The sequence below is a fragment of the Ananas comosus genome, linkage group 13, assembly GCF_001540865.1.
Source record: "Ananas comosus cultivar F153 linkage group 13, ASM154086v1, whole genome shotgun sequence".
NCBI classification, from domain to species: domain Eukaryota; kingdom Viridiplantae; phylum Streptophyta; class Magnoliopsida; order Poales; family Bromeliaceae; genus Ananas; species Ananas comosus.
Genome location: NC_033633.1, coordinates 4,483,439 through 4,555,527, shown reverse-complemented (window position 1 = coordinate 4,555,527; position 72,089 = coordinate 4,483,439). Strand labels below are relative to the sequence as shown.

The 72,089-nt window shown below is 36.7% G+C and overlaps 3 protein-coding genes and 1 pseudogene across 4 annotated transcripts; 3 read left to right on the top strand and 1 right to left on the bottom strand.

Annotated features, from left to right (window-relative positions):
* Positions 423 to 2,352, bottom strand: LOC109719765 (annotated as a pseudogene).
* Positions 12,428 to 30,774, top strand: LOC109719479 (protein DGS1, mitochondrial). The gene is made up of 14 exons (XM_020246201.1): positions 12,428 to 12,795; positions 15,283 to 15,397; positions 15,522 to 15,725; positions 16,078 to 16,215; positions 16,304 to 16,471; positions 20,386 to 20,580; positions 21,693 to 21,793; positions 23,594 to 23,683; positions 25,431 to 25,503; positions 25,600 to 25,628; positions 25,702 to 25,825; positions 27,950 to 28,060; positions 29,919 to 30,019; positions 30,121 to 30,774. The coding sequence occupies exons 1-14, from the start codon at positions 12,551 to 12,553 to the stop codon at positions 30,239 to 30,241; spliced, it is 1,815 nt and encodes a 604-aa protein (XP_020101790.1). The 5' UTR covers positions 12,428 to 12,550; the 3' UTR covers positions 30,242 to 30,774.
* LOC109719569 (APO protein 2, chloroplastic-like) lies at positions 35,932 to 39,800 on the top strand. Of its 2 annotated transcripts, none has more exons than XM_020246333.1 (5): positions 35,932 to 36,257; positions 36,800 to 36,867; positions 37,212 to 37,481; positions 38,208 to 38,477; positions 38,755 to 39,800. In XM_020246333.1, exons 1-5 carry the CDS (start codon positions 35,970 to 35,972, stop codon positions 39,311 to 39,313), a joined length of 1,455 nt encoding a protein of 484 aa, XP_020101922.1. In that variant the 5' UTR covers positions 35,932 to 35,969; the 3' UTR covers positions 39,314 to 39,800. The 2 variants fall into 2 exon arrangements, with proteins under 2 accessions (XP_020101922.1, XP_020101921.1); XM_020246332.1 differs by having other exon boundaries at positions 37,161 to 37,481.
* Positions 49,741 to 51,270, top strand: LOC109719773 (cytochrome P450 94B3-like). The gene has a single exon (XM_020246585.1). The coding sequence runs from the start codon at positions 49,741 to 49,743 to the stop codon at positions 51,268 to 51,270; it is 1,530 nt and encodes a 509-aa protein (XP_020102174.1).

The window sequence follows — 72,089 nt, the reverse complement described above, 5'->3', positions numbered from 1 at the left end:
GGCACCGCGGCGCAACGTCGACGACGAAAACCTCCCGAGCTCGAGCTCTCCACCGTGCCCACGAGCTAACATAAAGAGAGAGAGAGAGGATAGCAACCTTAATTAGTAGCACCTGCCACCTTATCCTAATTAAGGCGGCGGGATAAGGTTGAAAAGTGACAATTATCCAAAAGCCCCTCACCTACTACGATATTCAACTTTAGTCCTCTACTTTGAAACTTGAGTTTTAAAGTCTGTTTTTTACATCTATTTTGCGCAAAACGTCTCAAGCTCAATCAAGCATAACTTATACTGTAACCTTGCTAATTTGCTAAGGTTCAGTATCTCACACCGTTCCCGTCGTCCTCAAATCTTGTGCCACCTTCGTCGTCGTCGTCGTTCGCGGCCATGTACTCTGCTGCAACCTTACTTCCGCAATTTATGTCATATACGAGCTAGTGTCAACGGATGTATGGGTGAGGTAAGAAAAGGGAGTGCGACATTGATATGGGGGCGATGAAGTAGAAGGGAGAGAAAGCGGGAGGAGAAGGAGAGAAAAAAAAAAACGACGAGGAAGGAGATGAACCGGGAGCGAAAGAAAAAAGCGAACGAGCAAAAAAAAAAGAAGAGAATAAAAGGAATAAGGTATTTTGGTCGGTTTACTAAAAATGTGGGCTAAATCTGCAAAATCCAAAATGGTCATCTGTTTTTACAAAATTGCAGAATTGATGGATTTTTTATGCAAATCAGTCTTTATGTTTTATGCCTATTTATTGAGTTGTCATTGCGGTTTATTTTTGGCATGGTTGGCTAGAGAAAACTTTTTAAGTTCTTGGTAAAAGTTTGTTCGAGTGAAAGTAAGTTCAAAATGTCAGTAATTTCTGCATTGTTGTTTTGTTTTAAAGATTTTCATTTTACAAACCCCATCCCAAATAACGTTATTGGCACCAAGGCTGGAGATCAAATCTCGTAAGACATTGCCTCTAATAACATAGGAAGCAAACAATTTCTCAAATATTGAATTGTTAAAAATTCGGCTAAATCTCCAATCAAAAATCTATTGCCAACATTGTATACCATTACACGTGTTAATCACAGCTTTAAAAATGTAAAAACATATATTATAATTGATCCACAAAGCAAATTGCAAGCAAAGAATCATAGATCAACTAGCACATGCTTATACAAATGAGACAATAGCCTCGACACTGCGACGGCCAGCAATGGTGTGCGCATGAAGGTGACTATTCCCGAGTTCTTCTCCATGCCAACGTTCCCTGGGCCAACTCCATCAAGCAACGCCCATCGGAAGTGCTAGAGGAGATGGTCAAGCATGGAGGTCACCAGGTTGATGCCTAGTTGTGTTCCCGGGCAAACCCGCCAACCCACCTTGAACGGCAGGACCCGAAAATCGTGGCCCTTGATGTCAATATTCTCCTCTTTGAGCCACTTCGGACGAAACTTAAATGGCCATTCCAGAGCTTCAGATAGCGTGTGATTGTCCAGATATTCACTATTGAGTGTAAATGATTAAAGCATCATTATTATTGAGTAACTTTAGGTTTTAAGAGGGGAAAAAATATAGTTTAGTCACGATACTAAAGTATGAGGTCATAAATTACTAATTTTTCCAAACTTGGATTTTAATTTAGTTTTTTTACACTTATTCAAATCCATGAATTATGTTTGTAGTCAAAATTAGTGTTTAAAAATTTGAAAATTCAATTCAACTCGAAAGTAAGCTAAGTAGAGTTTTTCAGTGTTGAGTTTTGAATACTTGAATATTAATATTTTGTTCCTCTCGTATATGTGTAGCCCAATAATTTTACTGTTCAGTAGAAAATTATTGAGTGGTAATATAGTGAATTGTTCAAACTTGGTTTGAGTTTCATATAACTTACCGAGTTGGCTAAATTTAACTTGATTTGACTCTAAGCTTGGGACAGTCGAGTTTTTGTATTGAATCGACTCAAAATCTATTGAGTTATTTGACTTGACCGAGTTTTGACTCGACTCGCCAAGTTCCTCTGTGAAGGATCTATTGCTTATAAATTATTAAAGCACCAAGGTTTGTGCTTCTCACCACCAAATTGGAGCCCTTAGGGATGTCATAGCTGTCGAGTTTAACGTCGGCACTAGCCTTGTGAAGGAGCATGAGAAGGGTCGATGGGTGTAGCCGAAGGGACTCTTTAACACTGCACTGTAGGTAGGGGAGGCTTGGAAAATCGGCCTTAGTCATAATGCGTTCATGACTAGTGACGCTGTCCAACTTTTCCTACATCTTTTTTAATTTTGAACTACCAGGTTGCGAATGACTTCCGACATGGCCCACTCGACCATTACGATGGTTGTGTCTATTCTGGCAGTAATCATAACCTAAGCACAAGAGAACAAAGTTGTCGGCAATGGTCCATGGCAAATGAAACTTTGGAGCCTTGGTGCTCTTTACGATTGAACTTTTGCATGTACCATTTGAGTACAAGTATTTAACAAAAATTAACTACAACAACAATTGTGCCAAGCTATATATGATGCAGTGTTAATGGTTTAGAATGAAACAAAAAGATTGAATAGTCTGAACTATAGAATGTTGGTCCAATTGATCATTGTTGAGATGAAAAATGATAGAAGCTTAGGATTATGGAATGGTGGTGATTTGGAGAGAAGTGGTATGTGTGGATAAAACAGTGTATTATGTAATGCCCACCTTATGGCGCCAGTCAATAGTGAACCTACGAGGTAGATAAAAAAAAAAAAAAAGAAGAGGGATCCGATAAGGTGATCCCTTGTCCCCTTTCCTCTTCTTATTAGTTGCAGAATGTCTTGCAAGAATGACGGAAAGTGTAATATACTGAAACTCGATAGACCATGTCAAACTTTAGTCAAATTGACCAAAGTGTGCGAGAGATATAGTTGAACAAAGTCCAATTGGTATTCCAACAAAGTTGGAAGGGTTAAAGTTGAGTTCTAAGAGAGATTAAAGGGTTTTAGCATTGATCGGAGCGAAACGGAGCCCAAACTGCAAGTCTGGGAATTTGTTAACCGGTAAAGCATTGACACCGTACCGGTACCAGGCAGGTACCCGAGAGTAGCAGCTCTCAGGTTTGCCTCTGTCGAGCTGGTTAACCGGTGACACCCCTGGTGCGTACCTGTACCCCGCAGCAACCTGAGAACAGTAGCTCTCGGGTTTTGCCCTAGGTTGGTTTAAAGGTAAATTGACATTGTAGAAATCAAATTTGGGGTATTTCTAACTCGTTGGTGGACTCGGTTCGATGATCCGATGAGTCTACGTAAAGATATTGGAGAAAAAGCCTAATTTGGCTTCGTTTTGCCGCAGGCGAGGAAATAAGCGTCCAAAAATCACGAGAATTGAACCGTAGCACCTAAGTAACCATACGAGGTGGGTGATTCTTTCCGAAATTGATGAATTTTCTTTTATGTCTAAAGTGTCATTTTTTAGCATATGTATGTATATCTTTTTATGCATTGTAGGGTGAGTTGAGTATATATGATTGCATGCTTTGAGTATAAGATGCATTTGAGATGTTGTGAGCTATTGAGAACAAGTAAAACCCTATGTATGAATGAATAGTGACAAAGACCTAGATGAGGTAAAGAATCAAATGACATTATGACATATGGATTGTGTGGCATTGGTGAATGCATTGAATGCTAGAGATGAACTCCTAGAGAGTGGCATTAAAGAGTCATGAATGCTAGTGTTAAAAGAGTGGCATTAATGAGTATTGAATGCTAGAAAGAACACTTAGTGTGTGTGGCATAATGAAAGTTAAAGAATGCAAGTAAAGTGAGATAGTTGACATTATGACATAACAACCTTATAGTTAAGGGTCATATGAACATTTCATCCTTATAGTTAAGAATTGGATTGGAACTTGGAATCCTTATAGTTAAGGATTGATCATACTCACCTATAAGTCTTTGCTCGGAGGGCGGTAGTTCCCCCTCGAGCGATGAGCTCCGGAGTTGTCATCACTGGGATGGAGTATTCTCAGAAGACGGTCCCGTCGGAAGGCAGCTGAGGGCCCGACACAAAGGGATTTGAGCTAATGAGTTTATTGAGGGCGAAACTTACGGGTTAGCCAAGAGGATTAAGAATTAGAAAGTGACCTTGCATTCGTCATGAGCATTCTATTTGAGCATATCATTGATTATATTGTTCAGGCATATTAGTTGCATTGTATAGTTCGGTTACTATCTACCTATTATTCTTCTATTATGCCTGATTTAGACATAGTGGGAAAGTCGGCGAGGTCAGTGGCTGAACCCACTGGGAACTTTGTTGTAGTTCTCATCCCACTATTTTTACAGAGCCGGGACCGAGTGAGCCGGCCGACGATCGCAGTAAAGATATCGCGCCATAGATAGGGACCACCCGAGATGGTATTCATATTTTGTTTAGTTGCATACCCTATATATATCATCTTTTGTACTTTGATGATTATAGATGTATGAATGATGGTTAAATGTAAAGAGAGCTTATGTTTGAATGAAAAGGCATATTTTGGAAGATCATGTGATGTAATGAGAAACAATGATGTTTAAAGAAAAAGAATGTATAAGTTGAATGCATGTATATGGTTAAAAGTTAATCATACTATTTGTATGTTTGTAATAGTTTAGAATCTTTCACTTTGGCTACTGCTTGCCCTCGTGCAAGCCATATATGTATGTTTCCGCATGTGCAATATATCTACTTGATTTGTACTTGTGTTGAGTCTTGGGCGGACAAGAGAGGTGCTGCCTATTCGGCGTCTGTTCGACGTGCCCGAACCGACCAAATAGGATCGGTCGCGGGGCATGATAGAATGGGCAGCCAGTACCAAGCTTATCCAGAGGGTCGGGCCTACAGATGATTGCCAAGTAATAATTATTCAGTATGCTGATGACACAATTTTCTTCTGTGAAGCTAAAAAGAAATACATGAGAAACCTCAAGTTCATATGGAACATCTTCAAGTGGGCATATGGAGTTAGGATTAATTAAAAAAAAATCGGAGTTGTTTTCTATAGGAAGAGAGAAAATAGGGCGAAGAAGTTAGCAAATATTCTAGGGTTCAAGCTTGGAAGTTTTCCAATCAAATATTTGGGACTGCTGCTATTTAATAAAACATTGATGAAGAATGAATGGGTAGGGCTTATCGATAAGGTGCAAAGAAAAATTGATGGATATATGGCAAGCAAAATTACTTTCGTGTAGGGGCAGGTTGACACTTGTGAATTCAATCTTGGTTAATCTACTACCGAACTTCTCTTCAGTTTTTAAGACGCTAAAATGGGTAACTAAATGTATCGAGGTGCTAAGAAAAAATTTCTTCTGGAAATGAGGACTAGATACAAAAAAAAGAAACAAATCTGATTATGTGGAAGTGCGTGTATAAGAGCGAAAAGGATATTGGATTAGCGGTTAAGGACCTTGCTAACATGAATGATGGCCTTCTGACAACATGGTGGTAGAGATTGTTGAATGAACCTGACTTACTTTGGACCAAGCTCATCAACACGCTGTATTACTATAGAAGAAAACCACTATGTGAAGGAAGGTCCTTCAGACCTGACTCCCAATGGTGAAAAAGAGTGGTTAGGCTTAGGAATATTTTAAATCCGGAGTCAGTTACAACCTATGGGATGGATACTTAATCGATCTTTGGTCCAACAGATAACGTGAAGAAATCTCACTACAGTCCCTACTGCTCGAGCTTTTCGACAAAGTGGAGCTAAAGGTGAGCAGTAAAGAATTATTTTTCTACTAGCTGATGAAAATGGAGAAAATTTTTGAAAGGGACCGAGGCAAATGACCAATAGCTTGGACGGGCAATCCGAGAGTTTAGGGATTTGATCTCTAACTTCCACAATGAGAATAGACGGTATGATATACACTAGAGGTGGAACAAGAGGCATGGGTTCACAGTCAAGTCTGTGTACGAGATACTTAATGATTGGAGAGTTAGAGATGCCCTACTAACTAAGATTTGGAGCTTACATTTACCACCTGAAAGTAAAGATCTTCATTTGGCTTGTACTTAAAAAAAGAGTTCCTACGATGGATAACTTAACTAAAAAGGAGTGGATGAGGGAATTAATACTATGTTATGTGTGCATTTGAGCATGAGACAGCTAATCTTCTTTTCTCAAAATGTGATTTTAGCCACTTTCTTATTATGATTAATTTGACGAGGCAATAGACATCCATATTTGCGGGGAGGTTAGTGGTCTCTGGGAGTGGGAGATGAAAAGGGGAAGCGCTCAGATAGTTGGGAAGAGGCTTAGTTCCCTAGCGGCAATCTGGTGGGTGATCTGAAACGAGAGAAATAACATAATTTTTAGAAATATTAATTCCAATATATTGGACGCTGTAAGGCTTTGTAAGAGTTTGGTAAGGGAGTAGGATGAGAGCTGCAGCGGTTGAGCAGTTCAGCCCTGCATTTTGCTTTAAACAATTTTTTTTTTTCATTTTCTTTTGTCCCTTTTCTTTCTTTTCTTTTTCCTTTTCCTTTGTTTGTGTTCTTATTTTATTTCTTATCCGGAGCCTGGAGGTCATGTAACCTCATATTTTGTAGCTAAATTTATTTTTTAAATGAATGAAGCGAGTGTAATACTACCTTTTCTCAAACAAGATTGATAGAAGCTTGAATAGTTTGAATTCTGATTTAATGAGATCATAACCTAAGTAACAACCTTTCCATTTCTTGCTAGTTGGACTACTGCCTACTCTCCTCACTATTATTAATCAAGAACCCGTTTGGTTTGCGTTATGTAACATTATTAGTTAACTTAACATAACTAGTAATCTCACAACTGTTATCCAGATTATTACTAATATTGTATTACTTAATTTGGTTCAGTACAGTAATATAATGTCAGATTACAACGAATGTAAGATTATTTTGTTTGGTCATCTTATACATTGTTGTAATTTAGATAGTAAAGTTTATGCTATATATAATCTTAATAGAAATTTGACTATAAACTTTGAATTTAAGGTTAAATTTAAAATCAAATTTTATATTTATATTTAAATATTGGATTAAATCTTAAATTCAAATTCTGATTTTAAGTTTGAATTTTAAATATAATTTTTATTTTAAATTCAAAATTTGAATTTAAATTCAAAATTTAATTTAAATTCACATTTAAATTCAAAATTTTAAATTTATCTTCAAAGTTTTAATTCAAAGTTCAAATTCATATTTATATTCATATTCTAATTTTTAGATCGTTCAAATTTAGTTTTTTAATTCAAATTTTATATTAAAATTTAGTTTGAATAATTTAAATTTTAAATTTAAATTCTACATTTGAATTCAAATTATGAAGTCATATTTCATTTTTAATTAGATTTTTGAGTTCAAATTTTATTTTCAAATTCAAAATTTTAATTCAAATCAAAATTTTTAATTCAAAATTTCAAATAAATCAAAATTTTAAATTTAAATTTAAAATTTAATTTAATTAAAATTTTAAATTTTGAATTCAAACTTATATATTTAAGTAAATGAGAAATAAAAATTTAAATGTATTTACATTTAAATTTGAGGTAATTGGGGGTGTGGAGGGTAATTTTGTAATTTTGTATAATTTGTAAGATATCAACCGTCAGTAATACAATTTTGTAATTTGTATATTTGTAAGATATCAACCGTCAGTAATACAAAATACTTGTAGTGTTCCAGAGTTTTGGATAGGATTGGCTACAGTATTAGTGACTGGTCGACACATCTGGAGAGTGTCGGACTAGTTGGAGTCGTTTCTGCACGAAATGGATGCAGAAATGGATTTGACGCACTCAAGTAGGCAAAACTGAAATTTTGCCAGTTTCGGGCACCCAGGATAGATTTGGGTCGGCCAGAACCGAGTGCTGAAATTAACTGAAACTGGAAGCCAATTCGGATCCTAGGTTTCGGGGGACCAGAAGAGGGTCCGAAAGTTTACTTTGAGAATATCAATTGTGCTTACACGTGTCTTGTGGTAGGTAAGGTCCGCCGGATCAGGATAAGGGCGCAGCAGACCGCAGGCGGAGGAACCGAAGAGGAAGCTTTGTGTAGCCTGGAGGTTTTGGGCGCCCAGAATATGGTTTCGGGCGCCCGAAACTGTCCGTTTCTGCAGGAGCAGAAGGTTTGCAATGTTTGTTCTTGAGGCTTTATGTACCCCTTCACCCTACTATAAATAGCTAGAGTTCGACCCCTGTGAACCCTTTTCACCTCATCTTCACAGAGAAGCTTGAATTTGCACTTTAGCCCCTCAAATTACTCCAAATCTTCTCAATTTGCATACTTTCCACTTTGAGGACTGCAGTTTAGTAGATTTCCAACAGCGACCTTCGGCGTTTTGGCTCGTGTGCGACGTAGGGAGCTCCGATTGCCACGAAATTTGGTTTGTTGGTTAGAAAACTTCCTGAAGATTTCGTGGAGTCCAATTTGACAGCATTTGATTGAGGTTAGCTTAGTCAATTTGGTGTTTCCCTCTACTGCTAGTGTTTTTGAGCTGAAATTGAGTTTTATTGGTTTNCTCGTGTGCGACATAGGAAACTCTGTTTGCCACGAAACTTGGTTTGTTGGTTAGCTGACTTCCTGAAGATTTCGTGAAGTCCAATTTGACAGCATTTGATTGAGGTTAGCTTAGTCAATTTGGTGTTTCCCTCTACTGCTAGTGTTTTTGAGCTGAAATTGAGTTTTATTGGTTTTTATTGAATCAATTCTTGGAAGGAGCTGGATTTTCGACCAGAGGAGGTTGCTCCACTTTTCCTTACTGGTTTTGAGTGTTCGTCACCTGCATTGTGGATTTGAAGATTGATAGGTGGGTTTTGACATTAGAATTGAAGGATTTAAGCTTAAGTGCTGAAATTTATGTGTAGTAATACAATTTTTGGTGTTTTTGGTGTTTAGATCTTTGGAGTAGTTTGGTTGCTGGTCCAGGGTGATCTCGGCTGGGTTTCCAATGGCTGCAGGCTGTCGTTGAACTCGTGTTGAGGTTGGTTGAATGTTAAGTTACCGGAATACACGAATTTCCTCCTAAGCCTATACTTGACAGCATGTGTTTTAGCTTGGTTTATCATGTTTAGTAACTTAATTCTATGATTTGAATGATTTTTAAATCTAAATTGAAGCGTAGAATATTAGCTAAAATATACATGTTGGACTTGAAATTGATTTAGGAGAAAATTAGCGATTCTACACTGTCATATGTTAAAACTACCAGATTTAGCTTTAGGAGCCGTAGTTTGTTCGTATCGCCGCAGTTTGTGAGCGGTGGATACCCAGAATAGTGTGGAATGCTTTTACGCTCGTGCTGAGATGTCGAGCTTATTTTTATAGCAGTGTATAGGCTGTTCCGGATTGTTGGATGCCGTTGAGGTTGACGATGGACCCGGATTGCCGTTTTTGCATCAAATTGTGCCGAGGCACGTGAGTTTGATTATTAGACCCTGTTTACTGGACTATAGCATGTGAGAGCCTGATTGAGCTCGACAGAGACACGCTTACATACTCGGTTGGGTAGCGCCTACGAGTGCCACTATGGAGTCGGGTTTAGTACTTTTGCGTTGATGTCGGTTTGTCCTGGTTGGACTTGCTCTCTACTGACGGCCTAGCGTGGAGGTAGCCATGTAGTTTTGATATGCGGGACGGGTGTATTCACAGTTCCTAGTGAGATTGGGTCAGAACTTGCCTTTTTCTACAGATAGTTAGTGTTGGATCATGATAGTATAGTGGCATATAACTGTAGATTGTTTCCAGTTCTTTACTATCATTGAGCATATTATATGTAGATTTAGTGGGTGAGCCGTTGAGGTCAGTAGCGGTACCCACTGAGGACTACTTCTTTTTGCAGTAGTTCTCATGCCCAGTTGTGGATCTTTTGTAGAACCTTCGATTGCGGCTGCTCCTATTGCTGATACTGATCGTGGAAAGGGTGTTGCGAGTTAGCCATTCCTGACGAGTCACAGAGTTAGAGGAGTACCAGCTACAGGTAATTGTAGTTTTTGGGTTATTATACATATTGATATTTGTATCTCGCTGGAGTGAGTGATTTTTGTACACCTGGATGTTATGTATGTATAGTGAACCTCTGTTATTTATATATGTTTTATTTCGCAGCTCTATACTACTGGTTGTAGTATTGTATGATTACATATACAGGTACAGCTTCGCTTCGTATACAGGAAAAAATTCTATGTATACGGCTGATCTATTATCGTGCATGGAAAAACGAGTAATCTGGGGCATGACAATACTCACCCGCTCTCCAGTAATATTTTGGGTGTTATCTTGCACTGTTAGTAATACTGCATTACTCACCGGATTACTTTTGAGTTTAACCAAATACAATAATCTAAAAAGATTCCTACAGAATACCCTATAATCGTGACAAGATAATACAAATCAAGATATAAGCATACCTCTTGGGATAAGTAGGAATACGATTAATTTTAAGTTTGGATAAAAATTAGGTTGTTCCCAGGAATAATAAAAATAATGTTTGCATAGTTAGTGATAATAAAAGTAATTATAGTTTTAAAATAATGATATTTTATCTAATTAATTAACATAAAATATTAATTTAATAATAATTTAACTTAGTTAATTAACTAATTAATCATGAATACTGCTAAATAACCCTAAATATTTATTAATAAATAATTAATAATGAGTATTGTTAATTAATAATTTAATTAACCACAAATAATTTAATAAATTAATAAATTAAAAAAAATAATAAATCCATTAGTTTAATAGTTAGATAATTAGTTAATAAAATAATTAGATTAGTCAAAATATTAATTAATTAATCAACATAAATACTAGATATTGCATAAACATCATAAATAATTAATTATTTAATTAGCTAATTATAAATAATAAATTAATTAATTGGTTTCGGGTACCAGTCACTAGGGGTGGAAACGAGCCGAGCTCGAGCGAGCTTATGTCGGCTCAAATTCGGCTTGAAATTAATTTCGAGCCTAAATCTAGGCTCAAGCTCGGCTTGAAATTAATTCGAGCCGAGCTCGAGCGAGCCGGAGCTCGAGCTCTTAAACGAGCCGATTTGAAATTCTCGACATTATAATCAAAGTTTAATTTTATAAAACATTACCTACAATTTGATTGCAACATATCCAATAGTTCAAAATACAAAATAATTGCAAGAAATATGAGCTAGGGTGACGCGCTGCCGGTGAGGGTCAAGAGAGAGAGAAGGAGAGAGAAGAAAAAAATTAGGAATTTGAAAATTTGAAAATGTTTATCATGTTTTTAGGGTATGTGCAAAAGTGAAAGTCTGAAAGAGAGACGTGTGTTATGTAAATTTAGAGTTGGGTTCAATTGCACGGTCTGTACTGTTGGGTTTATTTTATCGCAACAATAATGGCCCAAATTAAATTAAAGGCCTATATTATAATTAAAATACATATATATATATAATATATATATAATATATATATATATAGAGTAGGGCCTCCTTGTGCTCCTAAGTTCTCAACCGCCCATCAAATTGATGGGTGTTAGGGTGAAAGAGAGAAGAGAAATGAAGAGAACAATTTCTCTTCAATTTCTCTCTCTCTTTCACCCTAACCACCATCAAATTTGATGGACATATTAAGAACTTAGGAGCACAAAGTTTGTTGTGTCCTAATAGCACAATAACCCTACTATATATTATATAATATATATATAGAGTCGGCTACTATACTACGATAGTACCAAAGTCCTTGTACTATTGAGTTTTCTACCGTTAGATCTACCTTTGATCATTTCTCCGTTAGTTATACTATTAAACCAACCATCCACTCAACCTTGGGGACCACTATCAATTTAATCGGAGACACTATCATCCTATACCGCACATGTTTTCATCAACGACCGAAAAACTCAATAGTACTAAGAGCTTGCGTATATATGTATAGATAAGTAGCATAATCTATAATATATATATATATATATATTATATATATATATATTATATATATATATATATATATATTATTATATATATATATAATATCATATATATACGAGCTTTTCGAGCTTTTCGAGCCTAATTCGAACGAGCCGAGTAATACTCAAGCTCGGCTTGAAATGAATTTCGAGCCTTTTATTTTGTTCATAGCTCGTGGCTCATTTAGATCTTCGAGTGCAGAGCTTCACGAGCGAGCGATAATATCGAGCCGAAACACGAGTCGAAAGCGGAGCCGGCTCGCTCGTTTGCCAGCCCTACCAGTCACCAAGTCCTTTGCCACTTGCTCTAGGGACGGTCGGTCCAAACAGTATCTTATAATAAGAGTTTTTGGATGTCTAGACTTATAAATTTTTTTAATTTCAAAAATAGCTATATGATATTTTTACTTGTAAAATTATATTTAAGCTGTGAATTATTTGTCATTTTTATAAAATTTATATATTTTCTATGCTCGGAAAATAGCATTTCTTTAAAAAAAAAAAAATTGTTCGCGGTGTTCTTGGCACGCAGACGTACCAGTTACCACAGGCAAGCGAGCTCGCCCGAGCTTTCAAAAAGTTTGCGGAGCCGCCGTCGCACGAACTCCCTCGAAACCAAAAATGGCGTCCTCAACCCCCGAGAACCCTAGAGGAGGCGACGATCCCTCCGACGCCCCCAAATCCCTCGTCCTCTCCTACACAAACCGGATCTGGAGCGCGTTGATCCCCTACCTCCCCTCCCCCGACTCCAATCTCCTCGCCAAGCTCTCCAATCTCTACCCCCGCCGAGGCCGCCGATCCATTTCTCGCCGTCGAAAACCAGGTCTCCCGATCCTACTCCGATCAAGCAGTTCCGAATCGTATATGTGAGCAATTTCGCTTTATTTTTTCTTCTTTGTTGTGAAAAATGGTGGATTCGTTACTTTTCGCTGATCAAAATGAGCTTTCTTTTTTTTTTTTTTCGGTTTCAATTGTTGAATGTAGGTTAGAATTGAATGTCTAACTGATGTTTGTGGAAGAAAGAGGGAGTTTTTTGATTATTTACTCTTATATACGACTTTTCCTATAGAATATAATACAGTAGTTTGTCGATTCCTGATTGCAGGAAATTTGAGTACAGCATCAATTTGAGCTTAACAGTATCGAAAAACTCATTAAAAGTTTGATATCCTTTGGGTTAATTGTAAGGATTTAAGTGCTCAGTGACACAGGCCGTATCCACCGTATCATATCATGTCAATAAGATATCGGTACGATACAGCCCCGTGCTGATGGCATAACTTAAAAACTTTATATTCTTTAAATTAGTTAGTAATTTCTTAATAAAATTCAAAAGATTTAATATAAATACATAATAAGCAATCAGAGTATGTTGTTGCTAAAGAAAATAAATATTTCATCCCATTATGTGTTGGCACATATGTATTTTTTGTGACCGGCACGTATCGACACCATCCGACACGCACCGTGCCGTGCCGTGCCGTACCGTACCAGCAAGTTTACGGCACAACCCTGTACTACGGCACTTAAATCCTTGGATAATTGCATATATATCCCTAAAATGCAGTGGAATTGCAAATTTATCAGTACAAAGTTTTAACTTTCACATATCGTTCTAAATTTACATAGTTTGTAAATATATCTCTCTCCGTTAATTGACCAGTTAATGTTTACTCTTCTTCTACTAATTGACCGATGCTAATTTTCATTTCTAAATTTTTTGCGCTAACTTTCGCATTATTCTAATTAACCATAAATTATAAATTCTGAAAATGTTTTTTTTGAAAAACTACTGCAATAGCGTTTGTATCATTCCACATCTGCAGGTGTATATACTACCACTTTGCGCCATGTTTAGAACAATGGGATTGGGTACCTAGACTCTGCTAAAATTTGAAGGAAAATAACTTAATCTTCTTTTCTTATTCAGAGACATTGTTCCAGTACGATCTCTTGAATCATGAATCAGATTTGGTGTATTTATGAAGTTGCATGGTTAAGTAGCACTATGTTGATATCAAAACAATAATATATGAGTTGCAGAAACAATTTGCTGCAAATCTTTTAGAGGAAGACCCACAATACTATTCTCTCAAGATCATAGGAGAGGAACACTCTTTTAGGTGTTGAGAAAGCTAGCAAGATAGTATCTTGTTATACAACCATTACCCCATCTTGTTAGGTTTTAACCCTAATTTATGATAAAAGTATAGTTACTCAAAACACAATGAATCTATAAATTCATATTGCTACTCAAATTCCTGAGCTCAAACTCATTTGATGGTGGCTTTTACGGGTTTTGATGCTCACTAAGAGAATGACTAAATTTGAGCTGTGAACATGCAGATGTGTGGCAATTTTACAAGCCTTGTAGAATCTATGGTTAGAGAGCTAAACCTATTCTTTGTGAGAGCTAGATATATATAGTCTCAAACACTTGAATGGGGTTTCTAGTTAGTAAGGCCCGGCCTGAGCACGTCTTCATGAGTTAAGGGTTCTCGTTTTGGCAGCTAGGAGGCGCGCGTCTTCGGAAGTTCCCCGATCATAGGCCCGTAAATGATCTGGAATCACTTTTTTCACATCAGAACCTCCTGGATATGTAGTCATGAATAATTATCCTGTTTTGCCCGTTAAGTAACTCTTTAAATCTCCTTTTCAAGAGTTGTGGAAATGTAGTTCAGTTTAATCTTCAAACTCCAAATTCAAGAGTGTAAGCATGCCTATTGCTAAGAGGAGAAACGAGAGCTTGAGTTTGGCTTATCTTTGTGGTAAGTGGTGGGAACCCTTTTGATAAATGGGTGGCTGGTTTTTGTTGTCTTGGATTGGCAAGATGTCACTTGAACAAGCAAGCAGTAACTGTTCTTTTGCTATGCTTGTGCTCTGTTAATAGTTGAGTTGTTGTTTGAGCTTGTGCATATCGAATGTAGAATGCAAAGAAGAATCTATTGTTCAGCAAATATTATATTCTTCTGCTATTGCATTATCTCAAACAGTGAAAGATAAATGCTGCCTGCCTAATTGAGGCATCTTACATCTATCTTTTCTCATCTATGTTTTTTTTTTTTTTTCATTTTATTGTACGGTATCACATTTTCTTCTTTATTTCAGTCATAATGCAGTTGTTGTCTTTTTTCATCATTGCTTTCTTTGTCTGATTGTTTGGTCCAAGACTTTCTTGTTTATTTCAATCACAATGCACTACCATAGATTTTGCAAAATGATAGTAGCTTTACTTTGCATTACAATATTGAAGGTTCTGCATGTTTTAGCTAAAAGTAACTCTTGTGATGCCATAAAATAAACTGTCGTCGTATTCATTCTTCGCTGATCAATTAAAGACTTGAAATTTGCAGAATAGTAGGAGAAGCATCCAAAGCAATTATCATCTTAGAAGATATTGCGGATCACACCTTGTCTAGTTTGCATAGTATTCAGAAAAGTTTGCTATTTTGGAGGATACGGGCTGAGGTGACTGCCATTTTCATTTTCTGACTGACTTATTTCTTGAAGCGGATTAAAATAATCTCTACTGAGTTGCTCCGTTGGCCTTAATATTTTTTGTTTGCCATACTTCAACTTTTCTGTGTTTCAGGGAACAAGTTCACAGAAAATATATTTCATGATTTTCGAAAGAGGACCACGAGCTTTCTTTAAAGGAACATATCAACTTATTAGCAGGCTAGGCGGTGAAGGCTCTCCAATTCAATATCTTTCACACTCTGCATCAGAGATGATATCGAACAAAATAGCTATTCTGACAAGTCTGCAACATTGCCTTGCTACATTTCTTGCAGAGGTTCGCCGCATCTTCATAGGTGTCTTAAAATAAAATAGTATGTGAATGACAGTATTTCTTTGAAAACTCTTAATTTCTTTATAATTCCAGTTACATTTAGTTTTATTGATCAACTATTTTGACCATATTCTTAAATTCAGCTTTGTATAAATTCTAACTAACTTGAAATGTTAAGTTTCTAATATACACAATTGGTTCATTTTTTTTGTTTCTACTTGTTTAATCTTTAGAGAGGTCCTTTAATCGTTTAATCTTACTAGACTTGCATAGAATACCAATAAATTTAGTGTGAGGGTGTCGAGTTTTGTGTTACTCTTTCATATTGGGTACTACTTTATTGGCTTTCATGTAGGTGTACTTGGAAGTTGATAAATACAGGGAACTGTTGGCCAGGGATTCAGATGAATCCTTCCCTGCATTACTAGTTATTGTAAATGGACTTTTTTCAAAGCTGGAATATACTATTAGCCATCCATCTGAAATTTATAAGGTTATTCATTTTACCTTTTCATATTGTTTATAGCTGTTTTCCTTTTGCCATATTTTTCTAATTTATTTTTATTTCACTTGGCATTCAGAGTGACAATATGTTTTCGTCCAATGACGGGAACTCATGCGCTCTTACGTTTGAAAAATTACCTGAGATAGACCCTGAAAGGTCACAGTGGACGGATACAGAGATAAGGGATGCTACCAATCTGATATATCAAAACCTTCAAAGATTAGATTCATACCTTTCTTTCATTGTAAGCTATAATTTATTTTGCTTTTAGATTGAGTTTTTTTGTTTCGTATGATGAAAACTATGATGGTATTTTATGGAAGTAATTTTACAAATTAGAAATCTGACATTCTGACCAATTGATTTTAGCACTAAAGTTAATATGTAAGCACGTAGGGCATGTTTGTTTTACCATAAATGGGGAGGGGGGAAGTAGTTTTCGGTGAAAACTGACCACTTTCGCTGTTTGGTTCACCATAATATTATTACGGTTGAAAGTTCACTTCATCCAAAATACCGAAATTGACTTCGCCCTCCCAGAGGGCAAAGTCAATTCGGTGAGGTGAAGGAAAGTACTTTGGGAACTTTAATTACACAGATAACGTTAGGGTTACTCTCCCCCTCTTCTCTCCCCTCACGCCTTCACGTTCACCCCTCCCTTTTTCTCTACAGACGCCAAAAAAAAGCCCTTTTTTCTCCCCTTTTTTTTTCACTTTTTTAAACACTTGTCCTATATAATATATAATTTAAGTTTCAATATATCTTTTATTTAATTTACATATTTCAAATATTTGTTTAATGTTAATAATTTTTTAACTTTAGAATTTTATTTGTTGCATTATTATAAATTCTATGCAAAAAAATTTAATATAATTTTTTTAATTTTATTTTATAATTATATATAATTATATTATTTTTTATTTATTATAATTTATTATTTACTAAGTTACAAAATAAAAAGTAATATCACTTATTAGGAGGTAAGTTTATCGGGGGTGTACGGATTAAATAGTTTTCGGTGAAACAAACAGTGGAAGTGGAGAACTACACTTTCTACGTCATCTATTTACTACCAAGCAAATAGCAGAACTGGCAGAACTTCACTTCCACAGCTAGAAACAAACAGCGGAAGTGAAGTAATTTTCACCTGAACTCTAGTTCAACCCAAAGTCCACTTCAACCCAAAGTCCACTTACGGTGAAACAAACATGCCCATAATGTAGTTACTTTTTTTTTTTAATTTTAATTTTAATTTTTCCTTTATTGATCGAGAGGAAATTAAAGTTTTTATTGACTGGTTCTTCATATACATAATAACAATGGTTTAAAAAAATTCTATCAAGGATTAACCACTAGCACCCTATTTCCCTGTCGATAGTTCTTTTAGCCAAGTCTGTTTTGAGTTTTTCCCTTAAAGATCTAGTCTGACTGGCCTAAAATGTGTTCTTCTAATGTTGTGTCTGATTGATTGATTGAATTGCTTCCAATATCAACAAAATTTCTTGGAATGATAAACTATATTCCATTGAAGATTTGATTGTAAGGTCTTCCATATCCTAGAGTTTTTCAATTTGAATCAAGGATTTTCCTGTCATGGCCACTTAGCGAGTGTTTGTTTTTCGTTGCTTACGAGTTACAAGGACTAAGAGACTAATAGATTGTAATTCACATTGCCATTATCATACATGACTTTAGTGATTGTTATGAAGCAAATGCAGTGATTGCTATGAAAATTGAAGTCCAACATCCATTGGAGAGTCTGGTATGCGCGCGCACACAGAGAGAGAGAGAGAGAGAGAGAGAGAGAGAGAGAGAGAGAGAGAGAGGGAGAAAAGTAAAAAAACACCCTTAACAATCAGTACTAAAGTGTAGTTAACCCATATTTATAAAGAAACTTGAGCTAATGTTGTGACTATGAAAGAGAGACAAAGTAAAAAAAAACCTTTAACAAAGTAATAAAATGTAGTTTAGCCATTTGTATAAGGAAACTTGAGCTAATGTTGTGACTATGAGAGAGAGACAAAGTAAAAAAATACCCTTAACATAGTAATAAAATGTAGTTTAGCCATATGTATAAATAAACTTGAGCTAATTTTGGGACTATAATGATTGGATTAAATTGAAGGTAATCCATTACTTGATTTTCTTAATAGGGAGCTATGTTACACGGATGTGGCTCAAAGGGAGCTACATCCATGTCTGACTTGCATTGGACTTGGGACTTGCATTGGACTCGAGACTTGCAGCGGCGCGCGTCTGTTGTGATCTTGAAATAAAAAAAAAAGATGACGCGGAGAGGACTCGCGTCACGTATGCGTGTCTTCTCCGCATAAAAAGGGTGCAGTACATGCAACAATGGAAAATATTACTGACTGCACCTGGTGTATTTATCTCTCTCTACCTCTCTATGAACTACAATTGATATTTGATAATTGAAGCTAGGCTGGAATACTGTTGATAGCAAAAGGTTCTTTTTGCTATCAAGTTTTTAACCTTTGAATGAGAAATTGTAGGGTTAGGATGATATTTGTCCCTTAGGGTTGAGTGGTCCCCACTGGGTTATAATATTTAATCTAATGGTTAGAAATGATGAAAGCAATTGATCCAAAGGCTAAAAACTTGATAGCAAAAAAGGCTATCAATAGTATTCTAGCCCAACTCTTGATAATTGATATTTTAAAATTAAAATCTAATTTGATATATGTGATTTACTAATATTTGAAAGCCACATGTATATAAATTATAAGTTTAAGAAATTTATTACTTAGATATTAAGTAGTTCTAAAAATCAACTATATTTAAAAAAGTTGTTGTTTGACTTATAAAAAAGTTATTGCCCAAAATTTATATTTTTAATATATAATTGTTTAATATTATAGAATATGCCTAATAAATTAGATTCTAATAAGATTTTTGATGTGCAGTATATGAGATGTGCTTATAAAACGGATGTAGGTAATAAATTTCTTCTTAAAAGGATTGGTCATGCTCCAAAGAGTGTAGAATAAGAATTTATTTATTATTCAATTTCAAACTATTCTAATATTTTACATAAATAAACTTATATTATTTTATTAAAAATAATGTTTTATTTATGCCTAGTTGTGCCAATGTCCTACTTTTTTTTCGAAGTTGCTGAGTCGCTGTGTTCGAGTCGTGTCATATCCTATGTCTTTGTAACATAGAGAGAGAGAGAGAGAGAGAGAGAGAGAAATAAGAAAACAATAAAAACAATCTTAACGTTCAGTAATAAAGTGTTAAGCCATATTTATAAAGAAACTTGAGCAACTTTGGGACTATAATAATTTGTTTAAAAAACACCCTTAACGTTCCGTTTAGGAAATATAGTTAAGCCATAATTGTAAAGAAACTTGAGCTAATTTTGGGACTATAATGATTTGATTAAAGTGGAGATAATCTCTTACTTGAGTATCTTAATGTAGTGTTTGTTAGGGGACGAAGTGTGGCTAGTGATGAAATCCATGTTGTCCCATCGAATACTATTGGTCTGGAGAAATTCCTTGTTGGGATTGGGTTGGCGAAATATCCCTTGGGCAATTCTATTGCCGAGGATAATTGTTTCACAGGGTAAGAAGGTGGATAGGGATATTCCCACTGGCAAAACAATATTCTAACTTTCCCTACTATCCATAACTTAGCAAAGTGGGACTGTGGGAATAACACTTGGAATCACACTTCTCATTAAGAATATTCACCCCTATTGCTATGGTAAAAATGTTCCAAACAAACATGCTCAAAGTAAATGGTGAATCAATTGAGTAACTAAGGTTGTGGAGCAAACAATAGAATGTCTATGAAGAGGCACATTCCGTAGACAGGAGGGTTATATTCTGGGGAGGGTTTGTAGTTGAAACTAAAGATTTCTAGTTAAAACCACTTTAAAATTTGGATTCTTTCTACCAAAAATAATCATTTCAACCCTAGCAAGTTACTTTTTCTTTTGCTCTTTACTTCATGCTTGAGATACCTATGTTTGGATGAAGCGATCCTATGTTTGTATGAAGTAAAGGATTATTGTACGTATGTTAAGGGGAACATTATATTATTAAGACTAAATTGGACATCATATATATTTGTTCATGCATAATTTCTTCATAATATGCTATTAGTTGAAGCTATTTTGTTTATGCTGTCTAGCTTTCCAGGTGTCAAAAACCAAGAAAAATGACTTTATATTGGATTCGCTATACTGGTGGAGCTGTTGGTCTCTCAGCATGTTCATTATGGCTTCTGCGGCATAGTAGTTTGATGGGGAGTTCTGACATCGACAATTGGATTCGTGACGCAAAAGAATCAATGGCGGGATTTTGGAGAGAGCATGTTGAACAACCAGTATGCTTCCCCACTTGTTAGTTACATAGTGCTAATTCCCTTTTTTCTTTGTTTTTTGGTTTTGTTTTGTTTTTTTTGGTTCTCTGAAAAGTCCGAAACTACTTCTATTAGTTCTAACAAGACATAAAGGCATAAAATGCTGCTATTTTCTGCTTTTGAAAATAATTTCCACTTTATGGTTTTGCTTGGACTTTGGAGAGATATACCTTGTTGTATCATTTGTTTTGCATGTTTGTCTACAGATAAATAATAGTATCTATGCATATTTGCCAGCGTCTTTTTCTTGTTGAATTGGTGAACGGCGTGTTGTTGACCTTGAAAATTTAATAGAACTTGTGTGAGGTTGATCTAGGGCATTGCATTCATTTCGTGCAATTTATAGAGATCTACCATAGTTGGGAACAGTAACTATTGGGATATAGCAGCTTATGCTCTTGCTCATGCATATGAGTGTGTGAATATAAGTGGGTTGTGCCTTTGTGAATGTTGTTGCTACAGCAATTGGAATCATGTATGTGCATTCATAAGTAGGGGTGCTATATTGCTATAGCAATTGGAATCATGTATGTGCATTCATAAGTAGGGGTGCTATATTGCAATGCAAGTTTTCTGTCCGTGGTAGTTGACTGGTTGGTATTCATTCTTCCTTTTCATAATTGGTGAACTACAAACAACTCAGTTTCTTTTGCCATGAGAACTTATTACTCCATGTGACTGAGGGTCTGAGATTTTCTATGCTATCGAATTATTGGAATACTCACATTCATATTTAAGCAAGAAATCAGGTTCTGTCGGTAATGTTTCTTTCCTCTTGCAATATCTATAGGATTCTATTGGATTCGCCTTGAGCTATAAATCATTGAGGTTCATTTGGCTGTTATATCCTGCTTCATAAATTCTTTTGTTTGATAGTTGTATTCATCAAGTTTACCTCATTATTTATCCATCCTTTGCTCCTAAAGCTGGGCCCGGAATATTTTAGTTATAGTTCCATTCAATGTGTCTTTATTCAGTACTGTACTTCATGTTAGCACGCACTTCTGTGAATAGTACATGTATATGTTATTATCATAAGCTTTTGTTTATCAAATTCTGCTTTTTGATATTCTCAGCTTATTTCCATTAGAGATGAGCTATTCGAGACATTCAGGAGGAGACACAAAGGTGTTATGGAAGTCGAAGAGGTGCAATTGACTGCAAATTCCCTGCACAGGTTATCCCTAGCATTCCATGAATTTACTGAATTTGTTATTCTAAAACTTCCTAATTAATTTTTCCAAAATTAATATGGCATTTCCTGCCTACAATCTTGTCATGTTGTTATACAAATTGTACGCAAAGCATTTCTCCTTCTTGTTTTTATAGTCCATTATGTGTTTGCTCTCTTATTTAGTTGTATATTTTTTGTGAGTTGTCTGTGACAGGGGGATGGAAAAGTCTGAATAATCTAAAGATCTTGCTTTCAATAATAATGCTGTGGTGCACGAACCAACTGATTAAAATGGTTAAGAACATTTTAGATTGTCTAAATCTAATTATTGCCAATGTCTCATAACGATAATCATGATGGAGAAAGCATCGAGACAAATTAAATGTCCCAATGATGTCTTAGCATAAGACCAGAATTAGAAATTATACTAATTCTAGCATATGAGAGCACTAAATGGAGAAGTGTCTAATCTTTTTCTTGCATTCTGTTCAGCGTGCCCATCTGACGTTGAACCAAGAAGATCCTGTTGTGCTTCTAGGTTTCCATTCTCATCATAAACTGTATTTAGTTGTATATTTTTGAGAGAAAACTGTATTTAAGTTGTTGAAGTACTTGGAATGCCTGTCAAGGTAGTAATTAGCAAAATGACAGGTAGTAATTAGCAAATATTTTTTCAATTTTCATGTTCAAACTGGTTTGGAAAAAAAATCACTCTCTTCTATTCTCTGAAGTTTCATCGGTTTATATTACAATTTTTATTTTTGTTTCATTTTGAAGTTTTCCATTATAGGCTATTGGTGTTAGTATATATAAGCATTGGGAGTCAAGGATTGATTTTGTTCCCCCATATTTTTCAGCTCAAGCTAGCCCAATTAGCATATTATTTTTAGCAACTTGATTGAACAAGCTTTTAAACATGTGAGCTGCTCAAAATGATGGTGCCAATACGAGCCTTCTATATTTTGTGTTCCTCAAAGCGATTCGCTAGCATCTTTGAATTTCTGATTGTTATGCGTGTGACAAACTCCCAGTGCTTCGGTCTATGTCCTTGTAAGTTGCAGCACAAACTCGACATATGCACGGAGTTCAAAGTCTTTATTATAGGTCTTTAGAAGGATAGAAATACGAGCGTGGGCATGATGTTCACATGTGTAGCTGTGGTTGTGATTTTTAAATTTCTCAAAGGTCAAGCTCATGTTTCTAGCATAATTTCAATCGACGTTACCGACCATCCCTAGCGCAAGTGGCAAAGGGCTTGGTGGTTGGTACCCGAGGTCCCAAGTTCGTATTTTTTTAAAAAATAAATGAAGCTGGTAGCATGTTACCTTTCTCTCAAAAAAAAAAAAAAATCATTCAACGTTCTCCTTAACCATTCTCTAAGTATGTGGTCTGAGATCAGCAATAATGGTTTGATCTTAGAGCAAGAGTTTACAGGCAGACTGGTTCAGTAGGTTAACTTGTAGAGCAGTATACTGCTAGCTATAAATTGAAGCTTACAATGTTATATTGTAGCATCAAATAAGCTAGGTTCTTCTTTCCTTTGTTAGTAATATCAGTTTCACAATTGAAGAGAAGTTATGATAAGTTGGTAGTTTTGAAAAGTTTGCCGATGACTCAAATATGAGAATTGGTCACTAGGGGCTATCTATATAGTATAGACTTATATATACATACATGTGTGAAGGTATGTATGTATGTATATGTGTGTGTGTGTGTGTGTGTGTGTTACTGTTGCTCTCTCTCTCTCTCTCTCTCTCTCTCTCTCTCTCCCCCTCTCATACTGTTATATTTTTGTGTTTGCAGAATGTTGTTGGCCTTCTGTGAGCAAACAAAAGGTCAAAATCTGCCAGAGGATATATCAGATCAGCATTTGCTGGAAATAGTCATGGCGAGGTAAAAGTACTGTCATAGAGCAATCATGAGAATCTCTCTGTTGTTGCTTGCTACATTTGAGTTAAATTGTGCTCCTAATTAACCGCATAGGATTTGGTTTCTCAACATCCAATTTTTGTCTCCTTTAACTGCGAGTAAAACTCTGTTGTTGCTACATATTTTTTATCTACTTCTGTTATTTCCTGATCTATTTTTCTGTTCTCTGTTTGCATTGGTGTTATAGAAATATCTCAAACTTTGATCATATATTAGTTTTGGTTATATTGAATTCATTTAGGTGGGTTTTCTTTTCTTGGGTTTAAATGTCATCCTCCATTTCGTGGTGCTTTTGGTTGGGAACATTGTGTAAGCTGACATTGAATCTTATTAAATATATACACACATATGTGTGCACAGTGCACAAGCTCAGCTAGATAGATGGTCAGATATGTAAAAAAAAAATAGTTACATGGTTTAAAAATGAAAAGGTTTAATGAAGAAAGCTATCTTCTGAAAGGCAAAATGCATAAGGCATTAACCTAGTGGTATGAGTTATCACAGAGCTCTTTTTGAGGCCATAACAGCGAGGCACACTGGTACAAGGAGAGGAAGAGTGAGGTCTCTGGTTCGTCTCCTAGTTGGCAGACTAAGGGTTTGAGTGTGGAAGCCAAGCTTCGTTTCTGAATAACAAAATTCACGAATTTGATTCTATGACAGAATTTAACTATTTAAATATACAGATTTTTACTTTAATTTTACTGTTTAATTCATCTCGTTAGTGATATAATGTTCTTTTTTGGATGCTTTCTTCTTCAAGGAGGTCCAACAGAATTTGTTAACTTTAATGAGCATCAGGTTTAAAGACTTTTACTAGATGAAAAAATGCTGCAGTAATTTTTTGTTAATTGAACCTGATCATATTTGGGCTTTCTTTGGTGATAGAAGTGTGGAACTTACATCTTTGCGGGTCAATAAGTTTATCTTTACTTTAATTTTGAGTTCTAGGTCAGAAAATAAGCTGCTGTGAGTTCATTGGATTAAGTTGTGATCAAGGATTTAAGTACCCATCAGCATGGGCCGTATCCATCGTGCCGTATCATGCCAAGAAGATACCGTTATGGTACAGCCCCCCGTGCCGATGATATAGCTCAAAACCCTATTTTATTTAAATTGGTAAGTAATTTTCTTAATAAAGTTCAAAAAATTTGATAAAGATACATAATAAGCAATTAGAAAATTTTGCTGCTAAAGAAAATAAATATTTCATGTCATCATGCGTCGGCACACGTGTTTTTTGTGACCGACACTCATCGGCATAGTCTGGCACGCACTGTGCCTTACAATGCTGTCAAGTTTTAGCCATGACTGAGTGCCACGACACTTAAATCCTTGGTTGTGATATTATGACAATAAAAACTCTTGAAGCTCCCCCTAAGTAAAGCATGAAAACAGTGATATGTATTGCAATTTCTTATGTAATACGCATGTTCTTTAGCAAAAAGACATAAATATCAAATGATATAATAAGTGGACATAAATGGTTCCTTCTGATGTTCAGAGCAAGTCAAAGCATATTTCTAATTCTCCTCTTTTTCCTTCTCATTATTCCCTCTTAACTTTTCTCTCTAACTGTATATTTTACATTCTTTTCTGAAGAAGTTACAGATTTATATTCAGCGCTGATTGGTTCTATAAGCCCTTTACATTTAGCCCTTCATGTTTATTTTATTTTATACATGCACACTCATTTTAAGTGCCTTTAGTACAGATATGAGAAGGAGGTCATGCATCCGCTTCAAAATCTACTGAGTGGAGAACTTGCACGTGCCATGCTTATTCAGGTTTGTCTTCTCTCTTTGTTGTTCACCTGTTTCATATCATCTTTTCTTCTAGTCAGCAAACATAATACTGCTCATTGGTTGTCTCCCAATATGCAGATTCAAAAGCTAAAGCTTGATCTCGAAACGTGAGTCTAAGCACTTCATTTGTTTGTAATTTGTTCTGTACCGTAACAACATTAAAATAGAACTCTTGACCAGGGCGATGCTTGAGCTAGATCAGATTCTGAAGGCAAATGAAATAAACTTTGCTATTCTTGCTGCTCTACCGGCCTTTTGTCTTTCCCTTCTCCTCCTCATGCTAGTACGGGCATGGATTCTGCAAGTATGTGCTGTTTACGTTTCACTAATCTCTTCTTATTGTTCTTATCTGTAGTAGTATATAATATCTGTGAATATTTTTTTGCATATGCATCTTTTTTAGTTCTTCCTTTGTATGCAGTGGGTGTTTATACTGTTGTTTGTATTTATTACGCTAGCATATTGCTGTCTACCTGTACCATATGGCCTTATTTGGGTACACTTCCTCTTTTCTTTTCCCTTTGTTTTTCCTATAAAAAGAAAAAAAATGAATTCCAGGTGGTTGAGTTGCTGGTGGATGAGCTTGCCATGCAACCTGGCTATATATGGAATGGTTTCTTAATTTTAAAAAAAGACTGCAAAGTTTCTTTTCCTTTTTTCCTTGTCACCTAACAAAAAACGCAAGTGCATAGAATCTAACAATTCACCATCCCCCAACCATTCAATTGCATAGCATTGGAGTAAAAAGAAAAGAAAAAAGAAAAAAAAAGAAATGAAGCATAATTAAACTAGGCTCAAGAATGACTTCAAGATTGGTTGAAACTAATCACCATGCTGGTAGTTTGTAATTCTTTTATCATTGGGTGCTAGTTTGTATAATGTTGTATTTATTCTTGTGATTGATATTGCAGTTTCTGTTAATGCATTGTCTCTTTGGATGCATAAACAACTTGTATACAGCATGTCTCTTTCGTACTGAAGGAGCATGTTGTAGTTGGTTGATAGGCAGTATGAAAAGTTGTCTAGAAGAGGATTTTGAGTTGTGGCTGATCTGTCATCCATCAGCCCAGAGGAGTATCATGCTGGTACCTTGTCGGAGTGTATGAAACAGTTGGCACACGCCGACTGACTCATAAATCCTTGTGCATTTCTTTATCCTTTCTTTTTTCTTTTATGTTTGGTCCATATGCACTCAGAATTATTTGTATTTAACTCCTAATTTGAGATTTGTCGCTAGTAGTTTGTGACTGACCTCCATAATAGTAGGAAACTAAAGAAAGCATCCACATCAAATGATATTTTAATATGACCTTTCTAAATTTTGATTATGTTTAAACCATTAATCATGTTATTCGGAACAATTTATACTGACAAATCCGTCGAAATAAAAGATCATATATTACCAGCATCTTTATGTGCTTGGTTTAACAAATGAAAGCATCTTTTTGATTGATAGTTTCCTAGGTTATCAAATGGCATGGACGAACGTGCCACAGTGGCATGGGCTGTGCTGTTGTGTCATGTCTTTCCGTGCCACTGGCATGACAATCCTCGAGTAAGGGCATGAAATTGCATCGGAAACCAATAATCATGTGAGGTTTTTACTATGATGAATGTGGGATAATTTGAAGAACAGTAACAGATTGACGCTAACAAGTCCAACTCCATGAGGCTTACATTATTAACTTTTTGGTGCAGTATATCTTGTTTGGTTTTATGACTTTTATCGACTCATATATCTCATGTCTTTACACAATTTCAACACAGTATTTATAACAAAACTTATCGAAGCTTGCGCACTACACATTTTTTAATTAGCTAAACAATAAGGATTTAAGTGCCCATTGTCACAAGCCGTATCCACCGTATTGTATAGTGCCAACGAAATACCAGCACGATACAACCCCGTGCCGATGGCACAACTCAAAACCCTCTTTTCTTTAAATTAGTAAGTAATTTTCTCAATAAAGTTCAAAAGATTTGATAAAGATACATAATAAGCAATTAGAAAATTTTGTTGCTAAAGAAAATAAATATTTCATGCCATTATTTGTCGGCACACATATACTTTTTGTGACCAGCACTTATCTGCATAGCCCGGCACGCACCGTGCTGTACCGTGCTGGCAAGTTTTCGGCACAATCCCGTGCCACGACACTTAAATTCTTGCCAAACAGATTTGGTGATTGTGGATTTGCCTTATTTTCTCTTCTATATCTGTTCTTATCTCTTCTTTATCTATGTGCGGAAGACATGTTGTGCATGTATAACTTACAAAATTGTTATTTTTTTTCGTTTTAAAACATTTCACTTGAATCATTATAAGTTGATCACACATTATAGTTAATTTGTAAATTTACATGATAATCCTATTGATGCGCCTTTCTATTGCTTCATAATTCAATTTTTAATCTTGCAACAACTTTAGGACAAAGGTGCAGAAGGAAGAGGAAGGATTGCTCGCCGTCAAAGGAGGCTTCTTCTTGTTGATGTTGAGAAAAGGCTTATGCAATATAAGACATGCATGGAACGAGAAATGGTAATGTAGATTTTCTTATGCAAGTTACTTAGAATAAATAATATATTTCATTTGCTTTTAGCAAACACTTGTGAAATTCTTAGAACGAGAAATGGTTGTGTACAGTACACGTATGACACACAACATTTTGCTGCATCTTGTAAAGAATGTGGTTCTAACATTTCGTACTTACTATTTGGATTGATAGAGTAGTGTGAAGCCGTGAAAGCAAAACATGCTAACAATAGTAATAGTAAATCATATTGAAATCACAGAAATCACACAATCAAGAGCAAGAATTACATAGTTCCACCAAAGCCTACGTCCATAGGAAGCAGAGCCACGAATCTTCACTATAAAATAGTTAAAAGTGTCCAAAACCATCCCTAGCACCGCATAGGGAAGCACCACTTTCAATACAATAGAAACAATCTCACCAAAGAACCCTCATTGGGACAACTCTAACACCGAGGTTGAGTCAATGCTTCAAATCGACATTCTACAAACTTCTCTTAATCAAAGCCCTGTCCAATTGATATTCTTGGTTTATCCCAAAATAGCTTCTCAAAAGGTTCCTCACAAAGCTATACAATGTCCTATATGTTAGCCCCAGAATCCTGGACTAATACCCTACTTGGACTGAAGCTTACAAATTGGCGTGATAGGTCAGATTTTTGGGCCAACAGGTTGGATTGCTTTGTAGTTTAACCGTGCAATCCGACTTATCGGATCGATTATCTGACCTAACATATTTCTCTGCCTAGCAAACCGACCTATTGGACACATCATCGGACCTCTCGGATTTCTCTTCTACCACCTCCCAAGTGTACCAGTTGATGCAATTCGTTGCACCATCTAGTCGGGTCAAATCTGAGTGTTTCGTCCTGTCTACACTAACCATCAATTGGTCGGATGATTCTGTGAGGAGAGACCGAACATATACTGTATTCTTAGGTGTCTAGCAGTTATATTCCAAAATCCTATTTAAGCTAGGGATGTGAGTACTTTTGTTTATATTTTGGGTCCAAGCTTGCGTTAGTTGTGGTTTTGGCAAAGAATTTTCGAGTTGTTGGAAGCTCAGACCCTGATCAAGGGCTTGTTATCAATCCTATTTGCTTAATAGTTTGGCATTACTTTTCAAAATGACTTAAACCATATGTGAGAAGCCGAATTAGCATGCATTTTTACTTTCTAGTTACTAAAATAAGATGAGTCAATTCATGATGCTTCTGATAACATTGTGAAGAGTAAAAGCCCTTTCGTATGCAAGGAGCATGTTTTTAGTGCTGAAAATCATGAATCATTTGTAACTATTGAGAAAAATTTTAAAAAAACTCTTTTTAACCAACAACTGATGCAAAACCCCATCAGGCATAATTAAGGTACGTTTTTTGGAGCATTGATCTTCTAATGAACACAATGATACAACCTCATTACTCCTTTTCGCTTGATTAGTCTTGATTGTGTTTTCCTGTACCAATGGATACACTAAGACAATGCGACTAAAAAAATCAAGGGTCATGATCAAATGGAACTTATATCTACAAGATGTCAATTTTCAAGCTGAAATTGCATTGTTGCTTGCAGAGAACCTACTTATCAGTTTTTGTCTTGATTCAATTGCTTGCTTCCGATGCATACGTCGAGAAATTGACGGACTGTTTTTGTTTTTTTTTTTTCACTCTTCTTTTTGACTTGCTATGTGGTTGCTTTTGGCTATTCATCAATGAATACGTGGATCGCCTCACTTATTTCTTCTTCTCTGTTGTTACAAGCTGATCGTCGACATTGTTATCTTTAATCTCTCCTCATTTTTTTTTAAAAAAAATTTTGTGGAGCCAAAATGATAAATACATTTCCCCTTCTTTTTCCGTTGTAGGAGGACGATGCTCGTTGTAAGTATGGACTAATGCTGTATAACCTCGATCGTCTCTACAAGGCTGTCGAGTGGCACGCGAGGGAAACCGGGGAGTGGCTAAGGTGAGTAATCTCGTTAACCATTATTGAATGTCTTTTAGTGGAACTTTGTTGTCTCTCAAGAAATGGTAATAGTATGCGCAACATGATATTTTGGTTCACAGTTTGAGACAAGATATTGTTGATCTGGCAAAACCTGATTCCAAAACGGTCTACAAGCTTGCCGTTATTTCCCGTATGGAGAGAATGTATGATTGTTTGCTTCCTTCTTCGAGGCGGAGCTGATTCTCTTAGATGTTTTGAAAACTAACCCAGCCTCTAATCTAACTGGAGAGGCTAAGGTTCAAAGTGTTACTGATCCGACCAGATTGAACCAGCGGTCAAACCATTTAACGAACACTCATATGGCAAAGAGGAAGTTGATAGTCCACAAGTATTATTTTGCTGCAATTTTGTTAGATAAGTTTGCACTCGCACGATAATTTGTGTTTGGAGGTCTTACAAAGAGGTGGTTGATGCAAATTGCGCTTGTAGCTTTTGAGTCGAGAAATATTTCTCTTCTACCCGCTTGTTTGGTGGAACCTGTGCTAGTTACGTAGTTTGCAACCAATCCGAGCGGTTTAGCTCGTGTAATCTGTTTTTTTTTTTATTTTTTTTTTTATTTTATATATATATATATACTTTTTATATTAACTGAACAGAGCTGAACATTACATCGGTTCGAGTTCGTCCAGGTTGGTTTTCTAAACAATCATCTTCTTCACAAATTGGAGCATATATTTCCTTTTTGTCACTGGAGTGGAAGTAGATTTCTAGCATATATTGATTATTATTATTATATTTCTGTATGGGTGAGATTGGGTTATTGGATGCTTATCTTGAGCCTGTGCGGATGTTTGAACATTTTTCTACTCATCACTTATTGTTTACTTTAGGGACCTGTAGTGGTAATAATCGGTTGGAGTATAAAGAGATGGTTTACCGGACCACGAAGTCATTTTTGTTAGACTTGTGATAAATCATCCTCGTTGGAGTTTATTATCTTGGAATCTATAAACGTAAGGACCTTGTCATGGACTACAATTTAGGTGGAAAGTTGGATTTTGGTTCTTTTTGGTTGGGTTTTTCAAATGCGTGCCCTACTGCCAAGTGCCCCCTGTTTAAGGTTTACAAACAAAACCTAAAAAAAAAAAACAACAACAACAACAACAACATGGTAATTATATATTGACGTGATGTTTTAAAAAATATCTGCGATGTGAAAATATTTGATTGGTGGTTGCAAATTTTTAGGAGAGTTGCAAAAGAAGTTGCAAATTTTTGGTATAATAATTATGAGAGAGAAGGCGTTAAGGAGAAAAGTGCTTTTTTTTTTATTTTTTATTTTTATCTACTGTTCTTAACGTGATACTGCACGATTCACTATCATTAGCTAGGATGTGGGATGTGGATGTACGTTCTTTCTAATAAACTATATATTGATATTTAATTTTATTCTATATTTATATATTATATTATATTTTTATTTTTTTAAATATTATATTTTAATCACCGTTCCATGGATTGGAACTGCATATCATATTTTGTTGATTTTTTTTGGCACATAAGATATATGAAGATTATTCCAGTTATTGCATTTTGCTTAAGATCTCATCGGTTCTAATCCTAAAACCTTTGTAGCAGAATGGACTACCCGAGAAGCCCTTGTAGACGACACAAATCCCGTTTGCTATTGCAGGTCCATTTGGAGTTGTTAAAATTTTAAAGTGAATTTTTTTTTTTTTTTTTTTTTCCTTTTGTTTAAGTAAATTATGTTTTTGCATGTGTTCTTATAACTTCCTTGTGCAACTCACATGGTCTAAAACCATCCATGCATACATGCTGACTTTCATCTACACCTTCCAATTTTTAACAATCATTCATAAGTATACTACACTTTCCAACCTTTTATATCTATTTATATTTCTATTCTTGATCTAAGAACTAATCTTTTGAACTCACAAATTCTTTTGGTTTGTATGAGTAACATGCATCTACTTTATAAAAATATGTGAACTTAGTTGTATTTCACCATCTTTTGGACTTAGCTTGTGTGTGAGAGAATTCTTTTATTTTTCAATTAAGAGAAAATTGTTTTTTTTTCTTCATTGTTTTTGTTCTCCTCTCTAGTGTGGTATCATCTTGGGCTTGTTGTTTTGTTGATCGATCCACTATTTTTAGTGAGTTTCGAATTGGCGAGCTAGCTATTTCGCTACAGGAATAAGGGTTCATTAGTCCTCATCCCTAAAAGAGCTCAACTTCATCTTTATTCCAAAGAAATTAAAGTTGCTGTTACTAGCTGTATACATGAAGTGCGAGATGCACAGATCAGAGGAAGTTTTGAGGAAAAATGTGTGGTAATAACTTATAGAGTTAGACCGGTATACTATCGGCTACCAAGTTGTTTTCAATGATGCGGCTTCCCAATCGACAATCGGCTCTGTTAGATTTGATCTACACTACTGAAAATATTTGGAAATTAAATTTTATAATTTTTCGACATCATTTGGCTAGTGATCAAAAGGTCTTAAAATTGACATTTTTAATAATAGATGTGATGCGTTTGTGAATTTAACGATATAAAACAATCCAAATCTGACGAAATTTTTATAGAAAATTTTTTTCACTATTTAGAGTAAGATCAGTACCTCTGATCTTAAGTTCAAGTCTTTTATCATAAGTTTTTATGAGCTTTTATTTTCAGCCGTTCATTTTTAGACTATTCGTTTGATAGGTAAATAATACCGAAAAATTATAAAATTTAGTTTCCAAATACTTTTAATAGTGTAGATCAAGTCTAACGGAACCGATCGTCAATTTAGAAGCCGCAACATTAAAAACAACTTAATAGCAAGGAGGCCTCCGTGATACCGGTAGTATACCAGCCTAGCTCATAACTTATATGCTCCCCTTTCCATAACAAGGGGGTTTTGGAAAATATTTGTTGCAGTTGTCTCCTTCCCTGATGAAGCCCTTTGAAAACCCCTCTTTGGTCAATTGGTTGATGACGCCAAGGACGTCGATTAGCTTCTTAAATATAAAAATATAACAAATAATTATTTTATTTAATTTAAATTGGTACCAGAGTGAAAGGTTTTGAGTTTACGTTTAACCAGACCTCTAGTATAATTGATTTTATTCTATTTAATTGAGGTTTTTCGGTCTATAAAAAGATAAAAATATAATTTTTTACTGACCTAAACTATTAGAGATAAATTATTATTTTAAAATTGTGTGGGACGGAAGATCAAATTGAGAGATCTTGAAGACGCATACATTAAGATACGATAGTCAAAACCCTAATCACATGGCTTTATTTTCTAGTTCGTACATTTATTTCTTACCCCCAAAATTTTAGTTTTTCGCTTCCAAAACCTTATTGAATGTAGTGTATTTCTCTATAATTTATTCCTGATGAATGGTTGATCATATTTTAGAGTTGTAAAAAGAAAAGATAGATTTGTTTAAGCATTTGGTGTTACGTAGTTCGGCTACAATGCTATAAATAGTACTAAGCGCTTAGTACTAACAAGTTTTTCGCCATTAGATTTACCTCTTTGATCATTTTTATCTGTTTAATCATATTATTTAATCAACCATTCACTCAATTCCGGTAAAGTATTATCATCCTAACCACACATTCCTTTATCTAAGGGCTGAAAACCTAATAACATAAAAAATTTGATGCTATTAACAGTACAGTAGTCTTGTTTGATACACACAAGGACTTAGGGCGCGTTTGGTTCGAAGTCGGAATCGAAATCGGAATCGGAATCAAAATAAGCTGGAATCGGAATCGGAATGACTCATTACCTAATTCTGTTTGATTCATCACCTGAATCGGAATCAGAATAAATCATTCCCATTGTCGGTGTTTGGTTCAGGTGGATATAAAAAATGTAATCAAATTAATATATTAACATTATCTTTATAATATATTAATTTAAATTCAAATTAAAAATTAAATATTAAAAATTTACATCAAAATTTTGAAATAATATCAAAATTTTAAATCTATTTTTTTTTAAAAAAAATTAAACTTTGAAGTTGAGCGGATAATTCAAAATATGAAACTAAATTTTAATTTATTCAAATTCAAATTTAAAATTACAATTTAAATTTTAATTTGAATCCATAAATTTAATTTAAGTTTGAAATAAAATTTGAATAAAACTTTATATAAATTAAAATTTAATTTAAATTCAAATTCATAAGTTAGATTCGAAATACTTGATTAAATTTTAATTTTTAATTTAAGTTTAAATTAAAATTTAAAATTATATATATTTAATTTTAAAATTTTAAATCATATTTTAATTAAAAAGTTGAAAAAATAAATTTAATCCGAATAAATATTATTTCCGTCCGGATTTAACTTTCAATCCGGCCTCCTAGGCCGGATTGAAAAAAGAGGTGATTGGGGAATTCTCATTCTACTCGGGAATCGGAATCGGAATGGAACTCTCGCGTACCAAACACCCACAAACGGATTTATCCATTCCAATTCCAATTCCAGGGTGAAAAAGAGGCGAACCAAACACGCCCTTAGTGTTATTAGATTTTCGGCTATGATAGTGGTCCCTTAAGGTTGAGTAGCTGGTTAGTTGAATAATATGATCTAATCGGTAAAAATGGTCAAATGATAGATTTAATGGCGGAAAACTCAATAGCACAAAACGTTTGATAATAGCATATATAGACACATATACACACACTAGTTGAGTGTACGTGCAAATGCATGTAACAATTATTTTAATAGTTATATCAAATTAATATAAATTTATATATCATATTTACTCAAAATGTTACAATAGAAATTTAAATTTAAAAAAGGAAATTCATCTACTATATACTATTAGAAAATATCTGTCATATTCTAACTCCTATTTAAATAGTTGTTGCCGAAAATAATTATATAGTTCTATTTTCATTTTGTGATATTTGAGTTTAGAACTTTAGATCATGAATTAAATTTAATTTTAGATATCAAATTTTAATTAACATTTTAAAAAATAATTAAAGGGGATCAAAATTAAATTTTTAAATTTTGAATTAAAGGTAAATTAAAATTTGATACTTTTAATTTAAAACATATACTAAAATTTTGGATTCGTCGAAATTCAAAAAATATACAAAAATATTCAATATATAGTTAAATTTTAACTTTGAATTTAAGATAAAATAAAATTTTAAAATTAAATAAAATTTAAAAATAAATATATTTGAAATTAAATTTAAATTTGATTATTGGTCGAAATAAATAAGATGTAAATACCTATTTGGGTACGAGCTTACCTCGGGTCTTGGGGTTTGAGCTTCTTGGCCTTGGGCCCGGCCCGTTTAAGGTTTAGTTTGGTATTGAGACCTATCTGACAGCAGTTGGGGTAAAAGCAATATAGGAATATATTTCTATGTTCTCTATTGGAACCATAGAAAATATATTGTAACCGATTCATCACAAAATATAGAATAAAATAATTACGTAGGGAAATAAATAAAATATTTTTTATTATATTTTTTTATAGTATGTAATGCAGTCTTTCTCGCAATATCAAATGAATGTTAGTAGGAAGACGTAGTGGAGAATGCACTGAAATTTTTTTTGAGAGATAAATCACACGCTACCTGCTTCGTTTATTTCATTTAAAAATAAATTTAGCTGAAAATGTGAAGTAATTAGGATTCGAATTTGAAATTTCTGATATCAACCATCTGACCCTTTGTCACTTGCTACAGGTCGAATGGTCGGTAGAATGCACTGAATTCAATAGCTTTCCTATTGGGCTCCGAACAAATTTATGCCCTGCTTCCTCCGCATAAAATGCCACGTCAGCAAATACCGTACGTATCTTACCCGAGTAGAGTCCGTAGAGTACATCGTATCCCCCGCAGAGGCGCACCTCCCTCCGCTACGCGCCTCCGATATTTACACTCTCATCTTAGCTGCGCGAGGATTGGAGGGAACGAGAACACGATGCGAGCGGGGGTTTATCTCACGAGGCCTTCTCCTTCGCCCTCCTCCTCCTCCTCCTCATCCTCCTTTCCCATAAACCCTAATCCTCCTCCTCGTCCTCGCCATGTTTCTTCATCTTCATTGAACCCCTTGCTCTCGTACCCTTCCTCGAAGCGTACTCCTCCGCCCCTCGCCGGAGCACTCCGGCGCCGTGGCGCTCGTCCCCTCCTCGGCGGCGCTCCGCTCCGGCGATTCTGCGGCCTTCGGCGATCGGAATCGGCCTCGATCGACTCCCCCTTCGAGAACGAGGTCGTAATTGTGTTTAGGTTCTCGCTTGTAAATTTTAGTTGCTTACCCTGAATTGGACGAGTCCCAATTCCGCATTTTTGAATCAATAGATACTCATACTTTTTACAAATTTAGTGCGTTTTACGAGTTTAATGTGGCATCGAAAGGAAAAAACGTGTCCAATTTGGTGCACTAAGAACTGTAAGACGTAGTTTGGCATTGCGGTGACTAAAATCAGCTGCTCTTAGTTTCAATTTCCTTCCAAATTCTAGAAGCATATGCTTTTGGAGACGCGATCCCAAATTAGGCCTAAGTAAGTTGGGTGCTCGTTTTTCGTTTTATGTATTGCATACTCATCAAGATGATTGTATAAGTTGATATCTATTATCAGTAGTTAGTATATTAGTAGGATGTGAAGTGTTCAAATTATGGTACCAGTTATATTCATGTCTTATCTTAGGTACAGTTTTCTTTCTGTGGTCAGCAGAAGTAATTTTGAGATAACTTCCCGAATGAGTTACAGATTTCTGCCTTTCTATGTCGCTGAGTATATGTTTTAACAGGTCAAAGAACAATTAGATGCACTTGAGATCACCGTGAAGGATGGCCAGAAACATGGTCGGTGCGTGAGGTTAGCTTTGTGATTTCATCAACCCTGAATATGAGTCAGCCGAATATTTTGAGTCATCATTCTGTTTTCTTTGCATGGACATTGGAGAAGTTTGGTGTAAAATGTACATTACCTGTCGAGATATTGACTTGACTTTTGATGATACTTCGTTAATTTCTCTGAGGTTTGCACATAAATGTTTTGCATGCCTCGCTAACATTGAAAATAGACAATTTTGAAATGTTTGATTTTGTAGTTTTGTGAGTGTTTCATCATATTATGGTGCTAATGTATTCGTTTTGCATAACTTGTAGAGTACCAGCTCATAATATCTGCCAAGCTCATCCGAATTCTTTGGTTGTTAGAAGTAATCACCCTCAAAATGCTGATCTACCACCCTACTACTCAAAGAGGGAAAAGAAACCATTTCCGATTCCAATTGTGGAGTTAAGGCGCGCAGCACGAGAGAGGCTGAAGAAGGCCAAGGGAAAACCAAGAAGACCAACTCTGCCTCCAAGAAATGGGATGCTCGTTAGAAGCTTGATACCAGTTGCATATGAAGTGATGAATGCAAGGATCTCACTCAGCAACAACCTGAGGAGACTTATGAAAGTAGTGCCAGTGCAAGCATGCAAGTAACTCTCCTCTCTATTGGAACTTTTTTTTTTTTTTTTTTTAATGACTCTTAAATATTTGATTAATATTGAACTAATCAGCTATTGTAGTTGCCACGTCTGATGAACAAATGAAGCCAAATGGAAAGATATCACATTGTAAATTATTCAAAATTTGGTTTACCATATAAAGAACTTGATCGATACGACCAGTGGGACGTAACATGTAAACATTCTTATAACTAATATAGGATATATTTTTTTTAATTCAGAAAATCCAAGCATTTATCCAATTCATGTATTATAGTCAAGAAGGCTTTACATTTATTAATCATTGCCTGTGCTTCTCTTATTAATGGTATGTAGCCTTTCTTGTTTATGGGGAAGCCATTCTTGATTGATATGCACAGAAAGATCAATCTCATAGAGGACAATTGTTGCTATTGTGAGTTGCAATATATTTGGAGGTTGAAACTTCTGTAGTTTTATTCCCAACATAATATTCGATTACTGGTCTTGAACGATAGTGCTGTACATTCTTATACTTTGAAGCTACTGCATTTCTGTTGGAGCTAAAATACTTGGATGAAATACTTCCAACTGTGTTGTTTTCTCTTCTCTGCTCAAAGTGTGATTTATAGTGCTTTGCAAAACTTTCATGAGTTCGATACTTTCAGTAATTTGCAAGGTTTCTCTTTTTATTTACCCAAAGCAGTAATCATGAATGAGGACCTAATCTTTCCTTAGGCACTGCAACGAAATACACGTTGGATCTACCGGTCACCCTTTCAAAACATGCCGAGGCATGCAGTCCGACCACCGCAAGGGCCAGCATGAGTGGACTCGTGCCTCATTGGAAGATGTGTTTGTGCCAATTGAAGCCTACCATCTCTTTGATCGCCTAGGAAAGCGCATCTCTCACGAGGAGCGATTCTCGATCCCCCGCATCCCAGCAATTGTGGAACTCTGCATCCAGGCTGGGGTGGACCTCCCCGACCTTCCCACCAAGCGCCGCAGGTGTGAAACAATCTTTTTGTCTTTATAAGCTTAATCTACTAGAGAGTGTAGTTTCTTAATACTTAAACAGTCCACTTTCAAATCTGTCGGAGTATTTTGACAACAAACCCAATATGGAGACTTGTGATAAATGGGAGGATATTGAATTAGACTAGGAGTTTTGAACTTACACTTTCCGCTTTAATACTATTTGAAACCACCTTTTTTGGTTCTTTTTTTCCCCTCAAAGCTTCCTATTGGAGAACTATGTTTTCTAATATGTTGTACTCAACCTCAGGAAGCCCGTTATCAGAGTGGGGAAAAGTGAAATCATCGATGCTGATGAAGATGACCTCCCAGATCCAGAGCCTGATAAACACAAGAAGCCAATTATACATGAAATACCTGAATCTGAGATTTTCCCCCCATCCAACTCTGAGGAAACCACTTCACTCTCCAAGGAAACGCTTGAAGGATGGGAAACTCTAAGGGAGGGTGCAGACAGGCTTATGAGAAAGTATGCAGTTAGGGTATGCGGGTATTGTCCCGAGGTGCACGTGGGGCCAAGCGGACACAAGGCACAGAACTGTGGAGCATTCAAGCACCAACAGAGAAATGGGCAGCATGGGTGGCAGGCTGCTGTGCTTGATGACTTAATACCGCCGCGGTATGTTTGGCACATGCCAGAATCTGGAGAGGAGTTGCAGAGGGAGCTCAGGAACTTCTATGGGCAGGCGCCTGCTGTTGTGGAGATTTGCATGCAGGGTGGTGCAGAAGTGCCAGAGAAGTACAAGGCGACCATGAGATTGGATGTTGGAATACCTGCTAGTTTGAGAGAGGCTGAAATGGTGGTGTGAGTGGGATTTAGGATAGGGCAAGAGGCTTTCCTTTGTACTCTTTTATTTCACAATGGAGAAAATTAGTTGAGCTTCGTTCCGTATTTTTTGCCTATTTCTTTTTGTCGTTTCGTTCAATCAGTAAATGTAATATTGCTCATTGGTTATCTCAATATGCAGATTCAAAAGCTGAAACTTGATCTCGAGATGCCAGTTTAACCACTTTTATTGTTTATTGTTCTTCCTGTGCTCAACAACCTTGAAGGGAACTCTTGACCTGGATAATGCTCGAGCGGGATCAGATTTTGAAATTGAAGGAAGTAAATTTCGCTATCTTGCTGCTCAACCAGCCTTTTTTTTTTTCTCTCTCATCATGCTAGTGCGAGCATGGTTTATGCAAGTATGTATGTTTACATACCACAAATCTTTTTTTTTATGTTCTTATCTAAAATGGGATAATGTTAATAACTTGGTATATCTATCTGTGAATATTTTGCTCCTTTGCATCTTTCTGGTTCTTCCTCTGCACGCCCTGGATATTTATAGTGTGTTTTTGTATGATTTACATGAATGTATTACTGTTTACCTGTATCGTAAGGCCTTGTTGGGGTATACTTCAGCTTTTTTGCTTGTTTTATTTTTTCCTCTTAACTTAAAACTCACTGTGATTGAATGTGCTGCTGGATCGGTTTTTGTATTCTTATTGTTGGTTAGCTTGCAATGTGCCCACGCTTGATGTGGAACAACGCCTTGGAACAATGCCTTAAAAATAAAACATAGAAGCAGAAAAAAGTTACTAGTTAGGCATTGTTTAGTATTGTTGCCATCTTTGTGTGTTTTATTACAGAAGAAGTTCCATTGCAATGGAGTTTGTGGGTAGATGGTAGAATGCTTGAAATTCATACATCTGCTGAGTTTTTCGCACCTTCGTTCCACCCACCCACATACAGACACACAATGATTTAGTAGTAGTAACCCTTTTTTTTTTTTTGACTTTTTTATATTTTTGAAAAAAATGACTTTTGACTTCCCGTATATTGAAACTAGTCAACAATGACGAGAGTAGAGAAATCCACTCGGTAATGCATCCACCCACAATTTTTATTAGGTAAAACTTCAAAAATCCCCCCTGTGGTTTCGTGCATTCTCACTTTGCTACCCTGTGGTTTAAAACGTATAAATTTGTCCTCCTGTGGTTTCGTTTTTATCTTTTTGTTATCAATTTTATTATTATTATTTTTTTAAATCAGCGACAAAGTTAAAATTAAAGGATACTAAAGTGACTATTCGATAAATATAGATGGTTATCTGAAGTTTTTTGTATATAATTTAACGAAATATTAACGAAAAAGCTTCCGAAAAGATAAAAATGAAACCACAGGGGGGTAAATTGATACGTTTTAAACCACAGGGTAGCAAAGCGAGAATGCACGAAACCACAGGGGGGGTTTTTGAAGTTTTCCCTTTTTTATATTATAAAAACTAAAAATGGCAACAATGCCAAACAAGGTATAGGATTTTAATAATTGTTGCCAAACAAAATCCATATATGTGTAGAATCAAACAATTCTAAAAGAGGCAAATCTCTCTCTCTCTCTTATATAGAACACTCTAGAGTGCTGTAAAAATAAGTGCTCTTTCTTTACTTACTAATTGAGCACTTTAGAGAACTCTAGAAATAAGTACTCTGGAATACTCTAGAGTGCTCAAGTTGGTGGGTTAGAGGCCTATAAATAGGTATGAGATTCCCACACCAAGTGATGTGTGTAATAAAGAGAGTTTTATTATTAGTTTGGTATGCCAATATCCTACAATTTGGTATTAGAGCCATATTGTAGAAAATATTCTGCTAATTAAGTCGGTGAAATTCTGCCAATTCAGGCAGTTAAATACCGATATAAGCAGAGATTCTGCTGTTGCACAATCTGGGACAATGAAGTTGGTTGGTCTAGGACCAAACTTACTTAGTTGACTGTCGGGCAATCACCAAGTCACTATAGCAGATTTTGCTGGTACAACTAGTGAAATTAAGAAGCTAAATAACCATAATTATAGGTATTGGTAAACCTGCATCGATCCCTACCTACAAAGGCAGGATCTGTGGGAGGTAATCGGTGGTGCTGAAACAACTTCACCATCGAATGAGAATGCAGAGGAGCTCAGGAAGTGGCATATTAAGGTAGGAAAGGTGATGCTCGTTTTGAAGACGATGATTGAAGAAGAGCTGCTGGAGCATATCAAAGAAGTAGACACATCAAGGCTGCATGGGATACCCTCACCTTGTTATTTTCAAAGAAGAACGATACTCGACTTCAATTGCTGGAGAATGAGCTAATGACGATATCGCAGGGCAACATGACGATCAGTTAGTACTTCATGAAGGTAAAATCTCTTTGCCGTGAAATTTCCCAATTAGATTTAGAGTAAAAAATTAGTGATCAATGGATGAAGAGAATTATTATTCATAGCCTAAAACCCGAATATAACGAGTTTATTACTGCTATCCGAGGCTGGCCCACTCAACCAACGTTAGTGGAGTTGGAAAATTTACTAGCCAATTAGGAGGCTCTGGCTAAACAGATGACTGGAGTTTCATTGAAAAATGAAGAGAAGGCACTCTTTAGCAGCAAAAGAAAAGGTCGAGCAATGGGAGGGCCAAGAAATGTAAAGCCACTGAAGGAGTTAAGTGGGTCAAAACAAAGGTCGGGAGAGAACCACCTTGTAGGGGGTTTCCACAACCAGAAGGAGCAAAATAATTGGCGATCTAAAGGCGACGAATGACGAAGCGGAGAGTGTTATAACTGTGGCAAGAAAGGACACTTCGCTTGAGACTGTTGGCACATGAAGAAACAAGCACAAGTCAATATGGCAACACCAGGTGACCACCAAGTAGCATACAATAGTGAAGAAGAGTGGGATGTCAAGCCTCATTCGCCATCATAGAGTTAGAAAAAGACTATCACTCAGGCGTCGTCTTGGTGGTCCTCACAAGAAGTGATACTACCAGATTCTAAAGAGATAGAAATCAAGCTACAAGAAAAGCTTAGAGAGCAAGTACAAGAAGAAAAGAAGACGACGACGGAGCAAGAAGAAACTGATCAACCTTCCATGGAGCCAACTAGTGATGAGCAGCAACTCTAGAAGTCTCCAGAATCTTGGTGAACTGGTATACATTATCAAATCCCAGAAGAGGATCGACCAAGTCAACTTGAAGATACAGGTACGTAGTTAAGAAGGTCTTCTAGGCAAAGAAAACCTAATTCCAAGTATGCAAATGCTGCTCTCGCTGAAGAAGAAGAAGAGACTCCAAAAGAGCCGGCCATCTATGAAGTAGTTATAAGCAAGAAGTGGAGGAACACAATGGACAAAGAGATCCAGGCACTGAAGCAGAATCAAAATTGGAAGCCGGTACCAAAGGCAAAGGATGTGAAGTCCATATCATGTTGATGGGTATATAAAGCAAATTAATACCTGTCCAAATGGGTCAGTAGAGAGGTACAAATCTCGACTGGTATAGGGTTCTCACAGCAGTTTGGATTGGATTACGACGAGACATTCAGTCCGGTGCTAAGATCACAACTGTACGAGTGCTGGTAGCACTTGCCGCCAACAAATCATGAAAGTTATGGCAAATGGACGTGAAGAATGCATTCTTACATGGGGAGGTCGATCGAGACATATACATGGAGCAACCAAGAGATTTCGAAAGTAAGACTCATCCTCAGTATGTGTGTAAGTTAAGGAAAGCTCTCTACGGACTAAAACAGGCACCAAGAGCATGGTATGACAAAATAGGTGAGTTCTTAGTGCAAAGCGGATATCAGATTACACCTGCAGATTCAAGCTTATTCATCAAGAAGCAATAGGAGAAGATATCCATCGTACTAGTCGATGTAGATGACCTAATCATCACCGGAGATGACGAAGAGGAGATGAATAGCACAAGAGAGAATCTATCTATATGCTTTCAAATGAAGGAGCTTGGAGAGTTGAGACACTTTCTTGGGCTCGAGGTGGAGCACATAAAGGATGGCCTATTCCTGTGTCAACAAAAATACGCAAAGGATCTTCTCCAAAGGTATGGTATGTTAAACTGTAAGCCTATCTCTACACCTATGGAACCAAATATCAGATTTTGTGCAGAAGAATGAAAGGAATTGGCTGACTCAACCATGTATCGACAACTGAGCGGTAGTTCAATATATCGAACTATGACCCAACCAAACATAGCATATGCAGTTGGAGTAGTTAATTAGTCGTTACATGCAGCAGCCAAAGAAGCATTCGCGAAGGAAAAAGATTGCTCATGCACCAAATGTTTCGAAATCTTTTACTAATTTATTAATATCATTCTTCTCATACAATGAAGCTCTAGTACCTTTAGCCTTAAATACACATAAACCAACTAAATCATTAGAGCTTTATCTAGAAATACAGATAAAACCAAATAAAGAGAATAATTAAAATTTTTCATTTAACCAACTAAAAGATATGCTCAACTACTCTAATCTAATGTAAAAATTATTGAGCTAAATCGGTTTAATCCGATCAATATTGGTTCAAACTTGTTCTGCATCAGAGGGTTTTTAGTCATGTTGTCGGCCTAGGGGTTATATGCTGTTGATACTTGGCCAACATGATGCATGGTATGACAAAATCAGCTCGTTTTAATCCTTTCGTGTTTCTTTCTCCTTTTTCTTTGTTTCTGCTAATTTGTTCTACCTAAATGTTTGTTCCACCAATATTCATATCCGTTTGCTAAACTGAAGTCCATTTGTTTCTTTTTCTTTTTTTAGCTTTCGATTTTGTCACTAGTGTTTCGCTAATGATCTCCCTTAATAAAGTAGGATGTTAACGAAGGAATCTGCATCAAATGATATTTTCCTGTGAGTACCAGTCTAAATTTCACTTCGATTCGAACCAGCAGTCATATTATTTGGAACAAATTATACTGAGAAAATCCTTCGGAAATATTTGTGTAACAGTAATCAGTAGCATCTTTATTGTGTTTGGTTTAACAAACGAGAGCATCTTTTTGTTTAATAATTTTCTACGTTAATTAACAATATGGTTTTACCTGCCGTGGCATGCTCCTATTGCCGATCAGCCATCTGCACAGTAAAAGTATATATCGTAACATAGTACGTGCAAACGCCTAACATTGTTGGACTTAATCATGCATCGACCCCATGTGTTTGCATGGATCAATACACGGCAGTCTTATGCTGATGGCGTCTGAATCCTTTTATTGCTAGCTTGTTACGACAAACGCATAAATAAAAACGAAAATGACAAACACAAAATAAACAAACCACAAACAAAAATAGAAGAACACACAAATTTACGTGAAAAATTTTTTACAGAAAAAAATCACGGACGAGAAAGAATAGAACTTCACTATCGAACGAAAAAAGAAATACAATGTTCAGAAAGTACAACCGACTACCATCTCACGCCTCTAGCGCAAAAATGAAAAGGAAACTCTTAATGGGTTTCGGATCTTATCCGTACCGCGGGAGGCTTTGTCCCCCCGTATCCCCTGGCGAATGTCAGTGGTGGGCTACGGGTTCGGGCCTGTTGGCCCGAGCCCTCTGCTACCCATTACAGACATTCATTTTTTCTTCATAATTTTATTTTCCAATTTGGTTACACCGTGAAACTGTCGGCGAGTCGAAAAATCCGGATTTAAGTCGATTATCAATTTCGAGTCACATCTAACATAGCTATTTCTCGCGAGTGCTATAGGGGCGTACTCCATATAAAAGACTTCAAATATTCATACTAAATTTAAAACTTCTACTTTTTACATTCTCGTTGATTCTTTTTTTTTGAACTTTTGATTAGCTTACATATTTCATTTAGACGCTGTTGTTCTCTTCGCTGTCTGTGCTGAACCCTTTTCATAGTTTGTAAATATGCGGGCAAAAATTTTCTGGGTATCGTGCCCATAGAAAGTAATTTGGGGATACGACGGATGGCTGCCGCGTGGCACTCGGACGCCTCGGATGGGCGCGCGTAACAGCTCCCCACGCCCCGCTGCTCTGCTTTTGGGAGAGTAGTGGTTTTTTTTTTGGGTGCACCCGGTGCACCATTTTTTGTTTTAAAATTTTATTTTTTACTTTTTAATTATAATCTAATATTTATAATCTATAACTATATATTATTCCTCAATAACTATACACGTGTCGCAAGGAGGCAAAGCCGCTGGTGAGGGCACGGCGACTATATATTATTCCTCAATAACTACACACGTGTCGCGAGGAGGCAGAGCCGCTGGTGAGGGCACGGCGCGCGGGCGGCCGCGGGCGGAGCCTCGATGTGTGCGGGCGCGGCGCCAGGTGGGCGTTGGCGCGGGGGCTGGCGAGGCGCGGGCTCGGGTGCGAGCTGCGGGAGCTGCAGCGGGCGGAGCCGTGAGCGGGACCGGGCTCGGGCGCGGCGCGCGGCGGGCGCTGGCGCGAGGGCGGCTCCGGCGCTGGCGTGGATGCGAACCGACGCGTGGCGCGGGCGCGGTGCGGGACGGGCGTTGACGCCGGGGCGGCTCGGGCGCTTACGTCGGGGTCCCTCCGTCGCTGGCGTGACTGCGAGCGGCCGCGGGCGCGGCGGGCGCCGGCGTGGGGCGCCCGTGGCGGGCGCGCTGGTCGGCGCTGGGTGCGGGCGCGGTACGCGCGGCGTGGCGGGTCTGTGCGGAGCCGAAAAACCGCGGGGCTCATTGGAGGTTTTCTCGGGTCCACGAGGCATTTCGGCTCCGTGGTCCCTCTCATTCTATATATATATATATATATATATATATATATATATATATATATATATATATATATATATATATATATATATGAAATTTTATTTATAAATATTATTTATTTATTATATATAGTATTATATATATAAAATTTTATTTATAAATGATTTATATTTATTTATTATATATAGTATTTTATTTGTAAATAGATATATTATTATATAATAATTTATTATATAATTTACTATTTATTTTTATAAAATGTAAAATATATAAATAAATGTTAAATAATTTAGACTACTGGTATTAAATATAAATATTAATTTTGTAATATTGAGCATTCACATATAAATTGTACATTAAAAAATAAAAAAAATGATGCAGCTTAAGTTAATTTTATATTTGATGAAAATTAATTGCGAGAATCACAATTAATGATTTTCTCTTCTTATTCACTAGCTACTGGGGGCCTACGATACCTACTAAAATTATTTCACTAACTAATGGGAGACTACTATGCCTATTAAATTTTTTTTTTTTTTTGAGAAATAGATAGCACGCTACCCGCTTCGCTTATTTCATTTAGAAATAAACTTAGCTGAAAATGTAAATCAACTAGGATTCGAACTTGGGTCTCGAGTACCAACCACCAAGCCCTTTGCCATTTATTTTAGGGACGGTCGGTGTCTATTAAAATTTTTTGATGTACTTATTGCACCATTTAAATTCTGAAATTGATTTTTATAACTAAGTTTCAAAATTAAATTTTAAAATAACTACCCGCAGCATCGCGTGGGTCTCTTAACTAGTATATATTATGATATTTTAAAAATATATGTAAAAGAATTTATGGTTTATTTTTTAAAATCCTTGTGCATATATATTTTTAGATATCATAAAATATATATCTATTATATTAAATTATATTTAAAAATAAAAAATAAAATTTTAAAGTAAAATAGGTGAACCTGGTGCATCGAAAAAAACTCCACTGCTCTCCCAACAGGCAGAGCAGCGGGATGATGATCCCACGTGGCCCCGGTTGCCACATGGCGTCCATCCGAAATATCCCCAAATAACTTCACATGGACAGAGTGTCCATAAAATTTTTGTCCTAAATATGCATGATTAACCTATTAATGCACCACTGTTAGATTTTTGTTGTAATTCAATTATTAATCTTGCAATTAGGGATGTCAATAGATATTGATATCTCTGAAATTTTATCTGAATCCGGACCCGAATGGAACGGATCGATTTATCCAACACTAAACAGATATGGTTTTGGATATATATGGATATCAAAAATAAAAATCCGACGGATATAAATTTTGACTGTACCCGATCCAAACCCAAACCTGACCCAAATCCGAATTTAATTATTTTACATTATATATAATATGTATATAAAAATTTGATGTTATATTTAAATTTGTACTTTAAAAATTTAGATTTAATGTAATATATTTTGAAATATTGGAACGAGAATAATTGTTTCGGTTCAGGTTCAGATTTGGGTTTCAGAATTTTGGTCAGGTTCGGATTTGGATATGGATTTCTAAAATCCGTCCACAGGTTACGGGTTCGGATTCGGGTTTTAAGTTTGGAGTCGGATTCAGGTTCGAATTTTTGAAAATCCGTCTCGAATCCGGCCGACCCATTGACATCCCTAGCTACTTGTGATAATCAGGTCAAATGTGCAGAAGGCAAGGTAAAGAATGTTTCGTCTTGTTGAGGTTGAGACTTGAGAAAAGGCTTAACATGCAATTTAAAACTTTTGCACGAAACAAAGAAATGTTGATGTGTACTTGCAACGACTATTCAGAATCAGCAGCAACAACAATCTGTTGTTTACAATGCTATACGTACAGACTTTTTGAGTGCAAGAAACTACTTTTATTTCCCTTCATGCTTTGTCTAGCCGTTAGCTAATTTTCCAATTCAAGGTTATTACATTTTCTTAGTAATTAAGCTACTACGAACTATCAATCTTCATTATAGGGAAGTCTTGTAGTTTGATTTGAAGTATGAACATATTTTTTTTTTCTAAAAAAAGATAGCAAGCTACCTGCTTCATTCATTAGGCAAAATGAACTAAACATACTGCAGGATGAAAGCAGCCGGGGCTTCCTTACAAAAAAGGATACATCGAAAAAAGACAAGCAGAGAAAGGAAAGAAAAAAAAAATTAATAAATAAAAAGCGAGGGAGGTCAGGTGGTCAGGTATGAACATATATTAAAAATTAGAAAAGGTGTTCCTTTTTTGTTTTCCTTTATAATCCTTTTAAGGTAAAAACTAGCTAGTAGAATATAAAAACTGCTTGCATATAGCAAGAAGATACATAAAATGTATTCTTACTTAAATGTACTTTTCGGATCAAGCATTTACACCGACTGTCCCTATAGCAAGTGGCAAAAGATTTGGTGGTTGGTACCCGAGGTCCCAAGTTCGAATCCTAGTTAATTCATATTTTTCAGCTAATTAAAATTTATTTCTAAATAAAATAAACGAAGCTTAACACTATTATCATCTTGTATGTGTCCAAACATTTATGTGTCACGACTATATATAAGTAATTATATACGTACTAACTAAAGTATATATTAAATACTATTATATTTGATCTAGATGTACGGTTTCTTAATTCCTGAGCTAGCTTGTAATTAAAATTATATTTCTTTCGGTGATGTGTCTGGAACTTTCAGCTATTAGTTGCTTGTTCATCGAATTCCGTGAGCATTCGCTCATATGTTTTTGTCAATTTCTTGAATAAATGGGTATAAACTTTGTCTCTGCTTGCTGATCACAGTGACGTTATTATATATCTTTTCAACTATTGAAATACATGCATGTGAAACTTCGTCTCACCTCTCTTTACTCTCTTTTTTTCTTTTTCTATTTTTTGGCGATAAAATGCTGATCTTTTATATATATATATATATATATATATATATATATATATATATATATATATATATATTTGAGCTGTTATCGAGCCGAACACGAGCGAGCTGATCCCAGTTCATGTTCGGCTTGTTTGCGAAATGAGCGATTCGATCTCGATCTTATTTCGAGCCAAACACGAGCTCTCTTGCGAAGAGCGAGCTAATAATGTATGATTGCTTCCTGATTGCTTCCTTGCTAATTCTTTGAGGCAGAACTAAATACTCTTGGATTCTTTGAAAATTAATCTGGTCACGAAACTGGATAGTTTGAAGGTTCAGAGGTCAAAGGTCCAATCTCGGTTAAACTCCTCAAACCAATCATTATAAATTGGAAGTTGATAATCCACAAGTATTTATCTTTTGCAATACTGTCAACGTGGCCGATCTTCTAGAATTTTGTTGAGAAACGTACGCATGCAAGTCCCAAAATATATACAAGTGTTGTTTTTGTTTGATCTTTGAGTATTAGCAATAGAAATTCTAGAAGGTGTTGAAATTAATATTACAAACTGTTTGAAATAATAACCGCATAACATTCACTTTTCTTCGGCTGTAAGAAATTTCTTTTGCGTAAAGGCTCCAATACATGTCCCCGGTCCCACGTCCAAAATCCACCATCCCTTGTAATCTAAATATAGTCATACAAAAGCATCCGACCTAATCAAATGCAACTATATATATATATCTATATCACACTACTCCTTTACATGCATAAGCGTAACAAGTTAATTTCTATACAAAAACAACTCTAAAAAACTAAGATATGGACCTTTCCTGCAGCAGCAATATTATACAAGCAGTCCCTCTCTTCTTGCTCCTCCCACTCTTCCTCTACTTGTTCTTCTACTTGTTCTTCTTCCACCAAGGCCAATCAAGAAAACCAATTGCCCATGGCCTCAAATCCTACCCACTTCTCGGCCACCTTCCTCAGTTTATCAAGAACCGCCACCGGTTCCTTGACTGGGTGACGGAGATCATCGTCCGGAGCCCGAACCAAGCAATGATGTTCCACAGCCCGGGCGAGAGCGGAATCATCACGGCCAATCCTTCGCACATCGAGCACGTGCTCAAGACCAACTTCGACAACTACCCGAAAGGCGAACGGTCGATCGCGATACTGGAGGACTTCCTCGGCTGCGGGATCTTCAACTCCGACGGCGAGCAGTGGCGGTGGCAACGCAAGGCCGCGAGCTTCGAGTTCAATAAGAAGTCGCTTCGCAACTTCGTGGTGGACGCGGTCCAATCTGAAATACTGCACAGACTGCTGCCGCTGCTGGATAACACCGAGAAGAATAAGGCTGCCGTCGACCTGCAGGACGTTCTCGAGCGATTCGCATTCGACAACATCTGCAAGGTGGCCTTCGGCGAAGACCCTGCCTGCCTTATGGAGGAGGGCTTCATCGGCGCAAACTTACGATTCATGAAGGCTTTCGAGGAGGCTCAGAACCTCGTGATGGGCCGGTTCATGGGCGCGCTGGCGGCGACGTGGAAAATCAAGAAGCTACTCAACATCGGCTCGGAGCGGCAGCTGAGAGACTCGGTATCGACAGTTCACGACTACGCCATGAAGATCATCTTGGCACGGAAGGAGAAAGATTCGGACCGGGGAGATGATATACTATCTAGATTCACCTCAAACGAAGACCACACGAACGAAACCCTTCGGGACATCATGATAAGCTTCCTCCTCGCAGGCCGGGAGACGACGTCGTCGGCACTGACATGGTTCTTCTGGATCACGTCCACGAGACCCGACGTAGAAAAGAAGATTCTAGAAGAGATCAGAGCGGTTCGAGCTGCGAATCCGAATTCGGGCGAGACGTTCAGCTTTGACGAGCTGCGAGAGATGCACTACTTGCACGCCGCGATATCGGAGTCGATGAGACTGCACCCTCCGGTGCCTGTGGGCACGTTGTTGTGTAAAGAAGACGATGTTCTGCCGGACGGAACATTCGTGGGGAAAGGATGGTTCGTGACGTACAGTGCTTACGCTATGGGAAGATCGGAAGACGTATGGGGGACGGATTGCGAAGAGTATAAGCCGGAGAGGTGGTTGGAGAAGGGGGTTTTCCGGCCGGAGAGCTCGTTCCGTTACCCGGTGTTTCACGCGGGGCCGAGAATGTGCTTGGGGAAGGAAATGGCTTATATACAGATGAAATCAGTCGTAGCATGTGTGTTTGAACGGTTTCGGATTAGTGTTGTGGGGAAGGAGAGCACTCCCGAGCACATACTCTCAGTTACTCTGAGGATGAAAGGGGGTTTGCCTATTCAACTGACGAAGAGAAAGGATTAGAGTCATGTCGTGAGTGCATGTTTTCCCTTTACTTTACTTTTCTTTTTCTTTTTTTTTTCAATAAAGAGGGTCTGTTATTCTATGTTTTTTTTTCTTCAATAAAGAGGGTCTGCTATTCTATGTTTACTGTATTTTTATATATATATTTTTTAAAAATTAAAAGATAGGGTGATGCCATATGGATAATCAGTAGAAAAAGAAAAAAAGAAAGTGTGTTCCTAATATCACCATTTTAGATTGAATAAATTGGTTAAGAAAAAAAAAAATTGTGTTCACTTTTCTCTCCACTAGACTAATTTTTTTTTATCCATTTAATAGAAATAATTAAAAATTATGAATTTTTAAATTATAAAATTAAAATAGTTGGAATTACATATTTGCAAGGGAAATATAAGTAGAGTTACAGTTCCAACTCAAGATATAATACAGCTTTCAAAGGAACGGGAGATTGATAACATCAAACTATTTGAAATCATGTCATTCCTAAAAATATATCAATTATTGTGGCTTGTTGTTAATTAATGAGTAATGCTATTTATATACATCTAAAAATGAGTGTATGTTTTACACCCTATGTATTTAATGGATGAGCGTCATTTACTACTCACTTAATATGACTAATAAAAGTACCTTATCTATTGAATAGACGGAATGTAAGATATGAAACTCATCAATCAATCGGTGTGTACAAAGTACAAATAGAATTCATCGTTTATTTGGTTAATTGCAAATTGGTTACTAACTTTTATATGGTTTTTCACTCGTCTCTAACCTTTTTTTCGTTATTAGGTCCCCGATCTCTCTATTTTCTACAATTATTGAAATTGAGCTTGATACAAATATGTGCGCATTTCGAAGAAACAATTAGAGACCAAAGTGAAAAAAAAGGGAAAGATGGAGGTAGGGGCCAATGGTGCAATTAATTTATTTTAAAGGTTAAGGAACTAATTGCAAAAACTATGGGATAGGCTTCAATTGGTTTAACATATTTTAGTTTGCTACCATATGGCTTAGAAAGTTACACTTAGCTACCATATGGTTTAGGAGTTTTCACTTTAATGCCCAATGGTCAAAAAAGTTATATTTAATTATTCTATAATTTTATTATTTTAATGTAAAAATCTATTCTTAAACAAAGTATTACTCTACGGTTGTCAAAAAATTTCGCTTTACTATTCCATTTGACAATACATTTTTTTCTATGAAATAAAAATAAAATTATAAGATAATTAAACACAACTTTTTGCCACAAGAGAGCAAATTAAAGTTTACCCACAAATTGAAGAACACAACTTTTTCTATACTTCAAAAACGGGTGTGTATCTTACACCCCTTCATCCAAAGACCAAAATTGGTTCTTATATTGTCAATATATATTTTTTTAACTAAAACTTTAAGAGTTTTTTAAACTCTAGGATTGAGGGAATTTAAAATGTATATCCTAAAATGGAGTGTACAGGTAGCATTTCTCCAAATTCAAATGTTTGAACTAAAATGAAAAATCAGGTCAAGGTTGGGGACCACCAAACACAATTAACTCATTTTGATAGATAGGTTGTAAGATGTATATTCTTTTTTGGGGTTTAGAAGAGACAAATTGTGCTGGGGAGGATTCCTCAAATTATTCATGTGATAATGTGAAATCTATTGCCATATAAGCCTTAGATCCCACATCTCGAGATAATTTGCTAAGATAGTTAAAATTTATTTTTCTTAAAAGCTAAATTATAAAAAATCTTTTTGTCAATATCTGCTTTTTCACTTTCTCTTCTTATCATTCAAAAACCTACACTTTGCCCCTTTAAAAAATAAAAATTGTTCACAGGAGGTACGCTGTGACAAAATGACTAAATTGTCTCTCAACCTCTTCGTCTCCTCCCCAATCCGATGCCTCTCGTCCTTAGCTATAGCCTCTCCTCCTCCGTTCTTCGCACCTCCCTCGACCCCAGCCCCGACTTACTTTCCTCCACTTAATTACTCCCCCACTTCTCCAGCACCCTTGCCGCCCCTCTATTTCGACGACTGTAGGATGAAAGATCAGGGTGGGCGAGTGCGAGGGCGAGGGCGAGGGCGAGGGCCACGGTGAGGCGGCGGAGGAGGGCGAGGGCGTGTGTGTGGGTATGGACAGAGAGGTGGGCGAGGGTGAGGCGGCAGAGCGCGACGTGACGCGGCCGAGGACGACAGTGAGGAAAATGAGGGTTTCAGGGAATATTTTGGATATTAAAAATATGATATAAATGGAACCCTAACAGAAGACTGACGGCGGGGCCAAATTGAATATTTTTTATTTTGTAAGGAGGCAAAATATAGATTTTTGAATGACAGGATGAAAAGTGAAAAACGGGCATTGACCGGAGAATTTTCTATAATTTAGCCTTTCTTAAACTATTAGTGGATTCAAAATATTTTATAGACTCATTAACTTCAAAATAATAATTCTTTTAAAAAATAAAATAGGACCTGAGAAACATCACTACAACAAAAATGGTCTATAGCGACACTTTTAAATGTCGGTATAGGTCAAAAAAGTGTTGCTGGCTAAATTTACCGACACTTTTGAAAAGTGTTGCTATATGTGGGGTCGCTAAATATATAGTGACAGTTAAAGAGTGTTGCTATAATCTAAAAGAGTGCTGTTAATTTACCAATATTTATTTAAGCATCTAGCAACCGCCGGAACTCTACCTCGTTGGCTGCGGTGGCGGAGGAGGACGAGAGGAAATGATCTTCGTCTAGGATTCAGTCGATTGAGTGAGGGGAGAAGAAAAAATGATAATCGATTTTTCTTTTCTGTTTGTAATCGGGCCGAATGAGCTAAGTGGAGTGGGTTGAGTAGAATACCCTTTTATTTTTAGTTGGATTGGACTTTATATTTAAGCATTAGTAGGATTTTTTTAAGTTTTAGCATAAATGTGACACTTATACAAAAGTGTCTCAAACATGTGTTGCTATAACTTAATTCTGTTGTAGTGCATAAACTATTTTTTACTTTAGGGTTTAGGCAACCCTTATAAGATTTTTAGTAAAAATAAAAAATTAACTCGAAAAAATAAAATATTTGTTATCCTACTGGGGTTTAACAACTCTTTTTATGTTTTTACTATTAAATATCACAACTTTATTTGCTAAAATGATTAGAATATGGCTATTAGTAAACCAAAATTGAAATTTTTTGTTGTTATTTTTTGTGCACGTTATAAATTTTAGTAAATGGGTCTAAAAAAAAGTTTTGGAACCGCTAGTAGTGGAAGAAAGAAAAGTTTCAGATAGTTTACCAAATTGTCTCGAGATATAGAATCCAATATCTACATGGCAATAGATTCCTTATTCTCAAATAGATAATTTGGAGAATTCTCTCCGTGTAATCTTTTAGAGCAATGTTATTCACACACTTCTCAAGAGCTGTATGATATCTATACCCCACCTATCTTAGAATGAAAATTTTTGTACTACCGACCGTCCCTAGAGCAAGTATCAAAGGGCTTGGTGGTTGGTACCCGAGGTCCCAAGTTCGAATCCTAGTTGATTCACATTTCCAGTTAAGTTTATTTCTAAATGAAATAGATGAAGTGGGCCCTATCTCTCTCAAAAAAAAAAGAAAAAAAAAATTGTACTAATCATATTGATGTGACTTTAGAGATCATTCCATCCTAGGATCTGATGCAAACCGAACCCGACCCGTCTCATCACCCGAATTTCAGGTCTATCAACGAAGGCGACGCAAGTTGGCGCCCGAACCCGCTATATGGATCTGAAAATTATTCTTGATTTACTCTGTTATTTTTAAGATTTTCTTGTTAGGGATAGTTGTTATATTTTTCTTTTAGATAAATCTTTAGATAAGATTTTTTCGGTTAAGATTTTTCGGTTATTTTTCTTTTAGATAAATCTCTAGTTGAGATTTTTTTTTCGGTTATTCTCGGATGTAATTAGGATATAAANCTTTTAGATAAATCTTTAGTTAAGATTTTTCGGTTAAGATTTTTCGGTTATTCTCGGATGTAATTAGGATATAAATAACCTACAAGGTTTTATGAAGAGGACGATGATTATTGAATATAATTTTGAACTTTTCTTGCAAAGGTTTTTTGAGAGAGATTTTTTTTCCCGGAGGGTTTCCGGTTCTGGCGAGGTCCAGAGTTTTAATATTTTGTTGGATCTGAGTTCCTCTTAATTTTCTACAAATTTTGACTACCTATTTGTGAGGTTTGGTTAAGATTTTAGAAAATAAAGGGGTTGATAGTGAGAGAAGAAAACTTGTGCAAGCAGCAGGAGGAAGAAGTTGGAGACGAAGCTCCTTGGGCGCACCTCCCGAGGTGACTTTATTTCCTGCACACGTCATCAAGTTCCTGCGCAGGTTTTGAAACAACAAGCAGCAGCAGCATAATATTGGATGAACCCGGCTTATATCCCAAGCTAGTATTTCTTCTATACCTCCCTCTATGTATATTATCTGTTGGTAATAAAAGCTTGGTCTATATCATGTTTTGATTTCTTTTTTCTCTCGGGGAAATTCGTAGACTTGTTTTTATCCTAAATTTCAGAAAAATTTTAGTCTCTTTGATCTGGCAAGATACTTGATTATTTTTTGTTGAGCGAAATTCGATTACGCGGTATTTACAAGCATGATTAGGAGGATGTTGCAAATAGATTGTGGATGATCTGGACTAATCGTAATAGTTTAATCATGCATTCGCTGGATGTCGTATGGTACAATCGCTTATCTGATCAACTTTTCTTACTTTATTAATTTTCTTTTCGAACGTTCATTTCTTTAAAAAAAAAAAAAAAAAAAAAAACAAAAAAATATTTTTGCTCGTTTAATTTTATCTTAGCAAAATTTTTGTCTACCACATCTAAGGAGTTTTACATGTAGGATTGGTTTGACCCGTCCTGCATCAGATTTGGTATCAGAGACCTAGGTTAATGTATGATCCTTAGAAGTGGTAAAATTTATCATCCTGTACCCATGGCTTTTGAACCCACTGCAATGGATCAGATTTTACAGCAACTGACTGCTTTGAACACTAAATTAGATGACATAGGGGATCGTGTGGCCATCCTTGAGACTAGTCGGACTGTAGTAGGAAATGTGACTGTGACTCCTGATAGAACAGCCCTCAGAGCCCAACGCCATGAAAACCATCCGGACCTCCCTAGACATAATTTCCCATTAGGTGACGACATTACCAAAAAGATCAAAATTGAAGCCCCAACTTTTGATGGTAGATTTGATCCTAAGACTTTCACTGATTGGCTGACTGATATGGACCAATTTTTTGATTGGTACGATATGTCCGATGACCGTCGCGTTCGTTTTACCAAAATGAAACTTGTGGGGGCAGCCAAACAATATTGGGTGAGTGTTGAGCGACAATTGGCTAGGTCTAGGCAAGCACCGATCACGTTGTGGGATGAGATGAAGGCCAAATTAAGTGAAAAATATTGCCCTCAACCCATAGGCAGCTTCAGATAGAGCAAATGTTGTCCTTACGTCAAGGTTCAATGTCCGTGGCTGATTACATGCAAAAGTTTGATGAGATTTCTGTTAGGTGTAATGTCCAGGAAGAAGAGGATGTGACGTTGGCCCGATTTAGGAGAGGATTACGTGAGGAAATCCAGAAAGAGATTACACCCCATCGAGTAAACACGGTAGAGGATGCATTCCAACTTGCACTCGAATATGAGCGTTATCTTAAACCTCCTACTAGGCGTTTCGGTTACCAAGCCGGGGAGTCAAGTACTAAGAAGTGGACCGATAGAAACCAAAACACTGGTAAGTCAATCGTACCCTTCAATCAACCTAATCGAGATTCTAGGGGAAAATCTTTAGTTGAAGGAACTAAACCAGACCTTTCTCGAGTGAAGTGTTTTAACTGTGAAGGAATGGGCCATTACTCGAATAAGTGTCCACAAAAGCGTAACTTGATGATGAAAAACGATGAAGATGATTTCGAGGAAGTAGTGCATGAGACTGAGGAGTATCCAAGTGACGAGGATGAGAGCACGCACGTAGATGACCTAGACGACACCATTCCACTACAAGTCGTCCGTTGTGTTCTTACCACGAGGGAGGATGAGGGTGACTGGCGACGCACCGCTATCTTCCACACTTATACCAAGTGCGGGGATAAGGTATGCAAGGTCGTTATTGATGGCGGCAGTTGCATGAACGTGATAGCCAAAACAGCCCTTGACCGAATGAAGTTGACCCCTGAACCACATCCAAATCCCTTTAGAGTTGCTTGGGTAGATAAGACTACGATACCTGTCACTGAGCGATGTTTGGTCCCTCTCAACTTTGCTACATATAGGGATCAAGTATGGTGTGATGTCCTCCCGATGGATGTCGGACACATTCTTTTGGGACGACCATGGTTGTACGATCATGATGTTACACATTATGGTCGTCAAAACACATACACCTTCACTCATGATAAGAAAAAGATCGTACTAAGACCTCACCGACCTAAGCCGATTCAGTATGCGACTAGCCAATCTAATGCACGTAATGAACCAACCACATCCAAGGAAAATAGGTTGGTAGAGCAAACTAGACCGCTTCATTTCTTGAACAAGAAGCAATTTTGTAGGGAGGCTAGTTCTGCCGTTGTTTACGCATTAATTGTTCGAGAGATAGAGAAGCCTTCCCTTGAACCTGATCTACCATTGAACCTTCGAAACCTATTATCTGACTATTCTGATTTGACCCCAGACGAGTTGCCTGATGAGCTGCCACCCATGAGGGATATTCAACATGCGATAGATTTAGTGCCTGGATCATCATTGCCAAACCTGCCACATTATAGGATGAACCCTAAGGAGCATGGTGAATTGAAACGTCAAGTAGAGGACTTGGTTAGAAAAGGTTTCATTAGAGAAAGTATGAGTCCTTGTGCAGTCCCGGCACTCCTTACTCCTAAGAAGGATGGAACTTGGCGAATGTGCATCGATAGTCGAGCCATCAACAAGATCACTATTAAGTATAGATTTCCGATTCCTCGATTGGATGATATGCTTGATATGATGGCTGGATCCATAATCTTTACAAAAATTGATCTTAGAAGTGGGTATCATCAAATAAGAATTAGACAAGGAGATGAGTGAAAAACTGCCTTTAAAACGAAGGAAGGTTTGTACGAGTGGTTGGTCATGCCATTCGGATTGACGAATGCCCCAAGTACATTCATGCGAGTCATGAATCAAGTGCTTCGACCTTTCATAGGAAAATTTCTTGTAGTCTATTTCGACGATATTCTGATTTATAGTAAGACCGAAGATGAACACCTAAGTCACCTTAGGCAAGTTTTAGACACTCTTAGGAGAGAAAAGCTTTACATCAATACCAAAAAATGTGTTTTCATGCAACCTAAGGTTGTTTTCTTAGGCTTCGTAGTATCTGTAAATGGAGTGTCAGCTGATCCCGATAAGGTCAAAGCAATCCAACAGTGGCCCCAACCGCAGAATATTCATGATGTTAGAAGTTTTCATGGGTTAGCGACGTTCTACCGAAGATTCATTAGAGGTTTTAGTACCATTATGGCTCCAATTACAAATTGCATGAAAAAGGGAGAATTCACATGGACCAAGGCTGCGAGTAAGGCATTTAATGAAATTAAGGAACGAATGGCTAATCCACCTGTTTTGAGATTACCTGATTTTGAGAAGATCTTTGAGGTTTCGTGCGATGCATCTGGAGTAGGAATAGGTGGAATCTTGAGTCAAGAAGGTCATCCAATTGCTTATTTTAGCGAAAAATTGAATGAGGCAAAGATGAAATACTCCACGTACGACAAGGAATTGTATGCAATTGTGCAAGCCCTACGATATTGGCGACATTATTTATTACCTAAGGAGTTTGTTTTACTTTCGGACCATCAAGCCCTTAGCTATCTTAAGTCGCAAAAGAAATTAAATTCACGGCATGCCAAGTGGGTTGCGTTTCTTGAGGAATATACCTATGTTCTTAAGCATGTTGCTGGTATCGAAAACAGAGCTGCCGATGCTCTTAGTCGTGTTATCATGACTTTGCATGCTGTAGGAACACAAGTCATAGGGTTTGATCGAGTTAAAGACGAATATCCCACGTGTCCAGATTTTGGTGAGACTTATAAGAATATTCTTGATGGATTGCATGATAACCCTGATTTTGTTATTCATGATGGATATTTATTTAAGGGTAGACGTTTGTGTGTTCCCCAAGGTTCATTGAGAGATTTCATGATTTGGGAATTGCATTCTGGAGGTTTAGCAGGGCATTTTGGTAGGGATAAGACCATTATTTTGGTAGAGGATCGTTTCTTTTGGCCAAGTCTTAAACGAGATGTTGCACGTGTTGTTGCCCAGTGTGGTATATGTCAGACCGGTAAAGGAAAGCGAAAAAATATTGGATTATATACACCTTTACCTATACCTCACGCCCCCTGGCAAGATCTTAGCATGGACTTTGTTCTAGGACTTCCTAAAACCATTCGAGGTCACGATTCGATTTTAGTTGTGGTTGATAGATTTTCAAAAATGGCACATTTTATACCATGTAGGAAGACTTCTGACGCCACCCATGTAGCGAAGCTTTTTGTTGATCACGTCATAAAATTGCATGGACTACCAAAGACTATTGTGAGTGATAGAGATGTGCGGTTTGTGAGTTATTTTTGGAAGACAATGTGGAAATTAATGAACACTAAATTACAATTTTCTTCACCATATCACCCACAAACAGATGGCCAAACTGAGGTTGTTAATCGAAGCCTAGGAGATTTATTACGTTGTCTAGTGGGTGATCACACTAGGAACTGGGATAGCGTTTTACCTATGGCCGAATTTGCCTATAATAATTCAGTTAATCGCACCACTGGAATGAGTCCGTTTGAGATTGTCACTGGTTACAACCCTAGGACACCCATTGACCTAATTCCGTTACCTGTAGACTATAGGTCAAGCCAACATGCTGAAGCCTTTGTTCAACATATAAAAGAATTGCATGATAAAATAAGACGAGCAATTGTTTTAAAAACTGAGATTTATGCAAATAAAGCAAATGAACGTCGGCGTGAAGGAAGTTTTAAAGAAGGAGATATGGTTATGGTAAGGGTTCGGCCAGAACGATTTCGCAGCGGTACCGTGAAAAAGCTACATGCGAGAAATTTGGGTCCATTCAAAATCTTGAAACAACTAAATCCAAATGCTTATGTCTTGGATTTGCCGGCTAATATCGGTTTTCACTCAACGGTCAATATCGAGGATCTGAGCCACTACCATGAGCCTCTTTCCATTGAGAATCCCATCTCCACAAATATATCTCCACGTCAACCTCTTCCTCCACTTCCATCCCTACCCATACCGAGAAAGAAAGAAGAAATCGAACAGGTTCTCGACGACCGAGTTGTTATTACACGATCAGGTGATTCGCGTAGCTTTATGGTGAAGTGGGCATCCCGACCAGATGAAGAAGTGACATGGATACCGGAACACGAGCTTAGAGACATTGCTCCAGATCTCTATGAGGACTACATCAGCCATAATCCGTCAGAGTCGGATTTTTCCAAGCCGGGGAGAGATGATGCAAACCGAACCCGACCCGTCTCATCACCCGAATTTCAGGTCTATCAACGAAGGCGACGCAAGTTGGCGCCCGAACCCGCTATATGGATCTGAAGATTATTTTTGATTTACTCTGTTATTTTAAGATTTTCTTGTTAGGAATATTTGTTCCTTTTAGATAAATCTTTAGTTAAGATTTTTTCGGTTAAGATTTTTCGGTTATTTTTCTTTTAGATAAATCTCTAGTTGAGATTTTTTTCGGTTATTCTCGGATGTAATTAGGATATAAATAACCTACAAGGTTTTATGAAGAGGACGATGATTATTGAATATAATTTGGAACTTTTTTTGCAAAGGTTTTTTGAGAGAGATTTTTTTTCCCGGAGGGTTTCCGGTTCTGGCGAGGTCCAGAGTTTTAATATTTTGTTGGTTCTTAAGTCCTCTTAATTTTCTGCAAATTTTGACTACCTATTTGTGAGATTTGGTTAAGAAATTAGAGAAAAGAGGAGTTGTTAATTGAAAGAAAGCTTGGGGGCAAGCAGCAGGAGAAGACGAAGTTGGAGACGAAGCTCCTTGGGGACTTCTCCCGAGGTGACTTTATTTCCTGCACGTCTCACAGTTCCTGGCAGGTTTTAAACAACAGCAGCCGCATAATATTGGATGAACCCGGCTTATATCCAAACTAGTATTTCTTCTATACCTTCCTCTACATATTATTATCTGTTGTAATAAAAGAGCTTGGTCTATATCATGTTTTGATTTCTTTTTTTTTCTCTCGGGAAAATTCGTAGACTTGTTTTTTTATATTATCTAAATTTCAGAAAATTTTAGTCTTTTGATCTGGCAAGATACTTGATTATTTTTGTGAGCGAAAATTCGATTACGCGTATTTACAAGCATGATTAGGAGGATGTTGCAAATAGATTGTGGATGATCTGGACTAATCGTAATAGTTTAATCATGCATTCGCCTGGATTGTATGGTAACAATCGCCTATCTGATCAAACTATTGTTCACTTGAATTAATGTTTCTTTTGAAGCTGTTCATATCTTTAACAAAAAAAAAAAAAAAAGAAGAAGAAAAAAAAAAAAATATTTTTGCTCGTTTAATTTTATCTTAGCAAATTTTTTGTCTACCACGTCTAAGGAGTTTTACATGTAGGATAGGTTTGACCCGTCCTGCATCAGGATCGGTAGTATGTAAGATGCATACTGCAAAGGTAGCATTACCTTTTGTTTTGGTAAATAGGGAACCTTATAGGCCTTCTGGACTCTCCAAGGGTCTGACTGCCTAACATCTAACTAGATGTCTGCTATATTTCAACTAGCTAGATTTTGGATCATTGTCTAATAATAGCACTGCCGTACTTTAACCGCATATAAAATTCAATCACCAAATATAGTGGCTTCACTCATTCCCAAGTATATGAGATCTCCACATCTATAACATTCTATGAATTTCCGTGGGATTCAAGCGCTCCCCTTATTTCAAGGAAAAAAAGGGGACCCATCTTCTCTGTAATTATTCAGAATAATACTTAAAAAGTGAGGCCCACCTCCTCTCTAACTATTAGAATAATATTTATTTTCTTAAAAAAATAGGAGACATGGTGTGAGGTGGATTGAATTTGTAGGTCCTGTGACTATTGCGGATCAGGAAGCGGAGGAGTCGATGGTGTCGATCATTACGAAGAGCTTCCCTTCTCATGCTGTGTGAGATTGCTAACTTGCTAATTTGTTTTGATTCTTAGTTGTAATTTGTTTGAAATCGAAGGTTTAGAAGGAAAAGTAACATAATATTTTGTTAAGTATCAAAATATTCTGTATTTTTCATAACAAAAACTTAATTTTCAAATTCTCACTAAATCAGATGGAGTTTCAGTTGAGGTTCAAATATAAAATCCTAGAATTTAATGACCTGTTTTATTGTCTAAAGCTGATCAATGTCCCTAGATATTTTCCTTGCTACAATTTTCTATTGCTTTATTTTAGCTGTGGTGCTCCTAAGAGAATTAATTTTTTTCCTTTTTTTTTTTTATATAATTCAACTCTGATGATATGAAGCTTTTCATATAGTATCCAAAGTAAAAAAAAAATTTAGCTGAGTTTGCTTCTGAAATCATTGACTAATTTGCAGGTCTTTATGCCTTTCACTTTTAGAATAAGAGTCAGCCGAGTAACAATCAAGTGCTGGTTCAAAAGTGTTTCAGATAAATTTGCATTTCAAAAAATTGTAGAATCTTTCAGGTGAATTTGCATTCTTTTGTGCTTATCAAGATTTCGACCATCATGAGTTTATTCGTGTAATACGATATTACTGGAAGAAATATTAGATGCTTCATTAATTCTCACTTGGCAATGATGTCTTAATAAACTTATCTACTGCTTTGATAACCTTACTACAAAATAATCATTTACTAATTAGTGCCTTTATTGCCTACAGGTGTTGTGATAGAGAGAATTGGAGAGGCCCATGAAAATAATATTAGTCCAATGATGTTGGTCTTTCCTGGTTAGTACATTGGCAGCTCATCTAGTTATTTTTTAACGTTGTTTTAACTATTTCATTGTCATGATTTGGTCATTTTTTTAGTTGTTGTTGAACTTATTCATCTATTTCATTGATTTCAACTGCAAAATTGATGGTATTCTGTGATGCTGCTAGAATGCAGCGTTAAGAACTAGCTGCAGTGCAGTTATTTGGTGAGCATAAATACCACTGAAATATCTTTGATGCTATGGAGAAGAAGACTAAGTAATGAAATGCGACTATTCAAAGTTATAAAAGAGTTATGTAGGTTGCGAACCAATTTTGAGGTATTAGAACTCTAGCATTATAAATCCAATCGAGAAAGGAGTCCTCTAATGAAATCTATGTTGATTTTTCTAATATTCTAAGAGAATGCAGCTGTCATCTGAAATTTTATAGCCAAAAGGAGAATGTCGATGCGTTTAAGACCGATGGTAATGTTATATCATTTTCTCTTTCAATCTCTACACTACTTGGCCTTACTGTGTCATGTAGCATTATGGAGGACTCGCATTCGTTGATAGGTGGGCCTTGGAGAGGTCTTGGTTTCTTTGTCAGAAAGCAACAGCAGCAACAGCCCCTCCTTGGTTCGGTCGGATCGTTCGGTCGGAGAATGTGCTGGTTGGCGAATAGAGCAACATGTATCAGCTTTTGTGAATTGAGGAAAGATCAAAGTGAATTTATAAATTTCATATTTATTGTACTTAACGAACCAGATGTTTTTAATTTATTTGATGCTTGATAGTGCATGAATAATACCAACTTAAATAAGGACATGCCTACCTGCTCTAGCTCTCAATCATCTTTAGTAGTTTTTCACCATTTTTTGCGGACTATTTAAACTAATATTTTTCATTTCATAGTACATGAACTATATATTTCATGTTTATTTCTCCAAACTATTACTGTTGATAGAAGAAATAATTTGTTCGATAATGCCTCTCCGCCGCATCGCACGGGTAACTACACTAGTTTTACTTTATTAGGTAAAAGAATTAATGTACTTGAATTACTTGACACTCTGAAGTGTATATATAAATATCAGAAGGTCTTATTTCTATGCATGACAAAGTACTTCTAAAATGAAAATTCATATTTCTAGTTAGGTTTATTACTAAACAAAATAAATAAAATGTGTCGCAAACTATCTTTCTTTCTAAAAAAGAAGTGAGACTAAAATACAAAAAAAATTCTCTTGTAAATAGGGCTGTTAACGAGCTGAACACAAGCAAGCTATGGCCAAGCACATATTTGACTCGTTTAATAAACGAACCAAACATGAGCTTACTCGTCAAAATATCAGGCTAGAAAATCTAACTTGTGTTTGGCTTATTAATAAACTGAACACGAGTTGGTTTACAAACAACAAATTTAATTGCCAACCTTACTAGTGGGTAAAAATGTGGAAGAAAATTAAAAAAACTAGAATCTTAAATACTAGCAACATATGGATCTATTAAGCTACTCAAATTTGGTATCATGCAGCAACTGTAATGATATAATCAAATACATGTAAATACCCAATCTAATACCGCCATTGGTATCGAGAGCCTCGGGCTAATACCACATCCATACTCGATGAAACTGGCATATAACTCGTACTTTAATCTAACTAGTTAAGGACTTGTGCGATGCGGCGGAAAGGTATTATTACAGTAAATTATTATAATTAAAATCAATATATATATATATATATATATATATATATANGTATGTTTGTATGTATGTATGTATGTAACTGCATGATTTCTTGTCCATAATTTATATTTAATGTATATAATAACATAAAGAAATAGCTATGCAAATTTGAAGTATGTAGTTAATGAGTTTGATTAACAAACACATTAGTTAATATATAAATGTCAGTGATTCTTGATGATGGCCTTTAGGGCTTGATGAGTCCCATTAACTGGGCCTTGAAAAGAAGAGCTTTCTTCTTCTTTTTTTTAACAATTTCAAATTTTGGCCTAAACTTTAGGTAGAGAGAGAGAGAGAGAGAGAGAGACACACACACACACACACACACACACACACACACACAGAGAGAGAGAGAGAGAGAGAGAGAGAGAGAGAGAGAGAGTTCAGCTATTATACTCTTATGAGTATAGATCCCTTTGTATTCATAAGTTTTCAAATTAATTTTAAGATTAATTCCAGATTTAAATTCAAAATTTTAAATTTTTACTTTTGGGGACTAAAGTGAAAAATAAAGTTTAGAGACAAAAATTAATATCCTAAAGAAAGCTAAATAGGCGATGACATGATAATATCGTTAATTCTAAACCTCTTTTAATAGTGCCATTTTGATTAGATTTGAAAATTGGTGTTATTAAGTTTTTGGCACTTGGAGTTGGATGAAGCGATGTATTGTTAGAATGATAGTGGTCCCCTAGGGTTGAGTGAGTGGTTGATTAAATAGTATGATCTGTGATACTCTTGTGATTTAAATTTGGGTCTTAACAAAAGCTCCTAATCAGGATCTTGAAGCTCTGACCATGGCAGGAATATAGAACAGAGAAAAGCAAAGAGAGAGAGAGAGAGAGAGAGAGAGAGAGAGAAGACGAGAAGAGAATTAATTTGTCTATATGCTATGAAATCAGTTATTACATCTTATCCCCTTTATAGCAATTGTACAAGAATAACATTGTGGACACTTGGCAGTTAAGGCAGTTATACAATTGGGTGGTTGAGATGATCCTGCTTCATTTGACTCCAGTGACCTCAAGGGTGGTTTTATTTAGTGGCTCGATTACTATGCTTAGCCGGTTCCACTAATCCATTTGACATTTTAACTCTGGAGCTTACTTTGGGGCAGTGGAAGTGTATTAGTGCCCCCCTCTTCAGAAGATCCTTGTCCCCAAGGATCAAATTGAGGGTATTGGTTCTGGATATCGAAAAGATACTCCCAGGTAGCATGCTCTCTTGGTTGATTCAACCATTGGATTAAAACTTGTGTAGTAGCTCTCCCACAATGCTTAACAAGACACCTATCCAATAATGCTATCGGCTCGACCAATACTTGGCCGTCGGAATTAATAAATGATGGAATATAAGGCGAAGCTAGTGAAGATCCTATCTTCTTCTTAAGTTGAGATACATGGAAGGTGCTATGAATTTTGGCAGAATCGGGCAGTCGAAGCTTATATGCGACAGGTCCTACTGCGGCAGTTAATTCAAATGGACCAAAGTATCTTGGGTATAGCTTTTGTGAGGTGTGCATGCTTCCGAAGTGATTGTTGCTTATACGGCTGTAATTTGACATAAACCCAATCCCCTACTTGCAGTTTCCGCTCCGACCTTCCTTTATTTGCCATTTGTCGCATCCTATTTTGAGCATTAGCTAAATTTTCTTTGATCTGCTGCAGGGTGATCTCTCTGGCAGTCAATGTCCGATCCATCATGTCTACTGATGACTCACCGGCCAAATAAGGAACATGCAATGGTGGTACCTGTCCATACACCACCTCGTATGGCGTTGTCTTGGTTGAAGAGTGAAAAGAGGTATCATACCACCATTCCGCAAGAGACAACCACTTCGACCACTCCTTATGTTTATCCCCTGTCATACATCGTAGATAATTCTCAATACATCTATTAACTACCTCAGTTTGGCCATCAGTTTGTGGATGATATGCTGTAAAGAGGTTAGTTTTTACGTGAAGTCCCTTGAACAGCTCTTGCCAAAATCGACTAACAAATATGGCATCTCTATCGCTTACTATGCTTTTCGGCAGCCCATGCAGTTTGTATATATTGTCTAAAAACATTTGAGCCACTGAAGAAGCAGTGTAAGGGTGAGAAAGTGCCATGAAATGCGCGTAGTTACTCAATCTGTCAACTACCAATATAATGACATCCTTTCCATGTGATAATGGCAACCCTTCGATAAAATCCATAGAGACTTCCATCCAAATTCCTTCAGGTATTGGTAGAGGCTGCAGTAAGCCTGCTGGTGCCGATGTTTCATATTTATTTTGTTGACAAACTGTACATTCCCTTATAAACTTGGTAACATCTCTTTTTAGGCCCTTCCAGTAGAAGTAACTTTTTAACATCTTCGTATTTTACTTCAGCTCCTGAGTGACCTCCTAGTCCACTTTAGTGAAATTCTGTGATGAGTTGCAACTTCAGCCTTGGGTCAACACCAACTACTAATTTTTCTTTCCTCTTGAGTTGATCCTGGGACCAACTATAGTGTGGCCAAGAGCTATAGTCTTGTAGTTTTTGTTGGATAAGTGTCTTTAGTTTATCATCCGACGCCTAGCTACGCCTCTTGATCTAAAAGATCTGTGTGAATAACTGAAATTGCTGACAGCATAGGGTGTCTAGATAATGCATCCGCTACTGTGTTCTCCTGCCTCTTCTTGTACACTAATTCATAGTCATAACCCATCAGCTTAGAGACCCATTTTTGTTGACTAGGGGTGGAAATTCTTTGTTCCATTAAGTATTTTAGACTTTGGTGATCAGTTTTGATCTTGAAGTGTCTTTCGACCAAATAGGGTCTCCATTTCTGCACGGCGATCACTATTGCTAACATTTCTCTTTCATAAGCTGAGAGTTGTCTATTTCTAATTGATAATGGTTTACTCATGAAGGCTATTGGTCTACCCTTTTGTAATAGGATTGCGCCAACTCCAATCCCTGAAGCATCTGTTTCGATGGTAAACTCCGTAGAGAAATCGGGTAGTGCCAACACTGGGGCAGTAGCGACGGCTGTTTTCAGCTGATTAAAAGCCTGACATCCTGCTTCACTCCATTGAAACCCATCCTTTCCTAGCATCTCATGCAAGGGTTTGCTGATTTTTCCAAAATCCTTAACAAAGCGTCAGTAGTAATCTGCCAACCCTAAGAAGCCCCTCAATTCTTTCACTGTAGAAGGCAGCGGCCATCGCAGGATAGTCTCTACCTTTTCCTCGTCCATGGCAACCCTTTCTTTGCTGATGATGTGTCCTAAATACTCCAGTTGGGTGGCAGCAAATGTGCATTTCCTCCTTTTGAGGTATAGAGAGTGCTGCTTCAGGACATTAAGGGTAATTTGAAGGTGTTGTAGATGCTCATCCGCCCCTTTGCTGTAGACTAAAATATCGTTGAAGAAAACTAGAATAAATTTTCACAAATAAGGCTTAAAAATCTAGTTCATTAACTCTTGGAATGTGGACGGGGCGTTTGTGAGACCAAATGGCACCACTAAGAACTCGTAGTGGCCTTCATGGGTTCGGAAAGCCGTCTTGTAGATGTCCGCCTCTTGCATTCTGATTTGGTGATAACCCGACCTTAAGTCTAGTTTGGTGAAGAGTACAGTGCCATATAGCTTGTCTAGTAGTTCTTCTACCAAGGGTATGGGGAATTTATCCTTGACGATATTGCTGTTTAGTGCTCTATAATCGATGCACATTCTCCACGACCCGTCTTTTTTTTTAACTAGCACCACCGGGGAGGAGTAAGGGCTGCTGCTAGGCCTGATTACTCCCTTGCGACAACATTTCTCGTACTAACTTTTCGATCTTTGTTTTCTAGTATGTCGGGTATCTATACGGCCTGACATTAATTGGATTGGTGCCTTCTTTCAAGGGAATCCTATGATCGTATGGCCGGGTAGGAGGGAGTCCCTGGGGCTCTTTGAATAATGTTGAATACCTTGTCAACAGCTGTTGTATCTTCTCAGCAAAGGGTTCACTTATCTGCTTCCAGTTATGTGATTCTGTTTCGCCTAAGTACCCCTGCACTGCTTCTGGCATACTCATATGTATAGAGCAAAAGTGAATTGCCGAACAAACTGCACCATCCAATATCATTTTCTGAAGCTCCTTCCCTTCTATCATCTTTAAATTTGCTTCTGGGGATCCCTTTAGCACTACCTGCCGCTCCTTGAACTGGAATTCCATTCGGAGATGTTTGAAATCCCACAAAATTGGGCCTAAGTGTATAAGCCATTGGATGCCTAACACCATATTACAGCGCCTTAGTGGTAACAGTAGTAAATCAGTATCAAAGGTTGTACCCTGCATCTTCCATTGGAAAGCCTTGTAGATGGCAGAACAAGTTAAACTATTGCCATCAGCTACCGTGACTCTCATAGGCTGTACCACTTCGGTTCGGCACCCTAGCTAGTTTAGCGGCTATTGCTGCGTCAAGAAAGTTATGAGTACTTCCTGAGTCAATGAGGATGTTAATCCTTCTATTTCTTACTGTTCCTGAGAGTCTCATTGTCCTAATATCCGGTAATTGGCCTTGGCCTATTAATGCAAGAAGGGAAATTTGTGCTGATGGGCTCAGGACTTCGATTCTCGCTTCATTTACCATGAGAGGTGTTTCAAATCTGTTCAGCTCCTCGAGAAGATCTTCCTCTACCAATTCAATTCTATAGAGTTGCTTCTTCTTGCACTGATGGCCCGGGACGTACTTCTCTTCACACCAAAAGCACAACCCCTTCACCCGTCTCTCGTCAAATTCTATGTTAAAGATGTTCCTTACAGGCCTTGTTATGGATGGGCCGGCCCTAATACTCCTTGCTGGTTAGGATTTCTTTACGTTCTGGGAATCTGGGCATAATTGGAGGTACTAATGGTTTTGGGAGTCACAGAAGAGACAATTGTATTGCTCCCTGCTGGTCATTCCACCCTTGGGGGTTTTATTGTGACCTTCCACGGCCAATTCCTGCAACTTCACTAAACTGAGCACCTTTTGTAACGTGAGAGGCTGAAACATTCTCACCGGAATCTGAATTTCATCTTTTAACCCGCTAAGAAAACAACTCACTGCATATTCTTCAGGTAATTCTACTCGGTTGAGTAAGACGTCAAACTTATCTTGGTATTCCATTACCGAGCCCATCTGCTTGAGAGATTTAAGTTCAGCCATAGGGTCGTCATATAGATCCGCCAAACCGAGTGTTGAGAACTAATACATACTCCTCACAGATTGGATGTGAGCGTGTGAGCCGATATTTCATATAGATTTGATGCCATTGAAGAGCCTTACCCTCTAAGTGTATGGAAGCTAATCTAACCTTAGATTCCTCACAAGTTCCATCAATTTCAAAGATTTGTTCACAATGATATAGCCACCCCTTGAGATTCTCCCCATCAAATCGTGGAAACTCAAACTTAGTAAACCTAGAAGTAAATTGAGGTTTGTTAAGAGAGTAACCTTCAGATTGCGCTATCGGTGCGGGACCTTGACCATTTCCAGGGGTGATGGATGCGTGCAATTCAGCGAACATCTTGCGAACTTCTTCTATATCTCGGGTTTGCCGATCCTTCAATTCCTAGATTGATTGCTCCTGACACAGTAATGTATCCTTGGTCACCTGTCGCAGCGTCTCCTCCACCTTCTTTATCTCCTGGCCTCGGGTTTCCATGGCGAGCCCTACTACCAAGGACCGTTGCTCTTATACCAATTGATACTCTTGTGATTTGGGTCTCAACAAGAGCTCCTAATCAAGATCGTGAAGCTTTGACCATGGCAGGAATATAGAACGGAGGAAAGCAAAGAAAGAAAGATAGAGAGAGGGAGAAAGAGAGAGGGAGAGAGAGAGGGAGAGGGAGAGGGAGAGAGAAAGAGAGAAAGAGAGAAGACGAGAAGATAATTAATTTGTTTATATGCTATGAAATCAGTTATTATATCTCATCCCCTTTATAGGAATTGTACAAGAATAACATTGTGGACACTTGGCAGTTAAGGTAGTTATACAAATAGGTGGTTGAGATGATTCTGCTTCATCTGACTCCAATGACCTCAAGGGCGGTTTTATTTAGTGGCTCAATTACTATGCTTAGCCGGTTCCACTAATCCATTTGACATTTTAACTCTGGAGCTTTCTTTTGGGATAGTGGAAGTGTATCAAACTGACAGTTGAAAATGGTCAAAAGGGTTGAACTAACGGTAGAAAAATTTAAAAAATGAGTGTTTTTTTCCAACTAAATTTAAAATTGTATCAAATTCATGTGTGAGGGATCTTAATTAAAAAACTTTTAACCAAGTAAAGCCCAAATGAAAAAAAACTAAAACTTCAAGGGCTCTTAATGTTAAAAAATTAAAGTTAAAGGGATCTATTTCAAAATGGCTTCACCTAATTATGATAATTTTTTTGCATTTGAAGGGGTATATATATGATATTTTTAACTTTGCAGGAGTATTTACGATATTTACATATGTGAAAGAGCTAATGGTGAAATTGCCCCAAAAAATATTGTGAAAAGCGTATAATTTGTTTTTTCAGTTCCACAATATAAATATATCTTTTCTTTCCTTTTTTTTAACCTTTTTATGTGATTTTGTCTATCATTGATCTTACTAAATTCTTGTCCATATATAAATCTATCTAAAGTAAATAAATAAAGCTCTATATAAACATTTCGAATAGCAAATATATCTCTATAAATTTCAACTTATCATATTTATTCGTACAAAAATTTAGTGATATTAATAGGGTATACCCCTGTTTAATCAAAAAAAATTTAGTGATATTCATATTTACAACTCTGGTTTGTTATCGTTAAAAAAATATTTATTTTTTAACAAAAAATAAGTGAAATGATAACTTTACCATTACAAATATGTCCCTCCAAAAGTCCTAATTATTAGAATTATGCAAAAATATCATTCCAAAAACTTCAACAGTTATCTTCTTCCTTTCTACTGTCAGAAATAATATAAGAGGGTAAAAAAGTCAACTTACCTTATTCACTAATCAGAGATAAATATTTTACTTATGATTAACTGTATTTGTCTAACCGATTCT

What these genes read in the sequence shown, in the direction of transcription:
- LOC109719479 (XM_020246201.1), top strand. Translation starts at nt 12,551, where the DNA reads ATGGCGTCCTCAACCCCCGAGAACCCTAGAGGAGGCGACGATCCCTCC. An exon ending in GAGAGCATGTTGAACAACCA is followed by an intron (nt 20,581 to 21,692) that starts GTATGCTTCCCC and finishes TGATATTCTCAG; the next exon opens with CTTATTTCCATTAGAGATGA. An exon ending in GAAACCGGGGAGTGGCTAAG is followed by an intron (nt 30,020 to 30,120) that starts GTGAGTAATCTC and finishes TTTGGTTCACAG; the next exon opens with TTTGAGACAAGATATTGTTG.
- LOC109719569 (XM_020246332.1), top strand. Translation starts at nt 35,970, where the DNA reads ATGCGAGCGGGGGTTTATCTCACGAGGCCTTCTCCTTCGCCCTCCTCC. An exon ending in AAACATGGTCGGTGCGTGAG is followed by an intron (nt 36,868 to 37,160) that starts GTTAGCTTTGTG and finishes CATAACTTGTAG; the next exon opens with AGTACCAGCTCATAATATCT. An exon ending in CTTCCCACCAAGCGCCGCAG is followed by an intron (nt 38,478 to 38,754) that starts GTGTGAAACAAT and finishes ACTCAACCTCAG; the next exon opens with GAAGCCCGTTATCAGAGTGG.
- LOC109719773 (XM_020246585.1), top strand. Translation starts at nt 49,741, where the DNA reads ATGGACCTTTCCTGCAGCAGCAATATTATACAAGCAGTCCCTCTCTTC.